The following is a 72089-nucleotide window of genomic DNA, read 5'->3' on the forward strand; positions in this document are numbered from 1 at the left end:
CATGCTAGTCAGAGTAGAAATAGAAGGATATTTCAGATGAATACATGGCTAGAGGAATGTGCAAGGGGGAGGGATTCAAATTCCTGAGACATTGGAACCGGTTCTGGGGGAGGTGGGACCAGTACAAACTGGATGGTTTGCACCTGGGCAGGACTGGAACTGATGTCCTAGGGGGAGTGTTTGCTAGTGCTGTTGGGGAGGATTTAAACTAAAATGGCACGGGGCTGGGAACCTGTGCAGGGAGACAGAGGAAAGGGAAGCAAGGATAGAAGCAAAAGACAGGAAGGAGAAAAGCAAAAGTGGCAGTCAGAGAAATCAAGACTGTAAATCAAACAAGGCAACAGTAAATAATAATTCTAAAAGGTCTAAGAGTGTGAAGAAAACAAGCCTGAAGGCTTTGTGTCTTAATGCGAGGAGCATTTGTAATAAGATGGATGAATTAGCTGTGCAAATAGATGTAAACGGATATGATATAATTGGGATTACGGAGACATGGCTCCAGGGTGACCAAGGCAGGGAATTCATCATCCAGGGGTATTCAGGAAGGACAAGCAAAAAGGAAAAGGAGGTGGGGTAGCATTGCTGGTTAAAGAGGAGATTAACACAATAGTAAGGAAGGATATTAGCTCTGATGATGTGGAATCTGTATGGGTAGAACTGAGAAATACCAAGGGGCAGAAAACATTAGTGGGAGTTGTATACAGACCCACAAACTAATGCTGAGGTAGGGGATGGCATTAAATGGGAAATTAGAGACACATGCAATAAGGGCACAGCAGTTATCATGGGTGACTTTAATCTACATATAGATTGGGCTAACCAAATTAGTAACAATACTGTGGAGGAGGAATTCCTGGAGTGTATACGGGATGGTTTCCTGGACCAATATGTCGAGGAACCAACTAGAGATCAGGCCATCTTAGACTGGGTATTATGTAATGAGAAAGGATTAATTAGCAATCTTGTTGTGCGAGGCCCCTTGGGGCGGAGCGATCATAATATGATCGAATTCTTCATTAAGATGGAGAGTGAAGTATTTGACTCAGAGACTAGGTTGCTGAATTTAAATAAAGGAAACTACGATGGTATGAGGCGCGAGTTGGCTAGGATGGGTTGGGGAATGTTACTTAAAGTGTTGACGGTGGATAGGCAGTGGCAAACATTTAAAGATCGCATGGATGAAATACAGAATTTGTTCATCCCTGTTTGGCATAAAAATAAAACAAAAAAGGTGACTCAACCGTGGCCAACAAGGGAAATTAGGGATAGCATAAGATCCAAGGAGAGAACATATAATTTGGCCAGAAAAAGCAGCAAACCTAAGGATTGGGAGCATTTTAGGATTCAGCAAAGGAGGACAAAGGGATTAATTAAGAGGGGGAAAATAGAGTATGAGAGTAAGCTATCAGGGAACATAAAAACTGACTGTAAAAGCTTCTAAAGATATGTGAAAGAAAAAGATTGGTGAAGTCAAGCGTAGGTCCCTTGCAGTCAGAATCAGGGGAATTTATAATGGGGAACAAAGAAATGGCAGACCAATTAAATACATACTTTGGTTCTGTCTTCACAAAGGAGGACACAAATAACCTCCCAGAGATGTGGGGAACATAGGGTTTAATGAGAGGGAGGAACTGAATGAAATCAGTATTTGTAGGGAAATGGTGTTAGGGAAATTGACGTGATTGAAGGCTGATAAATCCCCAGTACCTGATAATCTACATCCTAGGGTACTTAAGGAAGTGGCCCTAGAAATAGTAGATGCATTGCTGGTCATCTTCCAAAATTCTATAGACACTGTAACAGTTTCCATGGATTGGAGGGTAGCTAATGTAACCCCACTATTTTAAAAAGGTGGTAGAGAGAAAACGGGGAATTATAGACCGGTAAGCCTGACATCGGTAGTGGGGAAAATGCTAGAGTCCATTATAAAAATGTAAACTTGGAAAACAGTGACAGGATCGGACAAAGTCAACATGGACTTACAAAAGGTAAATCATGCTTGACTAATCTAGTGGAATTTTTTGAGGATGTAACTGGTAAAATAGATAAGGGAGAACCAGTGGATGTGGTGTATTTGGACTTTCAGAAGGCTTTCGATAAGGTCCCGCATAAGAGATTAGCGTGCAAAGTTAAAGCACATGGGATTGGGGGTAAGGTACTGACTTGGATAGAGAACTGGTTGGCAGACAAGAAGCAAAGAGTTGGAATAAACGGCTCTTTTTCCGAGTGGCAGGCAGTGACTAGTGGGGTACTGCAGGGATCGGTGCTAGGACCCCAGTTATTCACAATATATATTAATGATCTAGACGAGGGAACTAGATGTAATAAATCCAAGTTTGCAGACGACACAAACCTGGGTGGGCGTGTGTGCTGTGAGGAGGATGCAGAGAAACTCCAGTATGATTTGGACAGGTTGGGTAATTGGGCAGATGCATGGCAGATGCAGTCTTCTTCTTCTTCTTAGGCAGTCCCTCGGAACTGAGTATGACTTGCTTCCACATTAAAAATGAGCTCGCAGGTGGCTGATTAGTCCAATGCGGGACCTACAGTCTCTGTCACATGTGGGGCAGAAGGTGGTTGAAGGGACGGGTGGGTGGGGTGCTTTGGTTGACGTGCGCTCCTTGTGCTTGGCTTCCGCTTGCTCCCAGCGAAGAGACTCGAGGTGTTCGGCGCCTTCCCGGATGCTTCTCCTCCACTTTGTGCGGTCTTGGGCCAGGGATTCCCAGGTGTCAGTGGGGATGTTGCACTTTTTCAAGAAGGCTTTGAGGGTGTCCTTGAAGTGTTTCCTCTGCCCACCTGGGGCTCTCTTGCTGTGCCGGAGCTCCGAGTAGCTCACTTGATTTGGGAGTCTTGTATTGGGCATGCGGACGAGGTGGCCCGTCCATTGGAGCTGATTGAGCATGGTCAGAGCTTCGATGCTGGGGATGTTGGCCTGAGCAAGAACACTGACATTGGTGCGCCAATCCTGCCAATGGATTTGCAGGATCTTGCGGAGGCAGCGTTGGTAGTACCTCTCCAGTGCTTTGAGGTGCCTGCTGTGCATGGTCCATGTCTCTGAGGCATACAGCAGGGCAGGTATCACTGCTGCCCTGTAGACCATGAGCTTAGTGCCGGATTTGAGGTCCTGGTCTTCAAACACTCTCTTGCTCAGGCGACCGAAGGCTGCAGTGGCACACTGAATGCGGTGTTGGACTTCATCGTCGACGTCTGCCCTTGTTGACAGTAGGCTCCCGAGGTATGGTGGTCCACGTTGTCCAAGGCCTTGTCATGGATTTTGATAATCGAGGGGCAGCACTGTGTGGCGGGGGCAGGTTGGTGGAGGACCATTGTATTACGGATGTTTAGTGTAAGGCCCATGCTCTCGTATGCTTCGGCGAAGGTGTTTACGATGGTTTGGAGTTCGACCTCCGAGTGAGCGCAGACGCAAGCATCATCGGCATACTGTAATTCGACGACAGAGGATGGGATGACCTTGGATTGGGACTGGAGGCGACGGAGGTTGAACAGTTTCCCGTTTGTTCTGTAAATTAGCTCCACTCCAGTGGGGAGCTTACTGAGGGTGAGATGGAGCATTGCAGCAAGGAAGATTGAGAAGAGCATTGGTGCGATGACACAGCCTTGCTTGACCCCGGTTTGTATGTGAATTGGGTCTGTGGTGGAACCGTTGGTCAGGATCACGGCTTGCATGTCGTCGTGAAGCAGGCGGAGGATAGGGACAAACCTTTGAGGGCAGCCAAATTTGAGGAGGACACTCCATAATCCCTCATGGTTGACAGTGTTGTAGGCCTTTGTGAGATCAAAGAAGGCCATGTATAGTGGTTGGTGCTGTTACCTGCATTTCTCTTGTAATTGACGTGCGGTGAAGATCATGTCCATTGTGCCCCTTAGTGAGCAGAATCCGCATTGCGACTCTGGGAGGAGCTCTTCGGCCACTGGGAGAAGGCAATTGAGGAGGATTTTTGCGATGACTTTCCCTGTGGCAGAAAGCAGGGAAACTCCTCTGTAATTACCACAATCGGACTTGTCACCTTTCTTGAAGATGGTCACAATTACGGCGTCTCTGAGATCTCCCGGCATGCTCTCCTCCTTCCAGATAAGAGAAATGAGTTCATGAATTCGCGCCAGTAGTGCTTCTCCGCCATGCTTTAGTGCCTCGGCGGGGATTCCATCTGTTCCTGAGGCCTTGTTGTTCTTCAGATGTCGGATGGCCTTTTCAACCTCATGCCGGGCTGGGGTTGTGCTGAGAAGGTGGCGGGTAGCATGCTGTGGGATGGAGTTGAGGACACTCGTGTCGAAGACAGATTCGCAGTTAAGGAGATCTTCAAAGTGCTCCTTCCAGTGGGCACTGACTGCTTCCCTGTCCTTGATGAGTACCTCTCCGTTCTTGGCTCGCAGTGGGGAAGGGCCTTGGATGCTTGGGGCGTAGATGGTCTTGATTGCGCTAAAGAATCCACACACGTCGTGGTTGTCAGCTAGCTGCTGGATCTCCTGCGCTTTCTCCACCCACCATCTGTTCTTTAGGTCGTGAGTATTTTGTTGGACCTCGGCCTTCAGGCTTCTGTAGAGCTGCTTTCTTGCTCTCGAGTTCTGTTGCTGTTTCCAGATCAGAAATGCCTTGCGCTTGCAGCTTATTAGCTCTGGATCTCCTGGTCATTCTCGTCGAACCAGTCTTGGTGTTTCCTGGTTAAGTGACCGAGTGTCTCTTCACAGGTGCTGATTATGGAGGCCTTGAGTGCAGACCAGACGCTGTGGGCACTCTGTGTCTCTGCATCACTGGGAGTCGTCAGGTTGTTTGTGAGGCGCAGGCTGAATAGGGATTTCTTAGTGGGGTCTTTGAGTGCTCCAGCGTTAATTTTCCTGCGGCATTGTTTCTGTTGCTGCCGCTGTTTTGGGGCTACATTGATGGAGATGACAGAGCGGATTAGGCGGTGGTCTGTCCAGCAGTCATCAGCTCCTGTCATGGCGCAGGTGATGCGGACGTCCTTGTGGTCCCTCGCTCGGACGATGACGTAGTCCACCAGATGCCAGTGCTTAGAACGAGGGTGCTGCCATGAAGTCTTGTACTTGTCCCTCTGACGGAACAAGGTGTTGGTTATGACGAGGCCATGTTCTAAGCATTTCGACAGGAGGAGGGAGGGTACCCTTGGGGTTGGCTTTCCCTACCCCCTCTCTGCCGATCACACCTCTCCAGAGGTCTGTGTCCTTTCCAACTCTGACATTGAAGTCGCCAAGGAGGATCAGCTTGTCGCCCGTTGGGACTCGGGACAGGGATTGTTCGAGGCTGGAGTAGAATTCCTCTTTGGTCTCGTCTGTGGCTTCCAGTGTTGGGGCGTACGCACTGATGACCGTAGCGCACTGGTTTCGGGCTAGAGTGAGTCGAAGAGTCATGAGGCGCTCGTTTATACCACTAGGGGAGTCTCTGAGACGCCCGACCAGTTCCATTTTTATGGCGAAGCCTACCCCATGGAGGCGGCATTTTTGTTCGGGTTTGCCTTTCCAGAAGAAGGTGTAACCACTGCCTTGCTCCTTGAGCTGGCCTTCCCCTGCCCGCCGGGTCTCACTTAGGGCGGCGATGTCAATGTCGAAGCGTCTGAGCTCCCGGGCAACGATAGCAGTACGGCGTTCCGGTCTGTCACTGTTGGGGTTGTCCATGAGGGTCCTAACATTCCAGGTCCCGAACTTCATTTTAAAGGGTGGAAGATGCCTGTGCGTGAATTCTTTTAACGTGGGGTGGTCGGTGCACACCAGCTACCACACGGGCTTGACAGAGCAAGGTCTTGGTCCAATGGTAAGGGGATCCAAGATGATTGGAGACCAGGCTCTGCTACAATGGCCTTGCACACACACACACAAAAATACTGCTACTGTCCTCCTCCTTCCGTCCCGCAGGTCCTCTCTGCTTGGGTTTCATAGGATGCATTGTGGTCCTCCCGACCTCGCTGTTGGCCCGTACCGCACCTTCCCTGGGCCCCCACCCCGCTGTTGGTCCATGCTGCGCCACTCCTGGGCCTTGACCTCGCTGCTGGGCTCATCCTCGCTCCTGGGTCCCGGCCTCGGACATGAATGATGTTGTCTCTCACAGGATCAAATTAGCATTGATATTCTCGCTTTGGGAGCTAAGTTTAAGTGAAGAGCCAGTGCTCACTGAGAACAAAGAACAGGCATGGTCGGGGGATAGGCAGTTGGCTCAGGTAACTTTAACCTTGCAGCTTGAACTTGAAGGCTCTAATAGTGGCAGATGCAGTATAATGTGGGTAAATGCGAGGTTATCCACTTTGGTGGCAAAAACAGGAAGGCAGATCATTATCTGAACGGCAGTAGATTGGGAAAAGGGGAATGGAACGAGACCTGGGTGTCCTTGTGCACCAGTCGCTAAAGGTAAGCATGCAGGTGCAGCAGGCGGTTAAGAAGGCAAATGGTATGTTGGCCTTCATAGCGAGAGGATTCAAGATGTCTTGCTGCAGTTGTACAGGGCCTTGGTGAGACCACACCTTGAGTATTGTGTGCAGTTTTGGTCGCCTTATCTGAGGAAGGATGTTCTTGCCATGGAGGGAGTGCAGTGACGATTCACCAGACAGATACCTGGGATGGCAGGAATGACATATGAAGAGAGATTGGGTCAATTGGGCTTGTATTCACTAGAGTTTAGAAGAATGAGAGGGGATCTCATTGAAACTTATAAAATTCTAACAGGACTAGACAGACTAGATGCAGGAAGGATGTTCCCAATGGCGGGGGAGTCCAGAACCAGGGTGAACCTGTGGAATTCTCTACCACAGAAGGCCATTGAGGCCAATTCATTAAATATATTCAAGAAGGAGTTAGATATATTTCTTAAGGCTAAAGGGATCAAGGGATATGGGGAGAAAGCAGGGACAGGGTACTGAATTTGGATGATCAGCCATGATCTCATTAAATGGTGGAAAAGGCTTGAGGGGCCGAATGGCCTACTCCTGCTCCTATCTTCTATATTTCTATGTTTAAGGTTGATTTGGCTCTCCCTCCTTCCAACCAAATGTTCTTTTCTGTTGTTATAATGGTTGTTTCTTCCTCCCCTCTCTCCCACTTCCAAAATGGAGAGCCAACAAGAGAGCAATTAATGGAGGCAATGCAGAATTGCTCCCTTCTGGTGTTTTCCCCTCTTCTCTCTCTAGGCACCTCAGTTACAGCAGCCGCAGAAGCAGAGACTTCTTCCTCTCTCAGTCAGAGAGAATGCTCTCTCTGCAGCAGCAGAAATACCTGTTCGAACCACAGCCAAGTAGCTGCCAGTGTGTGCAATCTGTGAGATGTGAGTGCAAGGCTTGCAACAGTGCCAAGCGTGATGAGAGTGCGGTAAAGCATATGAATGTTAGGTATGAGTATTTGTGGGTGGGTGATGGTGCTGTCAGATTGTCTAGGACTTCCATTTCATTTATAATGGAAGTCATGAATATTGCCGTGGTACTTTTTCGGCTAAGTCACCTATGCTCATGGTCAGTTTCAAATCGAAACTCATCTCTTCTCTGATGGTCTTCTGGCTATTTGTTGTATCTATGCTTTAATACGTTCAATCAAGCATGTAGATACATCGAATTAAATCAGAGTCAGGCAGACAGGCTTATAACTGTGATCTTTACTTTATTGGTAAAATGTCTGACTGCCGCTTTCCCGGGTAATTCCCATAATGCAATGCACATTACATTACCGTATTGACTTGTGTCAAACTCGCAATCAATACACGACATCCCCCTTTTCCTTGGAAACAAACTTGCAATTTACAAACTGTTGCTTACAATAACACTGCATAACTTATTTGGTTTATAAACTTTTTACAAACTTGTGTCTTACCACACAACTAAATAATTCCCAGGTTTAAACATTTAACATCACCCATGCAGTTCTCGCACAGTTTATGTTGTGACATAATCAAACAGTCTTTGGGGTTTTCTTTTAACCCTTTGAGGTCTGGCTGTATTGTGTATGTCTGACATGTTGGTGTCAGTGGGTATTGCCTGTGTCACAGTGGTATGTGTGTCAGGGTCTACTATACTGTCCTCAGTCCCTTGTGTTTCCTCCTGCTCATGGAGTGTCTCCTTTGGTCCATTGGTTCTGTATTTCTTCACAAAAGTAGTTTTTCTCAAGTAGCGTGCTCCTTCTGGAGATTCCACTACTACTTGACTCCCTGTTTTACTCAAAACTTTGTGGGGTGCGGCATTAAAAGGAGTGGTGAACTTGTCCACTTTGTCCTGCCGTACCAGCACCGTGTCGCCAACTTCCACCTCTTGAGTATTGTGTTCTCCGCTGTTCATCTGCGTACAGTTTGGACTTGCCTTTTTGTTCTGCGTCCCGGTCACGCATTTCTATGCCTGCGCGCGACTCTGTGATGTCTGGCAGCTTTCCTCTCATTTTCCATTTAAAGAGCAGCTCTGCTGGGCTCTTTCCTGTCGTGGCATGGTCAATGCTCCTGTACACAGTCACATATTTTCTAAGTTCATGTTTCCAATCTAGTCCTTCTGACTGAGCAATTCTGATGCACTCTGGCGCTCGACTTCTCCGTTAGCCTGAGCCCATTTTGCTGTCGTTTTCAGGTGTTTGATCTCGTTGTTCTCACAGTATCCTTTGAATAATTCAGATCTGAATTGGGGACCATTATCAGATTTGCAGGTGATTGGCAAACTATGATGGCTGAAGATTGACTCTAAACTATCAATAACCTTCTCTGTTGTTGTGGAGGTCATGAGGTCGTATTCATAGTAGCGACTATAATAATCAACTACCACAAGAATGGAGTGGTTGGATGGCAAGGGTCCCAGTAAGTCTATAGCTACATCCTGCCAGGGGCCCTCCGGTAATGGTGTTGGTCTCAACGGTTCAGGTGGGTCGGGTCTGGCTACTATCTGACAGCCGTGGCACGCTTTACAGTGTTTTTCAGCTGCCTTGTCCATGCCAGGCCACCAAACCTTGGTTCTGAGATGTTGCTTTGTTCCAACTATTCCCAAGTGTCCTTCATGTGCTAACACCAGGGCTCGTGCGTGTAACACTGTGGGTAGCACGATGCGTGTTCCCCGAAGAACTAGGTACCCCACTACGCGCAGCTCGTTTGCAATTGCTGCATAAGCTTTACAGTTCTCAAAGTGTCCGTTTGTGATTGCCTTCCGTACCTCAATCAGCTCTGGGTCGGTAGCAGAGGCTTCCTCCACCTCTCTGGTAGTGAGTGCTTTTGGTGTCGCACTCAGCTACAAATCTCACGTATTCATCTGAGCCATGAGAATGTCTCTCCTGTTTTGCTGTCTCCCCCAGCAATCGTGACAGTGGATCTGCAATGTTTTGCTTGCCTGCAATGTGTATCACCTTAAAATCGTACGGCTGTAACCTAAGTACCCATCTCTCTATACGGACACAGGGTTTAGAGTGTGGGCCGTATATCACTTGTAATGGCTTATGGTCAGTTACCAAGGTAAATTTTCGGCCATACACATATGGATGCAGCCTCTCACAAGCCCTTACAAGAGCTAAGACCTCTCTCTCTGTTTGAGTATTTCCTCTCACAGTCTGTTAAAACTACGACTTACATAGCATATTGGCACCTCTTGTCCCTGTTGGTCCTGAACTAGTACTGCGCCTAAACCTACAGGACTGGCATCTGCTATCACCTTGGTTGGTGCGCCCTTATCAAAATATGCTAAAGTGCCGGCTCTGGCCAACTCTTCCTTGAGTGCACTGAATGACTGTCTCTGTTGTGATCCAAATTTAAATGGTGTGTCTTTTCTCGTCAGGCGTCGCAGTGGCTCTGATAGTGTTGCAAACTGCGGGATGAATCTGATACTGTACCCAACGAGCCCCAAGAAACTCCTCACCTCTGTAGTATTCTCTGGTTCCCAAGCTTCTGCCACCGCTCGCACTCTCTGCTGTTGGTGCGATGCCCTTTTCAGACAACAGGATTCCCATGAAAATCAATCGGTTCATGTTGAATTGGCACTTCTCTGAGTTTAATGTCAATCCACTTTCCATTAGTCTGGTCATGACAGCGTGCAGGCATCTGTCGTACGTTTCCTGGTCGTGTGCATGCACGAGAATGTCGTCTGAGATGTTTTCAACACCCTCTATTCCAGCTAAGGCATTAGCTATCTCGTGCTGATATTGCTCACTAGCTGAAGATACACTGAATATCAGCCTCTTGTACCTGTATACTCCGTTATGTACTGCAAACGTTGTGATTTCTCGTGACTCGGGTCAGTTCTAGCTGGTGATAACCCCATTTCAGGTCTAGCTTACTAAACACCGTCAAGCCGTTCATACCTTGGAGTATCTCATCAATGGTGGGGATTGGATATCGTTCCCTCACTATTGCCTGGTTTGCTCGTCTCATGTCTAGGCATAACCTTACATCCTTATCTGCTTTTGGTACAATAACCACAGGATTTACCCATGGGATGGGACCAGTTACAGGTTTGATAATGTCCATGTCCCTCAATTGTTTTATTTTGGCCTCTACTGCCCCCCTTAAGTTGAATGGTATACGCCTGAGTGGCTGGGCCACAGGCTTCACTTGTGGGTCGATATACAAACTGATCTGTTTTGTGTTCAGCCTTCCTACTCCCTGGAACACCTTTGGATACCGCTGTTCTAGTAGCTGTCTTACATCTACCACAGCTGAGACATCTGCGCCTATTTTTATAACTCCCAGTTTCATGGCTGTCTCCCTTCCTAGCAACGGCTCTCCATGGCCTTTAACCACAATGAACTCCACCTGCTCAGTTCTATTACCTATTGTAATCCTACATGTGAATATACCTTTAACTGACAGTGGTTGGCTAGAAGCATAAGAGAATAACTTTCTCTCTGTCTTAGGGACATGTGACTGACACTTAATGTGTTCTGACTTTAATCCTTCCCATGTATTCTCATCTATCACATTATTAGTTGCACCCGAATCAATTAACATGCTCAGGTTTACTCCCCCCACACAAAAGGTAAGTCTCTCTGTCACGTTATTTCCAGTAACAGCAAATGCAGTTATTTTGTTCCTCTACATTGTTCACCCTGTGTTTCTTTGTACCCTTTGTGCAGCATACTTTGGAGAAATGATCCTTTCCTTTGCACTTATGACACATTTGTCCGCGTGCTGGGCATTTCAGATCTCTGCCCATGTGGTCTGTGTGTCGACATCTGTAACATTTCCTTTCGTTCCTATCACCATTTCCCTTTGGTTTCTCTGTCGAGCTTTTCACATAATACCCTCTTTTCCGTGTAACACGACGAACAGTATCTGTCTCCACCTTCTCTGTACATGACATGGCTGACATCTGCTCCTCGACATTTTCACAGTGAGGCCAATTGTAACGTGCGGGCGAGCATTAGACCATGCCCTTCCTCTAGCAATTTCCTCCGCACATAGGCTGACGTGCACCTACTCAGGATAGCGTCTCTTATTTGATTATCCGCATCCCCCCCAAAAGCACAGTCTTTAGCAGCCTGCCGCAAGCGAGTAGCAAATTGTTGCACAGTCTCACCTGTCTTCTGGGACAACTTATGAAAAGTCTGTCTAGCAAATGCTGTGTTGACCTGGGGCACGAAGTAGTGATTCAAAGCACTAACTGCCACCGTGTAGTCTGCTGGCTCTCCTGTGTCCGGTAGAGTCGAAAAAATATCCTGGACATCTGGTCCTGCTAGGTGTAGAAGTAGAGCTCTTCTCCTCTGCTTTGTGGCAGCTGTAGAGGTATCGTCGATAATGAGTCCTTTGCCGTCGGCATAAAGCTCAAAAGACGTTAACCACCTCGTCCATCTTGGACCCAACGTGGCTGGCTCGGCGAAACATGCAAAATTTTGAATGCCGGTCTTCTCCATCCTAACTAACTAAAACTTGGGCATCTACCGATTTTAAATGATTCCTGTTCGTTATCCTCATCGCCAATGTTGTATCTATGATTTAATACATTCAATCAAGCATGTAGATACGTCGAATTAAATCAGAGTCAGGCAGACAGGCTTATAACTGTGATCTTTACTTTATTGGTAAAATGTCTGACTGCCGCTTTCCCGGGTAATTCCCATAATGCAATGCACATTACATTACCGTATTTACTGGTGTTAAACTCGCACATTACATTACCGTATTGACTGGTGTCAAACTCGCAATCAATACACGACACTATTGAAGTACTGAAAGATTTTGTTTTATTGTTATGTTCTATCTCTGCAGCTATGCTTTGTTTTCTAGGTCTCTCTGTGACCTCGCTCAACCTTTTAACTTGCTTCTGTATGTTCATATTTTAATTGCAATAAGCCCCGTCACCTTTCTCCCACAAGATTTGCTGGATATCTATTTGTCCTGCATGCTTCACATTATTTATTTAAGTTCCCAATAACTCATCTATCTGAGAGACCAGTGCAACTGTGGGTACAAATATATTCCTCTCCACCTCTTTTACCATAATATTCCATAATTGTATTTTCTTGAAACTTTTGTCCAATACAGCTGAAACTTTACATTGTCTAGAGAAAAATGCAGTAACTTTGATTCTGAACAAAAACAATGTACAAATAGGAAACAGTGGATTAAAAAAATCTCACCAGCTCACATTAAGACAACATTCAAATTTTCACACAGACCAGAAGCCCACGAGGCCGAACGTGATGACGAAGCTGTTCCCAGTGAACTCTGGGAGCTGTAGTTTTACCTGTGATGAGTGTGAAAGAATAATCGCTGAGGATAATGACAAGTCATTAGAGCTGAAACAACTCATTCATAAACCGAGCACGACTTACTGTCACCATTATATTGTGAATAAGGTGCGCGAGCTCGCTGGGATTTAGAACGGGGAGACAGCGGCCCGGCCGCGCGGCGTTCTCCCAGAATGCTGGCGCGTGCGGCACGCTGCGCTCTCAGGCTCAGTGATGTCGTGGCGCTGTGAGGAAGTCAGTGACAGAGTTCAGCACACAGGAAGGCTCTTGTGTACCGTCTCATACCTAGAGTGACATCGTCACAGGAGGGCTAAACTAAATCAGACTGCCGGCAAAATGAGACGTGCGGGTTTGGGTAAGATGAGGATGTCAGACGTTTAAAAAAAATCACATTGAAATGAAGTACGATGTTTGCAGGCGGTACATATATAATGGAATACAGGTCCCAGGCCACCAGTTAATTGATAGTAGCAAATATTATTGATCTATAATACTCCTACTTAAATCACTGGGAGAAATTAATAGAAGTGAATTTGTAGAAAGAAACCAGCTGCCTTATAATAAAGGGTGAGAGATGGGAGAAGGAGCAGCTAAGTGACTGTGGAACCAGATCCAGAAAACTAGATCACACACTGCATAATTTCTGAAAGAACGGTTGCAATTGGGGTGTAGGGGAGAGGATGCTACATATGAAATGACGTATTGTCAGAACTGGAAAAAGTTAGAGATGTATCAGATTTTAAGCAAGTACAGAGGCAGGGAAAGGGAGGAGGGGAGGAAAGAACAAAAGGGGAAGGTCTGTTGTAATGTATACAACATTGAAGGGACTACTTTGTATTGCGGATGTATATCCTTAGTTGCGTGCGTATATAACAGACGCGTATTGATTTGTACAGTCAGTGCCGAAGTTCCAGTTACCCAGTAAAGATCACTTGAAGTTACTCTCAGTCTCTGCTACTTTATTATTTTATGTAGTTGTGTATAGCGGTACAAACACAACAAATTGGCGCCGAGAATTATGAACCTACGTCTTCCTATTCTGGCATCGCATCCAGAGGACACCGAAACTTGGAAGAAAGGAGCGAGAAGGTAGAGAAAATGGAGCATGCTTGCTAAGCTAAGCAGGGGATACGTAAGTCAAGTGAAAAGTGCACAGGACTTGCATGATGCTAGCTAACTAGTAAAGAAAGAAAAACGGGTTTGGAAAAAAAAATGGCGATGATTGGCACGATTGCAGCATTTGATAGCAGCATTGAAGACTGGGCAACTTACATTGAAAGAGTGGAGTTGTACTGTGAGGCTAACGGAGTGGAGGTAGAAAAGAAAGCCACTGTTTTGCTGAGTGTTATGGGTGCGAAGACATACGGGCTGCTACGTAGTTTATTAACTCCTGAAAAGCCAGCAAACAAAACATTCAAACAAATAGTGGACACACTCCAAGACCATTTAAGCCCCAGACCACTGCTCATAGCCGAAAGATTTAAATTCCATAAACGGAACCAGAGCAAAAATGAAAGCATTTCTGAATATTTGGCAAAGTTGCGCAAATTATCAGAACATTACCAATTTGGAGTGGGCTTATCAGACGCATTGAGAGACAGATTTGTGTGTGGCATGCAAAATGAAAGCACACAAAAGAAGCTCTTGTCTGAAAAAGACCTCACCATGGAGAAGGCTCTAAGTATTGTAATTTCAATGGAAGCAGCAGCACGTGGTGCTTTAGAAATTCAACAAAAATCCCTGGAATATTCCACTAACAATGTCACTGAAACAAGAAAAGAAGTGCTATCGCTGTGGTAAAATGTCACATGACCACAATGACTGTTGGTTTAAAGACAGATTACAGACAATGTGGCAAACGAGGGCACATTGAAAGGGTCTGCAAAGCAAAGAAGCAGAAAACTGATACAAAGGCACGCCAAGTGACTGAAAACAAGAAACCTTTCAAAGATAGATACAAGAAGGTACACTATGTGACTGGAGACAGTTCAGATAAAGAAAAAAGTGACACAGACTCGGAGGAAGAGGATCTGGCTTGTCTAAAACTGCACAGTGTGAAAGAAACAGGATCACAGAATAATATGGGTTACTCCAGAAGTGGCAGGAGTTAGGCTGAAAATGGAGTTGGACACAGGCTCAGCTTTAACAGTGATCTCTGTACATGACTACAAACGACTGTTTTCCACACATACCGCTAAGGCCAACTGTTAAAGTACTGTTAAAGACATACACGGGACAAAGAGTGTGCCCCAAAGGTAAAATAAAAGTGACAGTGACATACAAAGAAAAAAAATACCGCAATTGAACCTCTATGTAGTGGAAAATGGAGGACCACCATTGCTGGGACGCGAATGGCTCAGGAAAATACAGTTGGATTGGCACACCATCCAAGCACTGTTTGTGTCAGCAAAGGAGGACAGCAACGCCACTCCTGAGAGACTGTCACAAATACTCTCTGACTCTCAGGAACTGTTCAAGAAGGGAATAGGAACACTTAAGGGCATGAAAGCAAAAGTTAAGATTGAGGAGAACACAAATCCAAAGTTCCACAAGGCCAGACCAGTGCCTTATGCAATTCGCCCTTCAGTAGAAGCAGAGCTGGAGAACTTGGAGCAATTAGGGGTCCTGTCCAAGGTGGATTGGAGTGAATGGGCCACCCCTATAGTTCCAGTGATGAAGAAAACCTCCAGCACAAAACCAGGAAAGCCAAGAAAAGTGTGCATCCGTGGAGACTTTAAAGTGACTGTTAACCCAGTCCTCCACACAGTACAGTACCCATTGCCTCGCATTGAGGACATCTTTGCTTCCCTGTCAAGAGGGGAACGCTTCACAAAGATTGACTTGGCCCAGGCCTATCTCCAAATGGTTTTATGAAGGGGAAGTCATGTTTGACAAATTTGCTGGAGTTCTTTGAGGAAGTAACATATAGGGTGGATAAAGGGGAACCAGTGGACGTAGTGTATTTAGACTTCCAAAAGGCATTTGACAAGGTGCCACACAAAAGATTATTGCTTAAGATAAAAAATCACGGGATTGGGGGTAATATTCTGGCATGGATAGAGGATTGGCTATCTAACAGAAAGCAGAGAGTTGGGATAAATGGTTCATTCTCGGACTGGCAATCAGTAACTAGTGGTGTTCCACAGGGGTCAGTGCTGGGTCCCCAACTCTTTACAATCTATATTAACGATTTGGAGGAGGAGACCGAGTGTAACATATCAAAGTTTGCAGATGATACTAAGATGGGAGGGAAAGTAGTGAGTGAGGAGGACATAAAAAACCTGCAAGGGGACATAGACAGGCTAAGTAAGTGGGCAGAGATTTGGCAGATGGAATACAATACTGGAAAGTGTGAGGTTATGCACTTTGGCAGGAAAAATCGTAGAGCAAGTTATTATCTTAATGGCAAGAAACTGGAAAGTACTGAAGTACAAAGGGATCTGGGGGTCCTGGTGCACGAAACTCAAAAGGTTAGTATGCAGGTGCAGCGAGTGATTAAGAAGGCCAATGGAATGTTGGCTTTCATTGCTAGGGGGATAGAATATAAAAATAGGGAGGTATTGCTTCAGTTGTACAAGGTATTGGTGAGACCGAACCTGGAATACTGCATACAGTTTTGGTGTCCATACTTAAGAAAAGACATACTTGCTCTCGAGTCAGTACAAAGAAGGTTCACTCGGTTAATCCCGGGGATGAGGGGATGGACATATGAGGAGAGGTTGAGTAGATTGGGACTCTACTCATTGGAGTTCAGAAGAATGAGAGGCGATCTTATTGAAACATATAAGATTGTGAAGGGGTTGGATCGGGCGGATGCGGGGAGGATGTTCCCGATGATGGGTGAAACTAGAACTAGGGGGCATAGTCTTAGAATAAGGGGCTGCTCTTTCAAAACTGAGATGAGGAGGAACTACTTCACTCAGAGGGTGGTAGGTCCATGGAATATGCTGCTCCAAAAAGCTGTAGAAGCTACATCATTACATAAATTTAAAACAGAAATAGACAGTTTCCTAGAAGTAAAGGGAATTAAGGGTTGCGGGGAGCGGGCAGGAATTTGGACATGAGTCTAGGTTCGGATCGGTCATGGCCCTGTGGGTAGCAGAGCGGGCCCAGGGGCCGTGTAGCCTGATCCTGCTCCTATTTCGTGTGTCTAATTCTGTTAGATTCAAGAGATGGTTCTGTGATAGTAGATTGGCGGTTAGGATCAGATCAGCCATGATCTTATTGAATGGCGGAGCAGGCTCGAGGGGCCGATTGGCATACTCCTGCTCCTATTTCTTATGTTCTTATGTTCTTAATTGATGATGCATCAAAGAAGCACCTGACAATAAATACACACAAAGGCCTTTACAAGTACAATCGGCTGGTATTCGGAATAGCATCAGCTCCTGCAATCTGGCAAAGGGCAATGGACCAAGTCCTGCAGGGGATCCCAGGTACTCAGTGTTATCTTGATGACATCATCATTACTGGCAAGAATGACAACGACCACCTTTCCAACCTCGAATAGGTGCTCATCAGGTTACGGGAGTATGGGCTCCGAGCGAACCGAGACAAGTGTGAGTTTTTCAAAAAGGAAATCTCATACTGTGGACATGTGATTGACAAGGACGGTTTACACAAGCCTCCAGACAAGATTGAAGCTGTGATTAAGGCACCAACACCTGAAAATGTGTCTTAGTTGAGATCATATCTTGGACTGGTGAACTACTATCACAAGTTCTTGCCCAACCTATCCACAGTGTTACATCCACTAAATGCACTGCTACAGACAGGGTCACAATGGAAGTGGAGTGACAGCTGTGAACAAGCTTTTCAAGAGAGTAAAAGACTCATTACTTCAGAAGAGGTGCTAGCTCACTTTGACCCATCCTTACCTATTCGACTGGCATATAATGCTTCACCCTATGGCATTGGTGCCGTGTTGTCACATAAGTTCCCAGACGGCTCAGAGAGACCAATAGCCTTTGCTTCAAGATCATTGACGACAGCTGAACGTAATTATGCACAGATTGACCGAGAGGCCCTCAGCCTTGTGTGGGGAGTCAAGAAATTCAACCACTACTTGTATGGTCAACAGTTTACACTGTTAACTGACCACCAGCCTCTTGTTTCAATCTTCAACCCAAGGAAGGGCATTCCAGTGATGACGGCACAATGGCTACAGCGATGGTCACTCTTCCTAGGGGCTTACCTGTATGCTATTGAATACAAGGGGACCAAGCAACATGGCAACGCCGATGGTTTGTCACGTTTACCACTGCCGACCTCGGAGAGAACTACAACAGTTGACTCAGCCGAGGTATTTCACACAACAATAGTTGAGCAGCAACCCGAACAGCAGCAGCAGCCACAGCCTGACGAGCCCAAATCCCCCGGGGAGAAGAAAGTCATCGCAACAAAGGTTCTTGGAACAGTAATGTGGTTCAACGTACGAAATGGCTATGGATTCATCAACAGGAATGATACAAAGGAAGATGTATTTGTACATCAGACTGCCATAAAGAAGAATAACCCACGGAAATATCTACGCAGTGTTGGAGACGGTGAAACTGTGGAGTTTGACGTAGTGGAAGGTGAAAAGGGTGCAGAGGCGGCAAACGTCACTGGTTCAGGTGGAGTTCCAGTTCAAGGAAGCCGATATGCCGTGGACCGAAATCGTTACCGCCGCTACAACCCTCGCCGCCGAGGGCCACCACGTAATTACCAACAGAACATTGAAGGTGGAGAGAAAAGAGTCTGGAGAGACGTTACCCAGAGAGGCAGAGGAGGCCTCCCCAGAGACTTGACTTGTAAAAGGGCTGTTGACAAAATAAAATGTTATGTTGGAATTTGAATTTTGTTACTGTAAAGACAGGCTCTGTATGTTAATTATAGAAATTTTGCATTAATATACTATTAAACTAAAGGGAGAGGAAGTGTAATGTATACAACATTGAAGGGACTACTTTGTATTGCGGATGTACATCCTTAGTTGCGAGCGTATATAACAGACGCGTATTGATTTGTACAGTCAGTGCTGAAGTTCCAGTTACCCAGTAAAGATCACTTGAAGTTACTCTCAGTCTCTGCTACTTTATTATTTTATGTAGTTGTGTATAGCGGTACAAACACAACATCTGTGATAGGGTGGAAGGCAGGAGTGATTATATTATGAAAGGTATGATAGTACAAAGCAAAAGGAGATGGTAATGGGACAAGTAAAAAAACAAAAGATGAGTCTAGAGGAGGTGTAAATGAGAATGGCAGAATCATCAATAGCTGCCATCTGAAAAAATAGGGGCCGAGATTATGGTCTGAAATTGTTGAACTCGATGTTGAGCCCAGAAGGCTGTAAGGTGCCTAATCGAAAGATGAGGTGTTGTTCCTCAAGCTTATGTTGAGCTTCATTGGAACAGTGGAGGTGAGGAGGCCGAAGACCAAGAGGTCGGAGTGGGAGTGGAGCAAAGAATTAAAGTGACAGGCGACCGGAAGTTCGGGGTTACGCTTACGGACTGAACGGAGGTGTTCCGCAAAGTGGTCACCCAATCTGCGTTTGGTATCCCCAATGTAGAGGAGACTGCATCGTGAGCAGCGAATACAGTACACTAAATTGCAAGAAGTACAAGTAAATCGCTATTTCACCTGGAAGGAGCGTTTGGTGCCCTGAACAGTGGGAAAGGAGGAGATAAAAGGGCAGGTGTTGCATCTATAGATTATTTGATTTCAACCATTTGGATTTATGTAGCACTTGTAACGTAGAAAAATGTCCACAGGTACTTCACGGAGACAGGAAAAAATGGATGCTAACTCAAAGGAGGAGATATTAGGAGAGGCGACCAAAAGGTTTATTAAAGATATTGGTTCTAAGGAGGGTCTTAAAGGAAGAGGAGTTGGAGAGACATATTTCCAGAATGTGGGCCGAGGTATCTGAAGGCACGACCACTGTTGGTGAGGAGAATGAGGGGTGGGGAGAATGAGTGATGCGCAAGAGGCCGGTGTTGGAGGAATGAGTGTGGTAGGGGTTGCAGGGCTTGATGAGGTTATGGGAATATGGAGGGGAAAGCTCATGAAAGGATTTAAACACAAGAATGAGAACTACAAATTTGAGGCTTTTGTCTGGGACTGGGAACCAATGTAGGCTAGCGAGGAAGGAGTGGTTGGAGAGTGGACTTGATAACGGATAGACTATAGGAAGGCGAGTTTTGGATGAGCTGAAGATTACAGAACTTGGAAGATGCAAAGTCGGCCAGGAAATCATTGGAATAGTCAAGTCTGGAGGTGACAAAGACGTGGATGAGGGTTTCAGCGACACATAGGTTGAGGTAAGGATGGTGGCAGGCACTGTTACAAAGGTGGTCCCTGTGATGGAGAGGATATGGTGTCAGAAGCTCAGTTCAGAGTTTAACAAGATTCTGAGTTTGTGCTGAGACAGTGACCAGAGATGGGGATGGAATTTGGGGCAGGGGACATCAATAACTTTGGTCTTGCCAATGTTAAGCGGGATGAAATTGCCACTCGTCCAAGATTGTATGTTGGACAAGCAGTCTGGCAGCACCAAGGCAGTGAGGGGCTGAAAGAGATGATGGAAAGAAAGAGCTGGGTGTCAAATTGTCCAGAAAATTAATTTCACTGTTTACGTTGCTAAATACAAAATTGCCGCTATCAGGATGATGGGAACATCAATAGAATATGGCTTAAAATACCTGTGCAAGGTGTATTTTTAATTATTTCATTGTTGTAAATTAATTAAATTAAAATAATTGTGAATTTTTAGAAATGGTTTAAATTACTAAGATTCTTCAAAAAAAAAAGTTACAGCGATTTAATTTCAGTAAGTACTCCAGAATTAGTTATAATCTAGAACACTGTAATGTCTCCCTTGTCCTCTCATCTCTACTATGATATTACCAGGATTTTTGTAATGACTCCTACGTGTAACACAAAATCAGCGTTCTTGTGTTTGGGAACCATTTGTTAGCTTACAAAGATAAATGTCAGTGTTCCATCGCCACACAATCAATTCTTTTATCTCCTACTCCAGGGGAAGGATCTCCTGCTTACACTGGAAGTGGTTACAGTGTGTATGAAGAAGAAAATGATAAATTAACAGAGGGCCTTCGAGAAAAAGTGACTGCATTAAAATCAGTAAGTTCAAATACTTGTAAACAATTATTTAAGTTTCAGATGAACTGATAACAGTGTTGCTATAGTGCATTTTTCCCATTTTATATGATCTATTATTTATTATATATTTCAATGCATTAATTTTCTATGGTACTGAAGGTGAGCTAATACAGAAATCCATTAATTCTGAATACAGTCTGCTGCTCTTAATTTGAAGTTGCTTGATTTAAATTGAATTGAAATAGTGCAAAAAACACCCCGTGCTATTGTATTACACTTGCTTAATTCAAATTTCTGGATTTTTTTTTAAGCAAAGCATGACTTTCAATTAACAGTAGACTGTACCTTGAACTGGCTTTACTGCAAGAAAAAATTTCAGTGGACCCGAATTATTATTTCTAAACTGCTGTAGTATTATTTTGGTTTCTAGGTCATGTTAGATTAATGATATAGCATTATTAATTATTGTTGAATTAATTGTTCTCCTCATCAACTAAACTAAGACAACAGAAGGCGGTATCAGTAGAGGAGAAAGTAACATTTAGCAACAATGATGCTCTTGGAATAGCTCAAAGAATGTTTTTTGACCAGTTTGATGAATTGTGCTTGGTGGTCCTTGCTGGAGAATGGAGCTCTTTTACACAGGCCAGATGCTGTCCCCAACAATGGGGCAAGATATCCTCCGGCATTTGTAACAAAATTATCAACTTGAGTACAAAGAATTTATAATTTTGCTCCTAATAGCGAACAGGGAAATCTTCCCCTGAAGTGTCTTAACTCAACCTCAGTAAAGTATACAAAAGCAAAATACTGCGGATGCTGGAAATCTGAAATAGAAACAGAAAATGCTGGAAATACTCAGCAGGTCAGGCAGCATCTGTGGAGAGAGAAACAGAGTTAACGTTTCAGCTTGATGACCTTCATCCTCTGCTATGATTTTTTCTATTTCCCATACTTGATGTTAACTTTTGGGCAAGTGTAGCCTCCTGATGCAGTTGTGTTGCAGTTTAAGATCTGTTTGTGATTTATATTTGTATCTCCACACACACCACAGACACACACCTTTACCACGTACAGCAATATGAATCAATGTTTGAACTCTGGGATCTAATTCAAATAATAATAAACAATGACATTGTTCAATTGTTTACCCCATCTTATGCTCCGTGCCTTTGAATCTCCCTTTCCCACTCACTGGATCTAGAGATAAGTTAAAATAAGCAGAGGATGGACAAAAACTTGCCCTCATTGGAGAGGAAGGAAAATACAGCTGTAAGCGAGGAAAATCTGGATGGTAAAACAGAACTAACAGACTCCGGTGTTACCCAGATCAATAGTTTTATTACGAGTGCACACGGGAGAACCACCTCAGCCAACCCCAGCTGGAAGCACCGTTCTCAGAAGAAAAGTGACAATACAGCTTAGTTTATTAGACAACACCCACTTATTACTAATGGGGTGTATACATGGGAATATTGATACTTCGTTGGTTTACATGGTTAATCAATCAACTACTAAGCCTGTCCCCCTGAATACATCAGTAAAAAGCTTGTCGACTGTAGGAGGCTTCATATTCATGAGCTATCTCTTACTCTTGTTATCAGTATGGGAAAGTATTTTCCAGCAGAGACATGGCTAGCTGGCTACAAAGCCACATTGAATTATGCAGCTGGCTGACTACTTCTTCAAGGCCTTATTTGCTGCTACTCCTAATCGTGCCTTTGTACTCTTATCTCTTCCAAGTACAGGCTCTTTCTAAACAGTTACATAGAAACATAGAAACATAGAGATAGGAACAGGAGTAGGCCATTCGGCCCTTCGAGCCTGCTCCGCCATTCAATGAGATCATGGTTGATCTTCGTCTGAGATCATAGCTGATCTTACCAGTTCAGTACCCCGTCCCCGCCTTTTCTCCGTAACCCTTAATCCCCTTAGCCTTCAGAAATATATCCAATTCTCTCTTGAAAATATTTATTGAATTAGCCTTCACAGCCCTCTGTGGCAGGGAATTCCACAGGCTCACCACTCTTTGAGTGAAGAAATTCTTCCTCATCTCTGTTTTAAATGATTTGCCCGCTATTTTTAGACTGTGGCCCCTGGTTCTGTGCTCCCCTGCCATTGGAAACATTCTCTCTGAATTCAGCCTGTCCAGGCCTGCCACAATTTTATATGTTTCGATGAGATCCCCTCTCAATCTTCTAAACTCCAGTGAGTACAAGCCCAAACTATTCAATCTCTCCTCGTAGGTCATTCCTGCCATTCCAGGTATCAGCCTGGTGAATCGCCGCTGCACTCTTTCCATGGCAAGAACATCCTTCCGCAGATGGGGCGACCAAAACTGTACACAATACTCCAGATGCGGTCTCACCAGCACCTTGTACAGCTGTAGTAAGGTATCCCTATTCCTATACTCGAACCCCCTTGATATGAAGGCCAACATACCATTTGCCTTCTTAATCGCCTGTTGCACCTGCATGCTCTCCTTCAGTGACTGGTGCACAAGAACACCCAGGTCCCTCTGCACTTCCCCATCTCCCAATCTATTGCCATTTAGATAATAATCCACCCTCCTGTTTTTACCCCCAAAGTGGATAACCTCGCATTTATCCACATTATAGTGCATCTGCCACGTATCCGCCCATTCCCCCAACCTGTCCAAATCGCACTGTAGCCTCCTGACATCCTCATCAGAGCCCACCCCTCCTCCTAGTTTAGTGTCGTCAGCGAATTTGGAAATATTGCATCCAATTCCCTGATCCAGATCATTTATATATATATTGTGAACAGCTGGGGTCCCAGGACAGATCCTTGCGGCACCCCGCTGGTCACTGCCTGCCACTCCGAAAACGAGCCGTTTATTCCAACTCTCTGTTTTCTATCCGCCAGCCAGTTCTCTATCCACGTTAATACTTTGCCCCCAATCCCATGAGCCTTAATTTTGCATGATAATCTTTTGTGTGGAACCTTATCGAAGGCTTTCTGGAAGTCAAGGTACACCACATCCACTGGCTCTCCCCCATCTATTTTACCAGTTACTTCCTCAAAAAATTCCAGCAGATTAGTCAAACACGATTTACCCTTTGTAAATCCATGTTGACTCTGTCCGATCCTTTCCCCATTTGTCAAGTGCTCCGCTATTTTATCCTTAATAATGGACTCTAGCATTTTGCCCACAACCGATGTAAGGTTTACTGGTCTATAATTCCCTGCTTTCTCTCTACCCCCCTTTTTAAATATTGGGGTAACATTAGCTACCCTCCAATCCACAGGTACTGTTCCCGAGTCAATGGAGTTCCGGAAGATGATCCTTAGAGCATCTGCTATCTCCAGGGCCACCTCCTTAAGTACCCTAGGATGTAGTTTATCAGGCCCCGGGGATTTGTCGGCCTTCAGTCCCCTCAACTTACCCAACACCATATCCCTAGAGATACTAATTTCTGTCAGCTCCTCCCTCTCATTAGTCCCTATGTTTGTCGATATTCCTGGGAGGTTATTTGTGTCCTCCTTTGTGAATACAGAACCAAAGTATGAGTTTAATTGGTCTGCCATTTCCTTATTCTCCATTATATATTCTCCCGAATCGGACTGCAAGGGACCGACTTGGGATTTTACCAGTCTTTTCCTCCTGATATACCGATAAAAGCTTTTGCAGTCTGTCTTTATGTTTGCTGCAAGTTTACTTTCGTATTCTATTTTCCCCTTCCTGATTAATCCCTTTGTCCTCTTTTGCTGTATCCTGTACTGCCCCCAATCTTCCGGTCTGGTGCTTTTTTTTGCCAGTTGATATGCCCTTTTTTTTGATTTTATGCTGTCCCTAATTTCCCTCGTTATCCACGGTTGAGTCACCTTTTTAGGTTTATTTTTATGCCAAACCGGTATAAACATGTTCTGGAATTCTTCCATTCTATCTTTGAATGCTTGCCATTGTCTATCCACTGTCAATCCCCCCAGAAACACCACCCAATCAATCTTACCCAATTCCCGTCTCATACCCTCGTAATTCCCTTTATTTAAGTTCTGGACCTTAGTCTCTGATTCAATTTCCTCACTCTCCATCTCGACTGAGAGCTCGATCATATTATGATCGCTCTGACCCAAGGGGCCTCGTACAAGAAGATTGCTGATAAGTCCCTTCTCATTGCACAATACCCAGTCTAAAATGGCCTGATCTCGAGTCGGCTCCTCGACATATTGGTCCAGATAACCGTCCTGAAAACATTCCAGGAATTCCTCCTCCTCAGAATTTTTACTAATTTGGGTAGTCCAATCAATATGTAAATTAAAGTCACCCATGATGACAGCTGTGCTCTTATCGCACGCTTCTCTAATTTCCCTTTTTATGCCTTCCCTCACCTCCATATTACTATTTGGAGGCCTATATATCACACCCACTAACGTTTTCCTCCCCTTGCTATTTCTCATTTCTACCCATACAGATTCCGTTTCATCCGAGTTAATATCCTTCCTTTCCATTGCATTAATCCCCTCCTTTACCAGCAATGCTACCCCACCTCCCCTACCTTTTTGCCGATCCTTCCTAAATATTGTATATCCCTGGATGTTAAGTTCCCAGCCTTGCCCACCCTGCAGCCACGTTTCTGTAATCCCAATCAAATCATACTTGTTTACCTCTATTTCCACAACTAATTCATCCACCTTGTTCCTAATGCTTCTAGCATTAAGATACAAAGCCTTCAGGCTTGCTTTTTTCACACTCTCATTATGAATTAGTTTGGCCCTTTGTGTTTCTCTCCTTTGCTTATTGCTTCTCACCTTTCTACCATCTATTTCTAACTTCATATGACTTCCCTCTTTTCCACTACCTAGGTTCCCATCCCCCTGCCAAATTAGTTTAAATCCTCCCGAACCGCCCTAGAAAATATTACCCCGAGGACATCGGCTCCCTCACAGTTCAGGTGTAGACCGTCCCCTTGGTACAGGTCACTGTTACCAGGTTGTAATTACAAGCAACATTTCAGAATGCCTTTGGTCAGCTAATTTCTATTTATGTTAGTCTAAAAGGGTTAATATAGCCAAGTATTCCCATGGTGCTTTGCGTTTGTTTTCCAGCTAACAAGACTAAATGGTACCTTTCAGATAGTTTTATACCGGTCGAATACTGAGGACCCCTTTATATCCCTTAAACCAAATTCTATCCTAACAATCCCCCCTTTTGGCCCTTGGCTAAGCCCAAGGTAGCCAACCCTTATCCGTCACCTATATGCAGGATGCTGTACCTCATCTTAACCAGGTTCCCTTCGTGGTGGCCACCAGTCCGGGTGGAAGAGAGGCAGAACATCTGATAGTCCTATCAAACTATGATTGTCTCCCCTTTTTATATGCACCTTACCCCGGTATATACTACTCCCGGTACCACTCAGACATGTCCTTTGTTGAGGTCAAAGAGGCACTGGGGACATTCTCACCCAGTCTCTGCTTTACTGCCTTAGCCAACCTTTTCATCCTCTGCCTACGACATTTATTACAGGCCATAAAAATCAAGAAGCACATTACAACAAACGGCACTACTACTAATACATGTGAAATTAATCTAATCCAAGGATGGATCTGTATATTCAGTCCCCAACTCCAAAGGTCATCCCACCAAGTGGTGACTTTAATTTGATCAATGTCATGCTTAATATTTTTATTGTTCTGTTGTAGGCTATAATAAACCTTCTGAGAGAGGCGTATCTCCATTCGCAATACTTTCAAGTGTTCAGGCAACAGGGGTATCGGATACCCAAATGTGTTCTGATAGTCTTTTAAGTCTTTCTTGATATCTTCAGAAACTTGTAAGGTGGTGAGGTTATGCTGGTGTATCTCCACCAATTCCTCGTGTCCAATCCATACCGGGTTTTCAGAAGTGAAGCAGAACTCTGAACTTAGAATATCACAAGTTAGATTGGCATATTTAAACATTTTCAAATTAGTTGTAACACAATATTCACCCTTTCCGGCGTATTCCACTTGAGTGGGTTTTAAATCCGCCTCTAGGGCCTCTATGGTACAATTAATATCCTGATTGGTACCAGTATTGTTAAACCCACACTGTGCCTCTGGGCTGTGCCCAATACTATGTGGACATAGAGTGATAGCGTGCCTAGTAACACATCCCTCCAATTTTGTTCCAGCCAAATTCCCTTTAATCTTTACAGCATATGGTAACATATTGTGATGGGATATGTGCATTCCGTCCTTCACTACCCCAATATTCCATATTCGGTACACCTCTCGTCCTTGGGCTTCGGGTGCCATCACTGGTATTACCAATACTAACCCTAGGAGCCCTTCCCTGTCAGGTTTACACTCGACTTGTATGGGGTACACCCGAACCATTGCTCTCAACTGGCAATCCATCAAGCTCCTGCCTGCTAATGCCCGTTTAGAGGTACCGTTCCCCTGCCTATATCTGGGCCAGGATTTCTCTGGTTTGTTCCACAATCCAGTTACCATATGTGCTACATATGTCATTAGCAGCCGCCTGCTGAGATGCATTGTACTCTTATTAATTTATTAATGGTTTGGGCATGTGTTTCTAGCACTGTAGCTATCTTTTGCAAATATATGGTCAGCGTTTGATCCTCAGATAATTCCTTACCTGTATTTTCATTTGTCTTTTGTAATACATCTTTAATGCGAGACCCTAGGTCTCTAACCTTTTGATCCAGTGCCGCCAAATCCAATAGTGTTAACAACTGAGGTACCCATATTAAAGGCAGTTGCTGCGTCATTTATCACAGACCTTTTACGTTTCCATATCTGTCTATCTCTTTTACGGTGCCCACCTCCATTCCATGTCGCGCCTTGTTTTAACACTTGAGTTAGAAGGTGTTGGTACAATTGTTGAGTTTTCTTAGAACACCACGTAGGTAAGGCCGTATCGGTTAAATCTAGCACTACCGGTACAAGCTCATGCTGCACATTATCATACAATTAGTTTACAAGATAACTTCCATTTATCAAATCATAATTTTCCTTCTATCTCTGTGGGGAAATATTAACTTAACATTAAGAAACTTAAATTTAATAATGTCCACTATCTTTAAATTTCATACTAAAGTTGTTGCTTGGTGAACTTAAACAGCTGTCAGTAGAAAGGGTTAACTCCTTTGCAGGCTTTTGAAGGTGGAGCAAAACGTTATCAGCCTTACGCAATTGCGTCACTTCACGTAAATAAAAAAAAAACATTCCCGATCGAAAAAGACAGTTGTGTTTTCACACTTTAACTAAACACGAACACTTGGGCTTCATTGGTCAGATTCCCTTTCTCAGCTGCCCGCTTGGCTGCCTTGTCTGCCCATGCATTGCCCTGTTGGTGTCGGTCAGTAATCTTCTTGTGTGCTTTAATTTATTATTGCGCACTCTTGGGGTAGGAGAGAGGCTCCTACTAATTCCTTGATTATATCCTCGTGTCTTATGGGTCCTCCTCCTGATGTCATATATCCTCGCCTACTCCAGGCTACCATGTAATCAGGCACCACCCCAAAGGCATACCGACTATCTGTATATGTTTACACTTTTTCCTTCGGCTAACCTCAGGGCTTCGGTGAGAGCCACCAAGCCTGCTACCTGAGCAGATAGGCTTCCTTCTAGCCGACCTTCCCTTTTAACCTATCCGTTGCCATTGTAATAATCCTTACTGTGGTAGTTATAGATGTGGAATGGCCTATTCTGGTCTGGTAATCCCAGGGCAGGAGCACTTACGAGGGCTTGTTTAACTTTACAAAAGCTGTTTCATGGTTGGGGCCCCAGTCCACCAGCTCCTGGGATGGTTTCCCCCCTTTGATCAAATCCTGTATAGGCTGGGCCATTTCTGCATATTCTGGGATAAAGCGGTCCCTTCCTGCTGCCATCTCTAGCTGCTTGTAAGTACGGAACTGTGATAAATCAAAGCACACAGCCAGTGGTTGCATGCTGCTCCTCTTGGCCCTAGTGCCCCTCCCATCTGTCTTCGGGCATTTGTCTCTTCCCTTGTGTTATTATGTATCCTAGGTAGATTTCTTCATCCTTCCCTACCTGTACCTTTCTAGGGTTTAACTTTAGTCCCGCATTCTGTAAGGCTCCCAGCACCGTAGTCAGTGAAATATTGTAGAGGGACCTGCCACGATCAGATGTTCTTGCGGAGCGGAGTTATCTTATTCAATTCAGACTACACCAATCCATACCCCGTGGCCACAATGAAAGTCCGGCTTCAATAGGCTAACCCACCTCACAACTCCAATTCAATCCAAACCAATCCCCCTTTCAACCAACCAGTATCACTTGGAAAAGAAAGAAGGAAGCCATTTCAACAAAGAAACAATCACTCATGCTCTGCAAACATTCACATTCAAATTCATTTTCTTCCAGGCACACTGGCAACTGTAACGTCAAGGCCGAAGCCCATCCTCTGCATCAACAATGAACAGACAAAACAAAACAAAATAGCACATTCTTGCAGAAAACAGTAAATTACGTCATATTTCTTATTGTCCTTTCTTCAGATGTCTTTCCAAAATACTATAAAAACATTGAATATAACTGGAGAAAAATTAGTTTTTCAACATTTAAACAAATCAAATCAAACTGCTTTGGAAGATTTCACCATAGCAACCGCAACTCCAAGGTTAAATCTTAGACTGGAACTTAAATCTTTTGTTAAACAAATTGTTTTTGTTTTTTTTTACACACCAGCTTAACTTAAATTCGTTCAAAAGTTTTTCCAATTCTGGGGGCACAATCTTATTCACACATTCTTAAAACTTCCAAAATCCAAGACAAGACAAAAGGGTTAAATGCTTTTTTTAACACAGAGAAGTGGGTGGAGCTAAAACACACAACAGACATTTTTTTTTAAGGACAGACTTTCAGACAAAGGAATATTGTAACTTCTTAAACATTCACAGCCAGGAAAATGTTCACACTCCAACACACACCTTCACACAAACTGAGCATATTCTCCAGGTTCCTTTCACTCAGCAAATCCTGTATCTCATTTGCCCCAGCACAGACGTCAATAACCTCCATGTCGGCAAAACCCTAAATTTATTTATTTTTTCTTTTTTTTAAATCGGTGACTCAGCAGCTTTGCCTGGCTTTCCAAATCTTTTTTTTTTCCTTGCTGAGTTTTCAAATTGGTTAGCCTGCAAATGAGATCCTTTCCCTTCTTTATCTCTGCATCCTTTTTAGGCATTCTATATAACTTCTGACTTACTTCTCAATAGTTCTTATGTTACCCTATCATTCACCCACACACACTTATTTTGCGCACACTCACTTGTCATGGGATCATGATCCTGTGGTGTTTATAGTTCCCTACACCTACTTGATCCTGGCCGTCACGTGGGACTATGTCCTCTTAATTCAGGCTCAGGAAAGGTGTTTGAGATAGTGCCGATCACCCCGTGACTCTCAAAGATCCAATCTTATGTTTTAAAGGAGCGACGACACAAAACTTATACTCTAAACAGACAAACACTTATGCTCTAAGCAGACAAACGCTCATGCTCTAACTATCCTTTAATCCCTCCAGATCGTCACCCGGTATTTAGTGTTGTGAGGACTCCCTATCCCCAGAGAGACACCCTTCAAGCTCTCTCCCTCGGCTCGCTCCTGGCCGTCGGCGACACTTAACCCTTCGCGGGGATGTCCTATCCCCAGAGAGACACCCTTCAAGCTCTCTCCCTCGGCTCGCTCCTGGCCGTCGGCGATTTTTACCTAGCGCTTCCCCACCCAGCGCTTTTCCCCTTAGCGCTTTTCCCCTTGGCGCTTTTCCCACCCGAGAGTTTCTAAACTCCTTGGGTCTGCTTGTACCCTAAAATGCGTCCTATTGGTCCACACCTGAAGCCTGTTGCTCCTTCACTCGCTGTTCTTTATACCACCGCTACCCCGATCCGCCGCGCAGACTTCCACGTTAAGGGTGAATATTGCTACTCACCCCTCCGTGTATGTCGTTGCGGAGGATCGATCAGCAGTCCGGTGGTATCCCACTTCTGACACCAAGCTGTAAGCGAGGAAAATCTGGATGGTAAAACAGAACTAACAGACTCGGGTGTTACCCAGATCAATAGTTTTATTACGAGTGCACACGGGAGAACCACCTCAGCCAACCCCAGCTGGAGGCACCGTTCAGAGGAAAAGTGACAATACAGCTTAGTTTATACAGTTTATTAGACAACACCCACTTATTACTAATGGGGTGTATACATGGGAATATTGATACTTCATTGGTTTACATGGTTAATCAATCAACTACTAAGCCTGTCCCCCTGAATACATCAGTAAAAAGCTTGTCGACTGTAGGAGGTTTCATATTCATGAGCTATCTCTTACTCTTGTTATCGGTATGGGAAAGTATTTTCCAGCAGAGACATGGCTAGCTGGATACAAAGCCACATTGAATTATGCAGCTGGCTGACTACTTCTTCAAGGCCTTATTTGCTGCTACTCCTTAATCGTGCCTTTGTACTCTTATCTCTTCCAAGTACAGGCTCTTTCTAAACAGTTACCAGGTTGTAATTACAAGCAACATTTCAGAATGCCTTTGGTCAGCTAATTTCTATTTATGTTGGTCTAAAAGGGTTAATATAGCCAAGTATTCCCATGGTGCTTTGCGTTTGTTTTCCAGCTAACAAGACTAAATGGTACCTTTCAGATAGTTTTATACTGGTCGAATATTGAGGACCCCTTAAACCAAATTTTATCCTAACACTTTGAACAGTCTTTTGAAGTGAAAATGGTTCCATGTATATGATGTGATGCTAAACCCTGATGCAAATTCTGAGTTCTGACGAAAGGTCATCGACCTGAAACGTTAACTCTGTTTCTCTCTCCACAGATGCTGCCTGGCCTGCTGAGTATTTTCTGTTTTTATTTCAGATTTCCAGCATCCGCAGTATTTTGCTTTTGCAAATTATCTTAAGTTTTTTTGCTCCCATGACCACCAGGACCAACTTTGTGAGTTGTCATGGATGTCTTTACCTGCACTGTGTTGTTTTGCCATCAAATATATACAAGAAAAAAATTCCATGAAATACGGCGTTGAATGGAAATTGCATCATAAACATAGCATAAACTAAAAAGTATTTTAAAGTGTAAAATATGGAATAAGACAACTGTGTGCTGTTAAACATTTAAACATTGGTGTTTGTTCTCTTCCCCTCTTCCCTCCTCCCCCACCCCTCCCCCCCCCCCCCCCCCCCAACAGCTTTCCATTGATATTGGAACTGAAGTTAAATACCATAATAAAACGCTGGATGAAATGGTACGTATCGCACACCCTCAAGCTGTCGTTAATGAATGTATCTTGAATATTGCCCTTGTTGTGGGTGGGAGCGGGGTTTCAAGCTACATCCAAGTCACAGTATCGACTGACATGTAGGAAAGCTTCAATTTAATCCAGTGGAACGATAGTCCATCTTAGTAACCATTTAATGCCTATGGCAGCACAAAGGCTTCATTACCTCAGTAAGGGATTGTGCTGGAAGTTAGTTTTTCCAAGTAATTTGTTTCTTTATCAAGGAATGTCACATCATGTCTATCCTGTCATTGGCAACAATAAAAAATGTAACAACACATTGTGCAGGTGAAAATTCACCAGTCTCTGTTCATTTATGCAAAAAAATAGATTAAGCTGTACAAGTTGTTAAGTGCAAATGCAAGTGTGCAACTCTGGTAGGTGATTCAATAAGCAGGAGGTAAGGCCCTATGCTGCGACGGTAGTGAGGTTATGTAAAACAAACATGTGCCTGACTGGTGACGAAATACAAAGGCAGCAAGAATTGCGCTTGTGTAACTGAAATCGGTGAATTGGGATAGGAATTAATCAAAAATATTTGTGGCAAAATGTATAACTGGTAAAAATGGTTTGAGACAGACAGTTGTAGGCTCTTGAAACAGATGAATTGGTGAACACTATTTGTTAATCAAAGCAAACTACTGTTGAAGGATGTTAGTTTCCTCCAGGTCTTTGCTTTTTAAGTTGGAACTTTTTTTTACATGATAAAATAAATTATTATGCTAAATATCCATCCACCTTGTAGTGTTAAAAATTATACATAATGTTGTGTATACATTAGAATAATGTTTCATTGGGTATTTAACTATGTATTTATACCCTGTTTTTATAGGATACTGGATTTGAATCTACAGGTGGACTGCTGGGAGCAACCATGGGTAGACTCAAACACTTATCTCGTGGGAGCCAAGCAAAAGTGATATGCTACATGATGCTATTTGCATTTTTTGTATTCTTTGTACTTTATTGGGTTATTAAACTGAGGTGAAATAAATTTGTGCCACTCCAGTATTTGCTTCTAACTCATTACATACATCTAAAAAGCTATATTTTCTGCAATAATTCAGGGATAATTAATCTTAAAGACTTTAAGAGAATGATGTTGCATTCATGTTGCAAACTGTAGTCTCATGTTTTCTGCCATTCTCTGTGGTTGCTAATCAGATCAACCTTTCATGCTTATATTATATATATATATATATATACATAATCAGTAATGGTATAAATATTCTGACAATTTAAAATTAATTTTGCTTATTTTCCTGTAGCAAGTGGCCTGTTGTATAATGGTATTGGTTGTGACAATAGTTTTTAAAGATGGTGAGGAATTAAATGAAAAATGGCACATCCTACTTTTACACTGTTAGAAAATGAACTGCATTGTTAATTGGTTAATTTCCACAGGTTGGATTTAACATTTTATGGTGGTGCAGCAGGTTGGTACATTAACACGCTCTGCAACAGTAGTGAGGGACGGGACTATCTATGATGCTACATGTCACTTTTCCCAAAGCCTGGCCAAGTTGCTCTGGAATTGGAAGAGGGGGGAGTGGAAGGGCAACAAAGTAAAGCTATATCATCCTGGGACACTCTTGCATCTCACTTATTTCTTATCCCTTAAATAGAATTGTATGGGAAGTATATATATATCAAAATATATCATTACCCCTTTAATATCCTTGAATCTTAACACAAGTTTAGGCACATTTCTCTTGCCTCTCAACAGCTGGTGTGATTTTCTAACCTTGTTTTGATGCAACATTGAAATCTGTCTTTTCAGTAGCTTTTGTCTCCACCACCTGGTCTTTACACTGAGAAGTGAGACAGGTGACCCACAGTCAGACCTCCCCATCATGCTGCTTTCATACACTTTCTAGAAACAGTGCAGCACTAATGGAGTTGCCTGGCTTCCTCTAGCTAGGTTCAGGAGCTTGAATGGTGCAAGTTGTTGATACTCCAGCATGCTGTGCCAGCTTTTGTAAAAATAAGAGCAAATTGCTTAAAGGAGTATTGTCGTACATAATTATTGTTTACATTTTAGTCATGTGCCGCTTTAATATTTGTGACACCAGTGCTTGAGATGTTGAATGGAGTATTGGAAGTTTCAAAATGATTGTGGAAATGAATGGTTGTGGTGGGACAGCAGAAGTTAGGTGCATTTCTATAGGGAGAAGTGGTTCTTTGCACATCTTAGTCAAAGAATGATACATTGGAACCTAAAGAGAACAAGTGAACAGAAACAAAGACCACTTTTGTTGGTTTCTACGAGGATGTGCTTTTAAGGGTTTTTTCATGATTTACGTCAGCTGCATTTCTACCAGCTTTATTTTTACTAATTTTGTATTTTAAATGCTTTAGCAGACCTTGAATTTTAACATTTTACGAGCCATAGTTTCTACAATTTCTCACTATGGGTGGGATGAAAGGCAGCTTTGAAAGTTTAAAGAGTATCGGCTCTTAGAGGTCCAAAATGGCATCCGCGCTGTGCGCACATGCTTGTGGGGAGAATTGCGCCGGATGCTATATTGGTGAGGGCATTGGTGTGGGCACAGTGAATGCCCACCGGAAGTATGCAGAGCAGGCAGATCATGATGTCAGATTTGATGACAGCGCTGCCATTTTGGAGCTCAACGCTCCAGCTAACGCCCTCTCTTAAGCTTGCACAGCTGAGCAGCGGGAAGGAACCCCCCACCAGCGCTATGTTAAAGGGATCATCAACTACTTACAGGTTAGTTGGTTGATTTCTTCTGGCTGTTGTTGCATGTTTGGTGCTTTCTATAGTTTAAAGTTGCCAAAATCTGCAGCTTATGGTGTGGAAGGTGCTGAAGGAATTTTTCCTGAGTTCAAGGCTTCTGCACAAGCCGCTTGCTGCCAGCCATGGGTGCACTAGCAGGAATTCCCCTTGGCATACAGCATAACTTGGAGAATGAGCAGAGGGCACGCAGAGCAGGACAAGCTGCTGGAAGAGGGAGGAGGAGAAGGGCTCTCAGCAGCAGGCCATATCCGTCCAGGGTGTTCAGGGAGCAATTCTACCTGAACCTCAGTGAGTAACAATGTCTGAGATGTCTGTGCTTCAGTAAGCCCAGAGCAAGGCAAGGACCGCATTGCCAGTGGCTGTGAAGGAGACTGGTGATGAATTTTTAACTTTTATGCATCAGGCTCCTTTCAGGCTGGAGCTGGAGTTATTTGCAACATCCCGCAGTTTGCCGTCCACTGTTGCATAAAGGTCATTGAGGTCCTCTATTCAAAGAGAGCTGACTACATTTCATTCTCTCTTGCCAGAGAGCAGCAGGTGGAGCAATCACGCGACTTCACAAGGATTGTAGGCTTCCCCATGGTGCAGGGTGCCATTGACTGCACGCTTTGCGGGTGCCCCATGTCAACTCTGCCATGTAACGGAATCAAAAGGGATTCCACTCAACGTCCAGCTGCTGTGCAACCATAGGCAGTAAATCATGCAGGTCAATGCCTGATATCCTGGCAGCAGTCATGATGCCTTCATTCTGCAGCAGTCTGCTATGCTATTTGCATTTGAGGCACCATGACAAACCAAAGTGGTTTCTGGGCAACAAGGGCTATCCGCTGATGACATGGCTGATTACTCTGGTGTGCAACCCATGCAAACATATGCAGCATGCAGACAATGAAAGCCATGCTGCTGCACAAAACCTGATAGAGCATTGGCGTACTGAAACAGCGCTTCCGCTGCCTTGACCGCGCTGGAGGAGCCCTGCAGTACTCGGCAGAGGGGGTGTCAAGATTTGTGGTGGCCTGCTGCATGCTGCCCATCCTCGCCATCATGAGGGCACAACCCTTGCCATCAGCTATATGGCAAGCAGCTGAGGAGGAAGGGGAAGGGAGGAGGCAACCTAGACATCCCAATTTTTTAACCGGACTGTGAAGAACTCACCCAAGTGCAATATCGGTAACCACAACTCCAATTCCCCATTCATTCAATACCTTCCCTTCCCTCTTTCACTGACCATCACAGTGTCTGCTTGGCCACAATGCAAAAATAAAAGCCTCCACAAAATAAACATTCCAAAACAAATTTATAAATCAAATCATGCAATATTGCATACAAAGGTCAACTAATCACCCTTGTGCATTCCTTTAGTGCCTGTCTTCTGTATGCCTTTGCTTGTTCTAGTGCTCCTATGCAGTGCCACCCCAGTGGCTACAGCATGGCTGGTGCAAGGCTGCTGACTTTTTCAGTGCAGATGGCCTTGGAGGACGACCTCGAGCAGTTCTGGGCTTAGAAGGCCTGGCTGCGGACTGTACCATCTCTGCATAGGCGGGAGCAGTCTGGGCTGGCTGGTTGATGGGCAACAGCAAGGGCACTGGTGGAGTGGCAGTGGTGGGAGGATGAATGCTGTCATCCTGAGATAGGATGCTCCACAGAGCCACTGCCATTCCCCCAGGGCCGCACCTCAACAATCCTAGTAATCTTGGAGGACAGATTACTGGACTGCTGTGACACACTGCAAGCCTCTTTGAACACTGGAATCCAGAGCCATGATGGCAGTAGTCTGAGCTTGCATGGCAGCAAGCTGACCTTTCACGAGAGCACTCTGAGCTTCCTCAGCGGCACTCGGATGTTGGGAGGCTGCTGGTTATGTTTCAGTGGAAGCTGAGACATCAGCCATCAGATGCTGCATCATGGTTGGGTCCACAAGTGTGCTAATGGAGTTGGCCACCACTTCCATGCTGGAAAGGATGGGTTCCAAGCTCTGCGCAAAGCCCTGTGCCAAGTTGGTGCCAGACTCCTCCGTGCTCCTTGACATGGCACACAACCTTTCTGGCAGGCCTGCCAATGCACCAAGCATGTCATTCTGCATACCCATCAGCCTTCTTCTGTAGCCTGCCCCATGGAAGTCCTCACGAGTCCTCTGCAGCAGAACTCTTGTGCGACCTCGCTCTCCAGCAAGCTGCCATCTGTGCTACCCTTGCCCTCTGCCCTGGCTGCAGGCCACTCGTGCCCAGTGTCTCACCACGTGCAGATCCCGCCTCTAAGCTATCCTCTAAATTACACTGAGTGTCAGTATCTGAGCTGGTGGCTGCGAATGTGAAATTGGGTGATGGTGTTGTGTCTTCATCTTCACCATATTCCTGCTCTTCCACCACTGCCTGGCCAGGTGGCAGTTCTTTGGTATCTGAAAGGTGAAAGGCACAAGGGTAAAGTTGTGATAAGGGGAGGGGGGAAAGCAGGAGGTGCATGCTTAACACCATCTGCAGCTTGTAAATCAGAAGAGATTGTGGGATTAGGGGGAAGTGGGTTGTGAGAAGAAGGATTAGGTATGAGGATATCATCATCTATCATTTCAGCCCTGCCGCTGGCCATGGCCTCAGCAATGGCCGTCCCAATAATGGCCAGCATCCTCTCCTCCATGGGGGTTAGGACATGCAGGTGCACCTGTCCCTGCCGGTTAGGTCCTGCTGCTTCCAGTTGTGTGCCACCTTGTCCTGCAAGAGAGATGGACGTATGTCAGTGATTGTGGTACAATCTGTTTGGGTGATGTGGCCATGGTTGAATAGCAAGCAGTATGTGCAAGCTGTGAGATGTGGGTTTGAGGCTTGCAGCAGTGGTAAATGTGAGGGTGAGGTGAATCTATGAAAAGTATGAGTCCTGATTGATAGAGATTGTTGGTAGATGAGTGATGGGGATGTGGTACATTGAGGAATGGCTGAAGCTAGTGGTGCAGCTGGTAGGATATGGAGCTTTTCTCCTGGCATTGACCGTCAGGGCTATCTGCTCCCACTGCCATCTGAGCGTGTGTCTGGAGGGCCACCTGACCCCCTGTGGATTCAGCACATCTCTCTTCCTTTCCACCTCCACCAAGGCCTTCAGTGCAGCATTGGAAAACTTGGAGCCTGCTCTCACCCATTTTGTGCCATTATTGAGTGTTTCCCAGGTCAGAATCAGTTGTACAATGACTTCCAGCAGCTGCCCCAGCCACAATGCACCTCCCCTTTAAGTGGTGCTAGCACAAAGATGGTGTGCTGCCTGCATCATATTGAAATGACGCAGGTTAATCGCGCATTGCAATTCCCGTGCCCGTTTTTGGGGGCTGTGGAATTTAGCCCCCTATATTTTTAAGTGGGAGACCTTCAAAAGAAGGGATACAATTAACTTCCAGTCTTGCTGGTGTGCTTTTTAAAATTAAAACTTGAAATACTCACTTCTGCGAGTAAGAGATAGGTCAGAGATAATTCAGATTATCAGTAACTCCATCAATCATAAATGGTTGAATCAGCATCTGAGATAACTAATTCTTTTGTAGAATATATCCCTACAGTAGTTGGAAACCTTCACTATTTTCTTGGATACTGTGTAATTATTTTCCTTTTAAAGAAATAAATTCTTAGGAAGGTGTTTAAAATCCTTGGTATTCCAAGAGTGCTGGAGTAGGTTAAAGGGCTAATTTCAATCCTGGAGCCTGGGTTTGTCTCGCCTCGCTGGTACTTGTAAGGATATTGCATAAAGTCAAAGTGGGAAGTTTCAACTAGTGGGCACCATTCTTAGCACAGAACTGCCAATAATTCTACATTAATTGGCAGCCTCACTCAGAGGTTACTGACTGATGTGGGGGGGCCTTTTGTTTAAATTAGGATTTTACAATTTTCTCTCATGAAATGCTAATTTTACATGTTTAAAATTCTGGTCTGTGATAGCAATTTAGAAACAGACTTTTATTTAAATCATCCACTGGATGCAATTGTTATTTGTATCAAAAAAGTACTAACTGAAGTACTTTTGCTCAATGAATTAAAATTTATGGATTTTGTTTTACTTGGCAAATAGTTTATTTCCTCCTAATGCTTTTAGTAATGATTTCAGTGGAACATATATAATAATGGAAAATGTAAACTTTGGCATAAAAAATGTTCACACATGTCTTGTATATTGAATAGGGTTGCAAAATTCTGGGAATTTTTAAAAGAGGAAACTTTCCATGGGAATTTTCGGGAATTTATGGGAATTTTGAGTTTTTTTGCACACTGATGGTTTTTGTCTCTGACCCTTATATTATCTTTGTCGTCAAAATAGACATACTGTTCCATACAAATAAAAACAGGCTTTCAAAACTTTATTTAGGTTATAATTTTGAACTTTATTGAACCCCCACAAAAAAGACCCATCTAAAATAAAATATAAAGAGCGTCAGCTTATTTAGCCTGTAATTTGTCCTTATTTTGTCCCTTTGAGTCTTCTACTCATGAGTCTTCTGAGTCTTCTACTCCTCATTGCTCCTCCTGATTCTCTGACTCTGGCTCTGACGTGTCCATTTCCTCCTCTGTGTCAGTGTCTAGCTGTGTGGTGGACACTTCTGTATCTGGCTCAATAAGTTGTCGGTTCGCCCGGATAGCCACCAGTTTCTCCACTCTCTTGTTAGTCAGCCTGTTGCGCACCTTTGTATGCATATTCCCAAAAAGTGACCAGTTTCGTTCAGAGGCCGCTGATGAAGGTGGGATTTGGAGTATCACCGATACAATAGGTGACAGGGCCTCAGATGCACAAAGTCCCTTCCACCAGGTATGTGCACTGATATGCTTGCATGATTCCCATATCCCATCCCCATTCCAAAGACCTTGCTTGGTAGAGAACTTTGCCAGACTTCCCAGAACTTTGCCCACATCCAGATTGAGATGGTGTGAGAGGGTAGAAATCACACTGTAAGCGCTGTTGATCTGTTCTCCAGAAAGTATTGGTCTCCCAACATGCTTTGGGTCCAGCATGTATGCTGCAGCATGAATCGGCTTGACACAAAATTCTTGACGCGTCTGTATGAATTGAACAATTGCCTTCTCCTCTGCTTTGAGCAGCAGGGATGTGGGTAGGGCAATGCTGATTTGTTCTTTTAAATCAGTAAAAAGCCTGAGAACATCTGACAAGACAGCGTCATCTCCTTCAATCTGAGCAATTGCAGATGCTACTGGTGAGAGTAGTTTAAGGCTGCTAACCACTCTCTCCCAAAACACATCACCCAGCAGTATTTTCTTGATGGTGGTTTCCATATCCCCAGACTGGGACATTGCCATTTCTTGCAGCGACTCCTTACCCTCCAGAAGGCTATTGTACATTATGACAACACCACCCCATCTAGTGTTGTTGGGCAGCTTCAGTGTGGTGTTCTTGTTCTTTGTCATTTGCTTGGAGTTGTAGGTTGCTGCAACTACCTGTTTTCCCCTGACATACTTAACAACTTGCTTGGCTCTCTTGTACAGTGCTTCCATGGTTCTCAAACCCATGATGTCCTTGAGGAGCAGGTTAAGCCCATGAGCTGCGCACCCAATAGACGTAATATGAGGGTAGGCCTCCTCCACTTGAGCCCAAGCAGCCTTCATATTCGCAGCATTGTCAGTAACTACTGCAAAGACCTTTTGTGATCCAAGATCGTTGGATAAATGCTGCTGCATCTTTGTGGCATTCTTTACATATGGCTTTCTACAGTGTTTGCACATGTACACAGTCTTTCCATCTTTAATGCCTGGGGTAAAATGCTTCCACACATCCGACGGTAAACGTGGCATTGTTCTATGCAGAGAAATAAAGGGCATTCATCTCTGTGTCGAACTGCGGTCGATCAGCACAATTGCAACAGGGTGAGTACATTTTTGCTGATGCTCCATGTGATGGAAGCATGACCTGTACACACACGACGCTACATCACCAATAGTGTATTATTTTGTATATTTTAAATTGAAGGACAACAGAGTTCAACAAGTAACTGGTTTATTTGGTATTGTGGTAAACCACTTTTATCGTTCACTATCGTTACACTATAGTTATCACTGTTATATCATTACTCTATGGTTATCACTGTTCACACTGTTGTATCACTATATGAGGTCGCCTCTTGTCACGCTGCTATACCTGGGCTGACCACTGCTGACTCCGCCCATGACTCCACCTACCTGCCCAGGTATAAAGGTAGTCGACTGGCTGGCATTCCTCCTTGTTGTATCCGATCACCCACGAGGGTGGGCTCTGTTATTTAGCCAATAAAAACCTATAGTTACTTTCTTAACTCGTCGCTTTTCATTGGATGAATTGATAGGTATATCAATTTTATTGGCTAAATTTTAAAATGTCGACACCTGAGCAGTCAAACGACCAGCCAAGCGACCAGCCAGACGCCCAGCTACAACAGCCACAGCAGCCGGCCTGGCTGCGAGCCCTCAGACCACCGTACCTGGATCTAAACCCACAGGCAGCAAACTCAGCCCTCGACTTCGAACACTGGCTGAGCTGCTTCGAAGCCTACCTGGGAGAATCCGGCGTGCCTCAGAAATCCATGCTAAGAGTTCTGAACGCCCAAGTGAGCCCTAAAGTATTCGCACTCATCCAGGACCTTAAAACATACGAGGACGCCATCAACCGGCTGAAAAGACAGTACCAAACCCCGGTAAATTCCATGTATGCCAGACACCTCCTAAGATCCCGCCCGCAACAGCCAGGAGAGCCCGTGGAGGAATTTTTACGGGTGCTACAAGCACTCGGCAGAGACTGTAACTTTAAAGCGGTAACGGCGGCAGAAAATACTGAAGACAATGTCCGCGATGCCTTCGTGAAAGGCCTGCGGTCCGACTACTCACGGCAAAGACTACTGGAAGCAAGGGACCTCGACCTGGACAAAGCTGCAGCCCTCGCTCTCGCTCTAGAGGTGGCCCATCGGGACCTCGAGGCATACTCAAGGTACTGTAACTCGCGACCCTGGGACTTGGGACCGACCCCGACCGCGATACCCCCCGCAGCAACCCCCCTGGGACCTACCTCAGCGTCGGCGTCCCGGACCCGATCGAGACCGCCACCCCCGGTACCGGCTCCGACATCAGACCCCCGCGATTGGGCCGCCGGCTGCTTCTTCTGCGGCCAGGCGAAACACCCGAGGTCGCGCTGCCCAGCCAGGAACTCTACCTGCTCAAACTGCATGAAGAAAGGCCACTTCGCTAAGGCCTGCAGAGGTGGATCATCAGAGGCCAGCAGTGCCTCATGCGAGCTGTGGGGGCGGCCATCTTCCTTCAAGGCAACAGAGGCCAGCATCCCCACATGTGAGTCATGGGGGCGGCCATCTTTGATACAGGCAACCGACACCAGCAGTGCCTCATGTGAGTTATGGGGGCAGCCATCTTCTCCGCCATTTTGTCCAACCTCGTGGGAGATGCCATTTTACCCACCACGCCCGACCGCCACCGTGCCTCTAGACCCGACTACCGCCTCAACCGCAGACCACAACAACTTGCTCAGCTATACACTAGCCTCCGTCACACTGGACCAGGCCCGCCCGCATCACCTGTCCAAGTCGATGATGGACATCAAAGTAAACGGCCACGCCACGACCTGCCTGTTCGACAGCGGAAGCACGGAGAGCTTCATCCACCCAGACACGGTGAACCACTACTCCCTCCCTGTCCTGCCAACGCGCAACCGGATCTCGATGGCATCGAGGTCACACGCCACAGACATCAGCGGCTACTGTGTTGTGACCCTGTCGGTTAAGGGTACAGAGTATAAAAATTTTAAACTCCTCGTCCTGCCCCAGCTATGCGCTGCCGTCCTACTAGGCCTAGACTTCCAATCCCACCTCCAAAGCGTCACGCTAGCATACGGCGGACCCCTCCCCCCACTCACAGTCGACAACCAGCAGATTTTAAACCGCCCACCGCGTAACACCTGCGGCCTATCCACCCTCAAGGTCCCGCCACCTTCCCTGTTCGCTAACCTCACCCCCGACTGCAAACCCGTCGCTACCAAGAGCAGGTGGTACAGCGCCGGGGATAGAGCTTTCATTAGCTCTGAGGTGCAGCGTCTCCTGAAGGAGGGCATCATCGAGGGGAGCACCAGCCCCTGGCGTGCCCAGGTCGTGGTCGTTAAGACCGGCAATAAAAACCGCCTGGTCATCGACTACAGCCAGACCATAAACAGGTACACCCAGCTGGACGCATACCCCCTTCCCCGCATATCTGATATGGTCAATCAGATTGCGCAGTACCGGGTATTCTCCACCATCGACCTTAAGTCGGCCTATCACCAACTCCCTATCCGCCCTGAGGACCGCCAGTATACAGCCTTCGAGGCGAACGGCCGCCTCTACCACTTCCTTAGGGTTCCCTTCGGCGTCACCAACGGGGCTTCGGTCTTCCAAAGGGAGATGGACCGGATGGTTGACCAGAACGGGCTGCACGCCACGTTCCCCTATCTAGATAACGTCACCATCTGCGGCCGCGACCAGCAGGACCACGATGTTAATCTGGAGAGATTCCTCCGTACGGCCCAACGGCTGAACCTCACCTACAATAAGGATAAATGTGTGTTTAACACCTCGCGCCTTGCCATCCTCGGCTGTGTAGTAGAGAACGGAGTCATCGGCCCCGACCCCGAAAGAATGCGACCCCTCATGGAGCTACCCGTCCCCCACTGTCCAAAGGCACTGAAGAGAACCCTGGGGCTCTTCGCCTACTATGCCCAATGGGTGCCCAATTATGCGGACAAAGCCAGACCCCTCATGAAGTCCACATCCTTCCCCCTTACGGAGGAAGCGTGCGCAGCCTTCTCCCTCATTAAGGGAGACATTGCCAAGGCCTTGATAGGTATATCAGGTATAAAGTCTGATTTACTTACTGCATCATCACAACATCAGCAGAAAACAAAATGACTTCCCTCAGGACCCCTAACCTGGATCTTAAAAAAACTATAGCAGTCTTACAGATGCCTGCAGGCCAATCACAATTCGATATGCAAATATTACAAATAGAGGGAGCTAATCGCTCATCCACTCATCCAATCAATCAGGACACATTTGTTCACAGTCACACACAAAACTTGTAATTATTAAAACAAGCCAAGTAAGAAGATAAACATATATTGATTAAGAAATTCCTTAATAATTAAGATTCCATCTCTGTTAGTAATTTTAAGAGAGGACCTGTGGAAAAAAAAGAAAGAAATACAAAAAAAACAATATTATGCTAGCATGTGCTTTTTTGGGCAAAATTCCCAAAATTCCCAAGCTAAACTTCCCGTGGAAAATTTCCGGAAATTTACCGGAAACTTTCCACCCCTTTGCAACCCTAATATTGAAGAATACTGTAATTGGAGTTTGATCCAGATGTAAACCTGTAACTGCTTAGGGGCAAATCAGCATAGGAAGGATAGATTTTTTAGCCCCTTCTCAATTAAGTGCAGCACATTTTCCAAACCTGCTTTTCATTTTACAGTTCCATCTATAATGTATTCAAACCATTTGTGTCTGCCAAACAGCTTTTTGAAGTCATATAGCACCTTTTTAAGGTTACAAAACATCCCAAGATGATTTGCAGGGGGGAATGGACACCAAGCAGGAGTTGACAGAAAAGTTATGGGAGGAAACTAAAGGTGTCAGCAAAGAGAAGGTATTGGTGCCTTTTGCAGGTGAGGAGAGATGTATATCAAGATACAGGGAGCACTGTGGCAGAGCCCTGGACCACCGTACTGCACCAGGAGGAGACTAAGAAGAGCAAGTCAGTGTTATCTGTTTATAGCATTGTTCCAAATGAACTAAAGGTGGAATTGCACTGTGCCTCAGTGAAGGACTGTTGTACTTTGATGCAAAAGCAGTTCCAATGACAGGAAGGCAGCAGATTAAGATCTGCTGTAGGTGACTAATCTAAAATCAACTGGAAAGGGCAGAAGAGGATGCTTCTATTAACGTTATTTTTTAACTTTTATTTTTTAAAGTGATGAGACTCGATGTATATAAATTACTTCAATATTCCAGAGTTATCCCCTGCTATATTGCCAGAAACATTGTTGGCTGTTGATAATGTAAATATGGTAGCAAATCAAGGTTGTGTTTTCCAGAGACAAGCTAACATCCTCACTCCTGGTGCCAATAATATCATTACAGCACCAGCTGGAGCACTTCTGTACAACATGATTCATTGTGCTGAATATTGATCAGTTGTGCTGGCATTATAGTCAACATAAGTGCACAGGACAATTGATACCCAAAATTTGTTGCCAGATGATATTCACCAAGAATAAATATGGAAGGAAATTAATTGTAGGTAATTTTGGAGTGCTAGGGGGTGGTGACAGTAAGACTGATTTAAGACAGAAGTGTACTAAATTATCAAGAAGTTGTTGGACATTTTACTTGCATTATGGTTTGAGCATTTAATGCAAAAGAACTGTAACCATATCTCTAGAAGAATGCATAAATAAAATTGTAAATTTCCCTTTTGCATTTTTGTTCCCTGTTTTACAACCTGGATAGAATTGTTCAAAAATTCAGTCTCTAAAATGTTAATATTTTTTCTTGCTGTAGCTGTATACAAACATTAAAGGGAAAAGGACATGTAGGATGGAGTACTTTCAATGTAACAAAAGCACATCTGCAAGATAGGAGATGATTACATCGATAGGGAAGTATTTTATATTGAAAATAATTTTTCAAACTTCTGTCTAAAAGTCCGTGCCTTAAAACAGCTACAGTAATTAACTTTCACTTGTACAAAATGTACAGGACAGTGGCAGAGATACTGGAATAAATTCTAGATGCCCCCTACAATGAGACACTTGTAAGTTTTATTTAATAGACATAAACAAATTATGCACTATCGATCTGGGAAACACAAGGGCCTAGAAATGTAATCGCGCTGCGCCCAAATTTCAGACGTGAAATAGATGGCTCGGGGTGCAAAATGGCATGTCTGCCCATCCCATGCCAGAGGTGCGCTGGCTGCCATATTGTATTTGGTGCCCCATAGGTGTGCCAGAAGCATGCAGAAATATCATAATATTAAAATAAGGGACCCACGCTGGTTGTAGGATCTTTTGGTGAATTGGGTCTGTCCCAGTGCCTGACTTGCAAGGAGAATTAACTGAAACGGGAGGGGAAGGTTCTAAGTAGTGGGGGCTGCAGATGTGAGCAGAGAGTAATTGAGCTGAGAGTTGGGACTCTTGCCTTGACAACCCTGGTGAGATCATTAAACTTCTTTTGACATAAGAGCCAAGCCCCGGGAGCCGAGCTCCTGGCATTTATCTCCTGAGCCACCGCCTTCCAGTATCTGTGCTTTCTGCCCTACAGGGGGAACAGGATCTCTCTCCTCCTGGAGACCACCTGCACAAGGGCTTCCAATATTTGGGGACCTATCTGTAACTCTTCCAGTCATGTTGCCTCCTGCTGCCTGCAGCTAAAGTACACCTCCCCTTTAAGAGGTGCAGGCTGCCTTAAACGGCATCAGTGACACCTGATTTTTGGACCTCCCTCCCCCCAAAAGAGGCACACAGCCAATATGCAGCACAGGTAGTGCTGGTTGCACACCTAGCTCATAATGAGCTTTCAGTGTAAATTACCTTTAGTCCCCGCGACCACATGAACATGTGCGTGCAGCATGTGCCCTGCCCCCTGCCGATTGTATTTCTGGGCCCAGAAGTTTTGCTAGCCTTAGCCAATTCTATCTTGCATGCTCCTGGGGGTGTACTCAAGGAGCTGCTCATAGTTTCCATTTTTAATCCCTAAAGGTCCCAGGTGGCATGTCTGTCCATTACATGATAATACCAAAAAAGTTAAAAACAATTCCAGTAAACAAATACTTAATCAATAGGTCAGTTAATAAGCTGAATTCCTAACTAATGAGAAAACATATTTTCTGCTTATGATTGAGTTCCTAACTAGCAAGCTAACATATATCTTTCTGCAGTTGAGCTAACAAGAGCAGTACAAATTCCTTTTTCCTGTTATCACAAAGCACTTTCTTCCTGTAGTAAATTGTTGTTTAACCATGTGAATCTACTGACCATAAATCTGATTTTAATTCTGTACTTTTGTACATTTGATCTAATCTAAACTAGACAATTAGTTTACACAGGCACAGCTCCAATTAAGAATCCTCGTACCGACAGCACTAGGCACCTCATCAATTAACTAGCATCTGTCTGAGGCTCAAACACACTGTTTGCAACCTTGGTGTCATACTTGACCGTGAAATGAGCTTCCGACCACATATCCACACCATAACTAAGACCGCCTATTTTCACCTCTGTAACATCACCCATCTCCACCCCTGCCTCAGTTCATCTGCTGCTGAAACCCTCATCCATGCCTTTGTTACCTCTAGACTTGACTATTCCAACGCACTCCTGGCTGGCCTCCCACATTCTATCCTACATAAACTCAGATATCCGTGTCCTAACTCGCACCAAGTCCTGTTCACCCATCTCCCCTGTGCTCACTGACCTACATTGGCTCCCAGTTAAGCAACGTCTTGATTTTAAAATTCTCATCCTTGTTTTCAAATCCCTCCATGGCCTCACCCCTCCCTATCTCTGTAATCTCCTCCAGCCTCAGAACCCCCCTCCCCCCGCCCTGCCGAGACATCTGCGCTCCTCTAATTTGGCCCTCTTGAGCATCCCTAATTTTAATCACTCAACCATTGGCGGCCGTGCCTTCAGCTGCCTAGGCCCTAAGTTCTGGAACTCCCTCCCTAAACCTCTCCGCCTCTCTACATCTCTTTCCTCCTTTAAGAGGCTCCTTAAAACCTACCTCTTTGACCAAGCTTTTAGTCATCTGTCCTAATATCTCCTCATGTGGTTCGGTGTCAAATTTTGTTTCATAACACTTCTGTGAAGCGCCTTGGGACATTTTAGTATGCTAAAGGAGCTGTATAAATACAAGTTGTAGTTGTTGTTGTTGTTAACTGGTTAGCTCATCAAACAGCCCAATTAAAGTGGTCATTGCTGTAGGAGTCAATTTCACTTCAATAGCTCAGTGGACTCCATCTTGGGCAGGCTTGTATAACATACAACACTATGCTTGTCCGGTTACTAAAATCCCACAGGGGAAAAATTCGGTATCACCTATTTTGGAGCGCTAATATCGGCCGGGCACAAAGTTTAGCGCCTGGCGCTAATTATCACCTCTGACTGCAAAATTCGCCTCTATCGCCCCTGGAGGTGATCTGAGTGCTAAATCAAGTGCTACACACCTCTCTTAAGGCACTAACGTCGAGAGCGAGGTGCTACGTCAGAACACTACCGAAGCTCAGGTGATGTCAGTTAGCAATGGAACCCAGACAGACTGGTGCCGGCCAGTTCGTAAAGGGGAGGGTCCATCTTGCTAGCCAGGCACACCCATCTCATTGTAGCGTTGACTCTGGTGCTGGAAAGACCTACCACCATTGTGCTGAGAGGAGTGATGGATAGGCCCAGGGAGAGAGCTCAGCACTTTAGCGACCAGGCATTAGTAGCTCTGGTTGGCACTGTCGAGCGGCAACGGGCAGTGCTGCACCCAGAGAGTGGCAGGAGGCCATTGCCCCGTGAGTACCGAAGAGTGTGGAGGGAGGTGGCTTAGCACGTCTCCTCAAGGAGCCTGGTGCCGAGGAGTCACACTCAATGTAGGAAGAAGTTCAGCAATGTCACTTGGGTCGTCAGGGTGAGTGGATGCTTTTCAATAAGGGTATTATGTAATGAGAAAGGATTAATTAGCAATCTTGTTGTGCAAGGCCCCTTGGGTCGAAGCGATCATAATATGATAGAATTCTTCATTAAGATGGAGAGTGAAATAGTTGACTCAGAGATTAGGGTCCTGAATTTAAATAAAGGAGACTACGATGGTATGAGTTGCGAGTTGGGTAGGATTGATCGGGGAATGTCACTCAAAGGGTTGACGGTGGATGGGCAATGGCAAACATTCAAATATCGCATGGATGAACTACAGAATTTGTTCATCCCAGTTTGGCGTAAAAATAAAACAAAAAAGGTGACTCAACCGTGGCTAACAAGGGAAATTAGGGATAGCATAAGATCCAAGGAGAGGACATATAAATTGGCCAGAAAAAGCAGTAAACCTGAGGATTGGGAGCAGTTTAGGATTCAACAAAGGAGGACAAAGGGATTAATTAAGAGGGGGAAAATAGAGTATGAGAGTAAGCTTGCAGAGAACATGAAAACTGACTGTAAAAGCTTTTATAGATATGTGAAGAGAAAAAGATTGGTGAAGTCAAGCGTAGGTTCCTTGCAGTCAGAATCAGGGGAATTTATAATGGGGAACAAAGAAATGGTGAACCAATTAAATACATACTTTGGTTCTGTCTTCACAAAGGAGGACACAAATAACCTCCCAGAGATGTCGGGGAACATAGGGTCCAATGAAAGGGAGGAACTGAAAGAAATCAGTATTTGTAGGGAAATGGTGTTAGGGAAATTGATGGGATTGAAGGCCGATAAATCCCCAGGGCCTGATAATCTACATCCTAGGGTACTTAAGGAACTGGCCCTAGAAATAGTAGATGCATTGCTGGTCATCTTCCAAAATTCGATAGATTCTGGAACAGTTCCCATGGATTGGAGGGTAGCTAATGTAACCCCACTGTTCAAAAAGGGTGGTAGAGAGAAAACGGGGAATTACAGACCGGTAAACCTGACATCGGTAGTGGGGAAAATGTTAGAGTCTATTATAAAGGATGTAATAGCAGAGCACTTGGAAAAAAGTGACCGGATCGGACAAAGTCAAAATGATTTACAAAAGGTAAATCGTGCTTGACTAATCTACTGGAATTTTTTGATGATGTAACTGGTAAAATATATAAGGGAGAACCAGTGGGTGTGGTGTATTTGGACTTTGAAAAGGCTTTCGATAAGGTCCTGCATAAGAGATTAGCGTGTAAAATTAAGGCACATGGGATTGGGGGCAAGGTATTGACTTGGATAGAGAACTGGTTGGCAGACAGAAAGCAAAGAGTTGGAATAAACTGGTCTTTTTCCAAGTGGCAGGCAGTGACTAGTGGGGTACTGCAGGGATCGGTCCTTGGACCCCAGCTATTCACAATATATATTAATGATCTGGACGACGGAACTAGATGTAATATCTCCAAATGTGCAGATGACACAAAGCTGGGTGGGCGTGTGTGCTGTGAGGAGGATGCCGAGAAACTACAGCATGATTTGGACAGGTTGGGTGATTGGGCAGAAGCATGGCAGATGCAATATAACGTGGATAAATGCGAGGTTATCCACTTTGGTGTCAAAAACAGGAAGGCAGATTATTATCTGAATGGCAATAGATTGGGAGAAGGGGAAGTGCAATGAGACCTGGGCGTCCTTGTGCACCAGTCGCTGAAAGTAAGCATGCAGGTGCAGCAGGCAGTTAAGAAGGCAAATGGTATGTTGGCCTTCGTAGCGAGAGGTTTGAGTACAGGAACAAGGATGTCTTGCTGCAGTTCTACAGAGGCTTGGTGAGTATTGTGTGCAGTTTTGGTCACCTTATCTGAGGAAGGATGTTCTTGCCATGGAAGGAGCGCAGCGAAGATTCACCAGGCTGATACCTGGGATGGCAGGAATGACGTATGAGGAGAGATTGGGTCAATTGGGCTTGTACTCGCTGGAGTTTAGAAGAATGAGAGGGGATCTCATCGAAACTTATAAAATTCTAACAGGACTAGACAGACTAGCTGCTGAAAGGATGTTCCCGATGGTCGGGGAGTCCAGAACCAGGGGTCACAGTCTAAAGATAAGGGGTAAGCCATTTAGGACAGAGATGAGAAGGAATTTCTTCACCCAGAGAGTGGTGAACCTGTGGAATTCTCTACCAAAGAAGGCAGTAGAGGTCAATTCATTAAATATATTCAAGAAGGAGTTAGATATATTTCTTAAGGCTGAAGGGATCAAGGGATATGGGGAGAAAGCAGGGACAGGGTACTGAATTTGGATGATCAGCCATGATCTCATTAAATGGCGGAGCAGGCTCGAGGGACCGAATGACCTACTCCTGCTACTATCTTCTATGTTTCTATGTTTCTTTACCTCTCTCCATCTCAACTTCACTCTGTGGCCAGAGGGTTTAAAATCCCACATGCACAGCACTCATCCAAGACCTATGGCCATCTCATAAAAGACATATGCACATTCAACACCTTGCATACATTAAGGGCTATTCAACTATGGGAGGCAACTCAGGCAAGCACATGGCTGCGTAAGTTAAGGGCTATTCAACTATGAGAGGCATATCAGGCAAGCTCATGGCTGCATAAATTAAGGGCTATTCAACTATGGGAGGCACATCAGGCAAGCACATGGCTGCACACTCACTCAGGCGCCGTCCTTTTTCTTGCAGGCCTAGCTCTCTCATAACAGGCGGGAGCAGCAATGCACGGGAGGAGGATTGGCGGACCTGCACCCCTGACCGATTTGGAGGTGAGAGTGCACAGGATGGTTGCCAGCCAGCTCATAGGTGCCGTGGCCGCTGGAGAGTTCGACCCTCTTGGGGACAGCAATGGTATGTTCACCAGCTTTCTCTCCTCTTTCATACCACTTGCCCCTCACAACACCAGCCTTTTACACTTTCAATCCAACTTACTGTCTCCAGTCCTTGCTCCCTTCCTGCCCCCCTGTCCTCACGCTAAAGCCATTCTTGTACCTCCCTGCTTTCAGCTAGTGAACCATCAGCTGACCAGCCTATCCCTCAACATGCCAGTGGCAGCGACACCCCAGACGAGGAGGAATAGGAAGCCGGAGGCTCACTGTCTGCGTCTCCCGAGGGAGCCCATTCTGACACTTGGGGCCATGCCTTCCCTGGAGGGGAGCAGGGGGATAGGGTCTGATGAAGGCAAAGCTCCTGGACCCAGCAGGCTGCAGCAACGCCATGGGGGTAGGGAAGCTCGGGTGACAGCTCCCCGGAGGGTGAGTAGGCAAGCGAATCCTGCGGCACAGGACTCGGATGAGGACTGTGTCATCTCCCGTGAATAGCCAGGCCTTGAGCATGCACAATGAGCTCATGGGTGCAATGGCAAGGGTGCCTAAAAGCATGGATGGGCTGGCTAGGAGTGTGGAGGTGTCCGCTGCAGCACAGGCCGACGCAATGCAATGGCTTAGTGCCGCAATTCAGTCATTGGCTGGTGCCATCCAATCTCAGACTGCTCTCATGCAGTCTCAGATTGATGTCATGCAAGCACTGACTGCTGCCATCCTTGCTGGGTCGGCCACATTGCCCTGGGGCTCTCACGGTGCCGCAGCAGCCCAGCAATCTGTGCTTGAGCAGATTGCTCTGGATGCTGAGGTACTGCCCCGGGGGAGTGCCAGTGTGTGAGTTGAGCAGGAAAGGGCTGTCCTCTCTCAGGATGACAGCATTCCTGCTCCCATCACTGGCACTTCCCCATTGCACTTGCCACGACCTGCAACACAGCCAGCCCAGGCTGCTGTCGCCCTTGCAGCGTTGATACAGTCTGCAGCCGGGCCCTCCAGGCCCAGAGCTGGTCAAGGGCGTCCTTCAAGGGCATCTGCAGTCTCTGGATCCAGCATTCAGCAGCCTTTCACCAGCCTTGCTGCAGCCACTGGGGCCCCATTACGGAGGAGCAGTAGGGTGGGAAGGGGGGAAGTGCGCAGGGAATGGAGATCACCCTCGAAGGGCCAACAGTAGGATGTGTAAATAAATGATGGGAATGTTTGTGGTAAAGGTCGAGGTTCGTGTGATTACATTTGTTTACTGTTTTGCCGTTTATCTCCATGTTGTGAGAACGAGTTCTGTTAGTTCATGATTGTTGTGTTGGTTTCTAATTGTTTGCCCTGAATAAATGACACACACAGAGTTTGTAAAATAAATAGGATTTTTTATTCAATATTTACATTTTTGGTCTTTTGAATCATAGAGTGGATAGGAAGGATCTATTTCCCTTAGCAGAGAGGTCAATAACCAAGGGGCATAGATTAAAAGTAATTGGTCGGAGGTTTAGAGAGAGTTGAGGAGGAGTTTTTTCACCCAGAGGGTGGTGGGTGTCTGGAACTCACTGCCTGAAGGGTTGGTAGAGGCAGAAACCCTCATCACATTTAAAAAGTACTTGGACATGCACCTGAAGTGCCGTAAGCTACAGGGCTACGGAACAAGAGCTGGAAAGTGAGATTAGGCTGGAGAGCTCTTTTTCGGCTGGCACAGACACGATGGGCCAAATGGATTCCTTCTGTGTCGTAAATTTCTATGATTCTATGATTCCAGCTTTGGCCGGCAATAGTGGGTGCGGGACGCTTTCCATGATGTTGTTCTCTATGCCAGAAGCCATCTTCTCAGTAAGGGCCTAGAAGCTGCTTCTTATCAGCCGTTCACGGACGGCACTTGCACTGGCAACATTGTGCGTCTCCCTCCCACGTTGGTGCTGCTGATCATCCTCCTCATCCTCCTCCTCCTCTTACTTCTCTACCTTCTCAGATGGTGCACCAATCCCTGCTGGATTTGGCTGAGTCCTCAGGATTGCCAGGTTGTGAAGCATGCAGCACACAACTATGAACAGGGAGACTTGCTCAGGAGAGTACTGCAGGGCTCCTCCTGAGTGGTCCAGACAGTGGAACCATTGCTTGAGCACACCGATTGTCTGCTCAATTATGTTCCTGGTGGCGCTATGGCTCTCATTATACTGCAGCTCGGCAGAGGTGTTGGGGTTACGGAGCGGTGTCATCAGCCAGGTGCAGAGTAGATAACCCTTGTCCCCGAGGAGCCATCCACTTGGCTGATGCAGTGCCTGGAAAACGTCTGGCACACCAGTCTGTCGCAGGATGAAAGCATCGTGGCTGCTGCCAGGATAGCGGGCATTGAAGGCGAGTATGAGCTGCCTGTGATCACAGACCAACTGCACAGTTAAGGAGTGGTAGCCCTTGCACGGTTTCGGAACACCTCTGCATTTTCATGCGGTGCCCACAATGCCACATGCGTGCAGTCAATGGCGCCCTGCATCATAGGGAAGCCCACTATCCTAGCAAAGCCACATGCACGTTCGCGCTGCTTGTCCTAGGTCACAGGGAAAGAGATGTATTGACGTCTCCTTTTACAGGGCATTTTTCACCTCCCGGATACAACAATGGACAGCGAACTGGCAGATATTGGCGATGTCCCCAGTAAAAGCTTGAAAGGAGCTGCTGGCATAAAAATTCAGAGCCAGTGTCACCTTCACTACCACTGGCAGAGATGTCCTGGTCCTGAGTTGAGGATGCAGATTTGGTTGCAGCAGGTGGCATAGCTCAGTGACCACCTCCTTGCTGAAACGCAGCCTGCAGAAACACTGCTCCTCAGACAAATGAAGGTATGAGAACTGCTCCCTGAATACCCTGGGAGGGTAAGGTCTCCTGTGCAGAGGCCTGTTGGCCCTCGACCCTCTGGCCATGTTTGCCACTCTCTCTCTGCGCCTCTGCTGCCTCCGATTCTGCAGGTTCAGGACGACGCCCCGAGTCAGTGCAGCCCCCATAGTCTCTTCTAAATCGCTGGAATGAAGGTGAAATAAGAATGAACCTGCAAAGTGCTGCTCTGGTCCTAAAACTCCTTCGCACAGCATTGAACCTCTCCAGGCATCTCTCTCCCTCTCAGCATGCATGGAAGAAAAATTTCGCCGACAAGAAAAGGCAGGAAGTGGCCGTCTTTAAATAGCACTCCTCTAGCTCCTTCCCGACTGTAAAATGTTCCCTGTCGTTCCTAGCGGCAGGAGGAAAGGCAGGGAGCGCGACTCAATATCCGGTCCGGGGCGCTACACGCTCGACTGATGTCACGATCTGTGGGTGCAGGTGATTGTGGCGGAAGTGTTTAGCGCCGCCGCAAAACGTCTGGTCAATTTTGCAAGCGGTGCTAAACTTGCCACGCTTGGGCGCTAAGTTCCTAGCGCCCCATTACTGCCCCCCCGGAGGTGCTAACGGGAGGCGATAACCAACCAAATTTTTCCCCCATCTGTTTACAGTGCTAAAGACTTTCCTTATTAGACCCACACACACCTTACTGGGGTTCAAACACACATAACTGGAAATTACAAGGAACAAGCAGTTAAGTGCCCCAGCTGAAATATGCTCTTTCTCATTCATTGAGCCTAATTCATTGGTAAAAATGTGGGTGGGCTTTGTATCATTTCTGTTACATCTGTCTTAAAAAGACCATAGACAAATACTGTTTAGTAGAGTCAAAAAGATTACTCCATGAGCTACCTTAGTAATAAAGTCTAGAGTGATTGTTTCCCATTGGACTGTTTGGTGCCCAAAGCTGAAGTGTGATAAGCTATAATTATATCTTTTTGATCTGCTAGTTTATATTGGCCCAGAAATTCGGGTCAGAGGCTTCCCACGGGTGCAAGCCCCCAACCTGCACTTACCTTGCGCGCCGGCCGTTGAGCTGTGGGCCCCCGTGGAATTCTGATCCGGGGCCTGGTCCAGCTGCCGGCGCGCAGTGCTTGCGTATCCCAGGGGCGCAGTTAGTTCGATGCATCCCCTGGGATCACGTGGGCCAAGGGGAGCCAATCGGAGCAGGGAATGCTCCATTCATAAGATTGACAGGAAGAGCTGTCAAGACTTATAAATACTACAGCCCCAAAACAGCACTAAATCTTCAAATACATTTTTAAAAAACATCACATTTTTTAAATAAACTATAAATTACATGAAATAACTATTTTAAACAATAATTTAAATTTTTGAGAAAAGTAATTTTATTTTCTAACGGGGCTAAAAATAAACTTACCTTGCTTTAAAGTATTTAAAAATAATAAACCTGTGGAAAAAATGTTTTAATTTTAGTTAATTCACCTCTTACCTTGTAAAAAGCAGGCCTTGCGACTGCTTTTTACATATCTAACTTCTGCAGACTCACCCTCCCGGGAAAACCTGCAAAAAAAACCTAAGTTCGATGTGCACGCGCAACCTCTCCCGCGCACACATTTGACCTCTGAACCCCTTCATTCTGGGGATCGGAAGTGCCGGTTTCCCGCGCATGCGCAGTGCATGCAGGAAACCGGCATTTCCATTGGGCTTATGGGTGAGTACCCCGTGCGTACTCACCCGTGGAGACCCAAATTTCTAATATATATACCAAAACCCACCTATTAATTCATTGTACGATGATGGAGTAAACCTCATCTAATTAAATGATCTAAGAATCCACAGTTCTTTGCTTCTATTGTTGTGCTCGTTCTACAGAGATCTAGCCAGTAGCGGTTGTGTATGATCTCTAAACAGTGTAGCAGTGAACTCTGTTTCTCGCTTCACAGATGCTGCCTGACCTTCTGAGTATCTCTAGCATTTTCTGTTTTTATTTCAGATTTCCAGCATCCGCAATATTTTATTTTTGTATTAGGAAATTCTATAGGTCCTCTGCCAACATGCTAATACTGTACAACAAAACCAGTATAGATTAGCTCCTCATTAATTTTGTTGGTGCAGAATGGTTGCCACATAACATTCATCACACTTTAAAAGCTATTCTTTGCATGAAGTTTTTTTAAAACTGTTTTCATATAATAAAGCCTCATATAAATGCAAATACTATTACGATGAGTATTATATTGGTTGAGATCTCTGCAATACAGCTGGAAACATGATGGACCTACAATGACATCCTGAAACTCAGGCTCAGTGCGGAAGAATTTGACAAATTCATGTTCCTGGCAAGGCAGTGCAAATAAGACAATATTCTTGGAAACAACTGGAAACTTGTGAGGGCCGTGAATTGTGCCCTCTAATCTCTGTGCCCAGTTGTCCAATCTACCCTCCCGTTGAGCGAGGCTCCAGTGTGGCAGCACTAATTCATAAAAATACACTGATGTCAATTCAATTTAATTCTGGAATTAAATGTTAGTCTTAGTAATGGCGACCACGATACCATTGTCGATTGTTGCAAAAACCCATCTGGTTCACTAATGTCCTTTAGGGAAGGAAATCTGCCATCCTTACCTGGTCTGGCCTACATGTGACTCCAGACCCACAGCAATGTGGTTGACTCTTAATGCCCTCTGAAATGGCCTAGCCAGCCACTCAGTTGTAAACAACCGCTACGAAAAACAATAAGAATAAAACCGAACGGACCACCCGGCATCGACCTCGGCACCGGAAACGACAATGACAACGGCAAACCCAGCCCTGTCGACCCTGCAAAGTCCTCCTTACCAACATCTGGGGGCTTGTGCCAAAATTGGGAGAGCTGTCCCACAGACTAGTCAAGCAACAGCCTGACATAGTCATAATTACCGAATCATACCTTACAACCAATGTCCCAGACACCACCATCACCATCCCTGGGTATGTCTTGTCCCACCGGCAGGACAGACCCACCAGAGGTGGTGGCACCGTGGTATACAGTCGGGAGGGAGTAGCCCTGGGAGTCCTCAACATTGACTCAGGACCCCATGAGGTCTCATGGCATCAAGTCAAACATGGGCAAGGAAACCTCCTGCTAATTACCACCTACCGCCCTCCCTCAGCTGATGAATCAGTACTCCTTCATGTTGAACACCAATTGGAAGAAGCACTGAGAGTAGCAAGGGCACAAAATGTCCTCTGGTGTCCATCACCAAGAGTGGCTCGGTAGCACCACAACTGACCGAGCTGGCCGAGTCCTAAAGGACATAGCTGCCAGACTGGGTCTGCGACAGGTGGTGAGGGAACCAACTAGAGGGAAAAACCTACTTGATCTCGTCCTCACCAATCTACCTGTTGCAGATGCATCTGTCCATGACAGCATTGGTGGAAGTGACCACCGCACAGTCCTTGTGGAGACGAAGTCCCGTCTTCATGTTGAGGATACCCTCCACCGTGTTGTGTGGCACTACCACCGTGCTAAATGGGACAGATTTCGAACAGATCTGGCAACTCAAAACTGGGCATCCATGAGGCGCTGTGGGCCATCAGCAGCAGCAGAATTGTATTCAACCACAATCTGTAACCTCATGGCCTGGCATATCCCTCACTCTACCATTACCATCAAGCCGGGAGATCAACCCTGGTTTAACGAAGAGTGCAGGAGAGCATGCTGGGAACAGCACCAGGCATACCGAAAAATGAGGTGTCAACCTGGTGAGGCTACAACACAGGACTACTTGCATATCAAACAACGGAAGCAACATGCGATAGACAGAGCTAAGCGATCTCACAACCATCGGATCAAATCAAAGCTCTGCAGTCCTGCCACATCCAGTCGTGAGTGGTGGTGGACAATTAAACAGTTAACAGGAGGAGGAGGCTCCAAAAATATCCCCATCCTCAATGATGGTGGAGCCCAGCACGTGAGTGCAAAAGATAAGGTTGAAGCATTTGCAACTATCTTCAGCCAGAAGTGTCGAGTGGATGATCCATCTCGGCCTCCTCCTGAGGTCCCCAGCATCACAGGTGCCAGTCTTCAACCCATTCAATTCACTCCACGTGATGTCAAGAAACGGCTGAAGACACTGGATACTGCAAAGGCTATGGGCCCTGACAACATTCCGGCAATAGTACTGAAGACTTGTGTTCCAGAACTAGCTGCGCCCCTAGCCAAGCTGTTCCAGTACAGCTACAACACTGGCATCTACCCGGCAATGTGGAAAATTGCCCAAGTATGTCCTGTCTACAAAAAGCAGGACAAATTCGACCCGGCCAATTACCGTCCCATCAGTCTACTCTCAATCATCAGCAAAGTGATGGAGGGTGTCGTCGACAGTGCTATCAAGCGGCACTTACTCAGCAATAACCTGCTAACTGATGCCCAGTTTGGGTTCCGCCAGGGCCACTCAGCTCCTGACCTCATTACAGCCTTGGTCCAAACATGGACAAAAGAGCTGAACTCAAGAGGTGAGGTGAGAGTGACTGCCCTTGACATCAAGGCAGCATTTGATTGAGTGTGGCATCAAGGAGCCCTAGCAAAACTGAAGTCAATGGGAATAAAGGGGAAACTCTCCATTGGTTGGAATCATACCTAGCACAAAGGAAGTTGGCTGTGGTTGTTGGAGGTCATTCATCTCAATCACATGACATCACTGCAGGAGTTCCTCAGGGCAGTGTCCTAGGCCCAACCATCTTCAGCTGTTTCATCAATGACCTTCCCTCCATCATAAGGTCAGAAGTGGGGATGTTCGCTGATGATTGCACACTGGTCAGCACCATTCGAGACTCGTCAGATACTGACGCAGTCCGTGTCCATATGCAGCAAGACCTGGACAACATTCAGACTTGGGCTGACAAGTGGCAAGTAACATTCGCACCACATAAGTGCCAGGCAATGACCATCTCCAACAAGCGAGACTCTAACCATCTCCCCTTGACATTCAATGGCATTACCATTGCTGAATCCCCCACTATCAACATCCTGGGGGTTACCATTGATCAGAAACTGAACTGGACCAGCCATATAAATACTGTGGCTACAAGAGCAGGCCAGAGGCTGGGAATTCTGTGGCGAGTGTCTCACCTCCTGACTCCCCAAAGCCTTTCCACCATCTACAAGGCACAAGTCAGGAGTGTGATGGAATACTCTCCACTTGCCTGGATGAGTGCAGCTCCAACAACACTCAAGAAGCTCAACACCATTCAGGATAAAGCAGCCCGTTTGATTGACACTGCATCCACCACCTTCAACATTCACTCCCTCCACCACCGGCGCACTGTGTACCATCTACAAGATGCACTGCAGCAACTCGCCAAAGCTCCTTCAACAGCACCTTCCAAACCCGCGACCTCTACCACTTAGAAGGACAAGGGCAGCAGACGCATGGGAACATCACCACCTACAAGTTCCCCTCCAAGCCACACACCATCCTGACTTGGACCTGTATTGCCGTTCCTTCACTGTCGCTGGGCCAAAATCCTGGAACTCCCTTCCTAACAACGTTGTGGGTGTACCTACACCATATGGGCTGCAGCGGTTCAAGAAGGCGGCTCACCACCATCTTCTCAAGGGCAGTTAGGGATGGGCACTAAATGCAGGCCTAGCCAGCGACGCCCATATCCCATCAATGAATTTTTTAAAAATCACAAAAATAAGCACAGATGAAGGAAGCCATTCAGCCTATTGAGCCCATTCTGTCATATAAACCTACACCATCCATTAGGTTCTTCAATGGTTCCAGAGTTCTTCCTTTCATTATCCATCCCAGAAGAACATTCCAGATATTGATCACTCTTTCTATGAAGAAGTGCTTCCTCACATTTGTCCTGAATTTACTGGTTTGCACATGTCACTTTGTCCTGTAATCATGTTTTAACTTAAAATAAAACCTTTTCTGTTCCACTTTGTAATTTATATATCTTGATAAATTCCTCTCATTTGCCTGGTTTCAAGGCATACAATTGTGAGATTTTCTAACAGGGATCAGCAGTGCTTCCGAGGCTTGGATGTTTTTCTTGTGCCTTGGTTACCAGGACTGAATGAAGTATTCAGGGTACTGCCCGACCATAGTATGGTTCAGCATGATGGTCCCAGACTCATATGCTGCTGATTTGGTAATATAGCTCAACATTCTGTTTATTTTTTTTGATTTATGTTCTGTAATGACGGGACATGATGGCCTAGATTTTCTGACTGCAATGCTGCCGATAATGCATTTAAAATGAATATACTACTAACAGTAAACCAATCAGAAAATCTAGGGCCATAAGTGTTGAGTCTACTATCACTTCAGATTTCCTTCAGCATCTACCCCGGCCAACAGAATTAAGTACCTCCCCCTCATTGTTTTTCTTCCAATGTGTAACACCTTTCACTTATCCATATTGAATTTCATTGCCAAAGTTCTGCCCTCTTGCAAATTTTTTCTTGGACCTAATAGATTTTTAGCTACTTCATCAGATTAAATTGACCCCCCACTTTTAGTTTAGTGCCATTTGCAAATTTGACCAACTTAAATAGCCTAGAAATTCAGTGCCATATGCTTGTTTTTCAGGTGCTAAACTTGCGGCTAAACCTCCAATATGATGGGCAGGAAGTGCATACTCATTATGGGCTGGAGGTGCACCGCCCACCATATTGGTATAGGCAAAAAAAGGCATATGCAAATAAGGAGCCTAATGCCTGTTTGAGGCCCCCTGTGCAAGATTGGGTTGCCCTGAGCACAGCCAGCACCTGGCCGCCTGCATTCTGGAAAAACAGGACTACATGCACCAAAAAGGTAAGTTTTTAAAAGTTACCTGAATCTGGAGTTCTCCTGGGTGGGCCACTACTGGCAATCACTTCCCTCACCCCCAGTCACCGCATCCAACCTCCCACCGATCGTGACCTCGACCCCCCTTCTAATCACTGCTGTTGCCACCTTCCTCTCCCGGTCACGTTCCTCCTAAGACTTGCAGATGCAGAAGTCCGATATTTGAGGCCTTTTCACCAGTAAGCTGCCTGGAGATGTCAAATAGGTGTCCACAGCTCGCCGGTGTAATTTAGATGAGTCCTGAGGCCCAATATCAGGTGAGCTTGAAGCCTACTTCCTCAGGTGCAGGTATTGAACCCTGCATTCCATTGCGTTTTTGAATCAAGGTTATGTATGTATTTTAAAAACAGCCGGGGTCCCATCACTGATTCTTGGGGTACTCCACTCAGTTATCTCCCCAGCTTGACATTGCCTCCTAACTAGTAATTGCTACTTCCACTTTCAGCTAATTCCATTTTCACCTTCAAGTTTTACCTCGGATATCATTGCTTTAAGCTTGGATAGCAGTTATTCATTTTTTTTATTCATTCCTGTGATGTGGGCGTCGCTGGCAAGGCCAGCATTTATTGCCCATTCCTAGTTGCCCTTGAGAAGGTGGTGGAGAGCCGCCTTCTTGAACCGCTGCAGTCCCTGTGGTGAAGGTACTCCCACAGTGCTGTTACGCAGGGAGTTCCAGGATTTTGATTCAGCAACGATGAAGGAACGGCGATATATTTCCAAGTCAGGATGGTGTGTGACTTGGAGGGGAACTTGGAGGTGGTGGTGGTCCCATGCGTCTGCTGCCCTTGTTCTCCTAGGTGGTAGAGGTCGCTGGTTTGGAAGGTGCTGTCAAAGAAGGCTTGGCGTGTTGCTACAGTGCATCTTGTAGATGGTACACATTGCAGCCATGGTGCACTGGTGGTGGTGAATGTTTAAGGTGGCAGTTGGGGTGCCAATCAAGTGGGCTGCTTTCTCCTGGATAGTGTCAAGCTTCTTGAGTGCTGTTGGAGCTGCACTCATCCAGGCAAGTGGAGAGTATTCCATCACACTCCTGACTTGTGCCTTAAAGATGGTGAAAAGGTTTTGGGGAGTCAGGAGGTGAGATACTCGCCACAGAATACCCAGCCTCTGACCTGCTCTTGTAGCCACAGTATTTATGTGGCTGGTTCAGTTAAGTTTCTGGTCAATGGTGACCCCCAGGATGTTGATGGTGGGGGATTCGGTGATGGTAATGCTGTTGAATGTCAAGGGGCAGTGTTTAGACTCTCTCTTGTTGGAAATAGTCATTGCCTGGCATGTGTGTGGCGTGAACATTACTTGCCACTTATCAGCCCAAGCCTGAATGTTGTCCAGGTCTTGCTGCATGCAGGCACAAACTGCTTCATTATCTGAGTAGCTGTGAATGGAACTGAACACTGTGCAATCATTAGTGAACATCCCCATTTCTGACCTTATGATTGAGGGAAGGTCATTGATGAAGCAGCTGAAGATGGTTGGGCCTAGGACACTGCCCTGAGGAACCCCTGCAGTGATGTCCTGGGGCTGTGATGATTGGCCTCCAACAACCACAACCATCTTCCTTTGTGCTAGGTATGACTCCAACCAGTGGAGAGTTTTCCCCAATTCCCATTGACTTCAATTTTACTAGGGCCCCTTGATGCCACACATTCGGTCAAATACTGCCTTGATGTCAAGGGGGCAGTCACTCTCACCTCACCTCTGGAATTCAGCTCTTTTGTCCATGTTTAGACTAAGGCTGTAATGAAGTCTGGAGCCAAGTGGTCCTGGCAGAATCCAAACTGGGCATCAGTGAGCAGGTTATTGGTGAATAAGTGACACTTGATAGCACTATCGATGAGACACCTTCCATCACTTTGCTGATGATTGAGAGTAGACTGATGGGGTGGTAATTGCGTGGATTGGATTTGTTCTGCTTTTTGAGGACAGGTCATACCTGGGCAGTTTTCCACATTATCAGGTAGATTCCAGTGTTGGAGCTGTACTGGAACAGCTTTGCTAGAGGCGCGGCTAGTTCTGGAGCACAAGTCTTCAGCACGACAGCCGGGAAGTTGACGGGGTTCAAAGCCTTTGCTGTATCCAGTGCACTCAGCCGTTTCTTTATCATGTAGAGTGAATTGAAATGGCTGAAGACTGGCTTCTGTGATGGTGGGGGCCTCAGGAGGAGGCCGAGATGGATCAGCCACTCGGCACTTCTGGCTGAAGATGGTTGCAAACACTTTAGCCTTGTCTTTCGCACCCATGTGCTCGGCTTCTCCATCATGCAAGTCTTTATCAAAAAGTTTCTGGATGTGCAGATACAGTAAATTATAAGGCTTTCCAATGTGCACTTAGAATTTTTTTCTTTTAAAAATTCAAGAGTCTCCCACTTCTGAAGCCATGTTAGCTCTTGTTTGCAGTATATTTTAATATAGGTAATTCTCACATTTATTCCTAATGATTTGATACTATTATTTTGAAAATTATGGATCCAAGATTAATGAGTCTATCGTTATCTATGTTTGTTTTGTTGCCTTTGAAACTGGATACCATATTGGCTTGTTTCAAATGCAACGGCATCTCCCCTGTGTTATATGACTCTCTCATGATGACTGTCGACACTTTATAGATTTCATCCCTAATCTCACTTAGCATCCTCGGGTATATACTGTCTGTCCCTGGGGATTTGTTCTTTTGAGCCTGTTTGTAACCTCTAAACAAGTATCTGCCAAAGTCAGTAAGTTTAGCTCTAGAACCTACTGTGGCAGGCTGTGTGCTACTAATGTCTTCTCTGGAGAATACTTCCGAGAAGTTACCACTTAGTAACTAATTTTAGTTCCTCCTGAATTTCAACAGCACTTGCAATTTTTAATGTATCTCATTTAACATAGAAACATAGAAGATAGGAGCAGGAGTAGGCCATTCGGTCCCTCGAGCCTGCTCCGCCATTCAATGCGATCATGGCTGATCATTCAAATTCAGTACCCTGTCCCTGCTTTCTCCCCATACCCCTTGATCCCTTTAGCCTTAAGAAATATATCCAACTCCTTCTTGAATATATTTAATGAATTGGCCTCTACTGCCTTCTGTGGTAGAGAATTCCACAGGTTCACCACTCTCTGGGTGAAGAAATTCCTCCTCATCTCTGTCCTAAATGGCTTACCCCTTATCTTTAGACTGTGACCCCTGGTTCTGGACTCCCCGACCATCGGGAACATCCTTCCTGCATCTAGTCTGTCCAGTTCTGTCAGAATTTTATAAGCTTCAGTGAGATCCCCTCTCACTCTTCTAAACTCCAGCGAGTATAAGCCCAATTGACCCAATCTCTCCTCATACGTCATTCCTGCCATCCCAGGTATCAGCCTGGTGAATCTTCGCTGAACTCCTTCCATGGCAAGAACATCCTTCCTCAGATAAGCCGACCAAAACTGCACACAATACTCAAGATGTGGTCTCACCAAGGCCCTGCACAACTGCAGCAAGACATCCTTGTTCCTGTACTCAAACCCTCTTGCTACAAAGGCCAACATACCATTTGCCTTCTTAACCACCTGCTGCACCTGCATGCTTACCTTCAGCGACTGGTGCACAAGGACACCCAGGTCTCGTTGCACTTCCCCTTCTCCCAATCTATTGCCATTCAGATAATAATCTGCCTTCCTGTTTTTGCCACCAAGTGGATAACCTCACATTTATCCACGTTATATTGCATCTGCCATGCTTCTGCCCAATCACCCAACCTGCCCAAATCATCCTGGAGTTTCTCGGCATCCTCCTCACAGCACACACGCCCACCCAGCTTTGTGTCATCTGCAAATTTGGAGATATTACATCTAGTTCCCTTGTCTAGATCATTAATATATATTGTGAATAGCTGGGGTCCAAGGAACGATCCCTGCGGTACCCCACTAGTCACTGCCTGCCACTCGGAAAAAGAGCCGTTTATTCCAACTCTTTGCTTTCTGGTTGCCAACCAGTTCTCTAGCCAATCAATACCTTGCCCCCAATCCCATGTGCCTTAACTTTACACGCTAATCTCTTATGCGGGACCTTATCGAAAGCCTTCTCAAAGTCCAAATACACCACACCCACTGGTTCTCCCTTATCTATTTTACAAGTTACATCCTCAAAAAATTCCAGTAGATTAGTCAAGCACGATTTACCTTTTGTAAATCCATGTTGACTTTGTCCGATCCTGTCACTGTTTTCCAAGTGCTCTGCTATTACATCTTTTATAATGGACTCTAGCATTTTCCCCATTACCGATGTCAGGCTTACCGGTGTCTGTAATTCCCTGTTTTCTCTCTACCACCTTTTTGAATAGTGGGGTAACATTAGCTTCCCTCCAATCCATGGGTACTGTTCCAGATTCCATCGAATGTTGGAAGATGATCAGTAATGCATCTACTATTTCTAGGGCCACTTCCTTAAGTACCCTAGGATGTAGATTATCAGGCCCTGGGGATTTATCGGCCTTCAATCCCATCAATTTCCCTAACACCATTTCCCTACAAATACTGATTTCTTTCAGTTCCTCCCTTTTATCAGACCCTATGTTCCCCGACATCTCTGGGAGGTTATTTGTGTCCTCCTTTGTGAAGACAGAACCAAAATATGTATTTAATTGGTCTGCCATTTTTTTGTTGCCCATTATAAATTCCCCTGATTCTGACTGCAAGGGACCTACGCTTGACTTCACCAATCTTTTTCTCTTCACATATCTATAAAAGCTTTTACAGTCAGTTTTTATGTTCCCTGAAAGCTTACTCTCATATTCTATTTTCCCCTTCGTAATTAATCCCTTTGTCCTCCTTTGTTGAATCCTAAACTGCTCCCAATTCTCAGGTTTACTGCTTTTTCTGGCCAATATATATGTCCTCTCCTTGGATCTTATGCTATCCCTAATTTCCCTTGTTAGCCACGGTTGAGTCATCCTTTTTGTTTTATTTTTATGCCAAACTGGGATGAACAAATTCTGTAGTTCATCCATGCGGTCTCTGAATGTTTGCCATTGCCTATCCATCATCAACCCTTTGAGTGACATTCCCCAATCAATCCTACCCAACACGCGCCTCAGACCATCGTAGTTTCCTTTATTTAAATTCAGGACCCTAGTCTCTGAGTCAACTACTTCATTCTCCATCTTAATGAAGAATTCTATCATATTATGATCGCTCCGACCCAAGGGGTCTCATACAACAAGATTGCTAATTAATCCTTTCTCATTACATAATACCCAGTCTAAGATGGACTGATCTCTGGTTGGTTCCTTGACATATTGATCCAGGAAACCATCCCGTAAACACTCCAGGAATTCCTCCTCCACAGTATTGTTACTAATTTGGTTCACCCAATCTATATGTAGATTAAAATCACCCATGATGACTGCTGTGCCCTTATTGCACGCTTCTCTAATTTCCCTTTTAATGCCAACCCGAACCTCCGCATTACTGTTTGGAGGTCTATATACCACTCCCACTAATGTTTTCTGCCCCTTGGTATTTCTCAGTTCTACCCATACAGATTCCACATCATCAGAGCAAATATCCTTCCTTACAATTGTGTTAATTCCTTCTTTAACCAGCAATGCTAACTATTCTGCCCTTGCAACGTGTTCCTATGCAGAGCTAGACAGGTAGCTAACAACTTGATATCTTCCCATAAAAATCATAAGGCTTGACTTTTCTTGTAAACTTTACTGAAAGATTCTTATTGTGAAACTGAAATACAATACAGAAATGGAAGCACACATTAGTATACAAGCACATAACTGATATGCATACACAAATTTAGGTAAGCCTGAGCAACACAGTACGTTTGGCATGTAACTTACCAAAACACGTGGAAACACAGCTTACTGTGAATATACATTTAGCAAACTGAAAGGCATTCTCTTACATTCACTTTAAATTAGTCCTGTACATAGTGCATCAAAATACAGCTACAAGTTAACCAGCTAGACAGAGAGCGAGCACTTCACGGCTAGCTATGTAAGTTTGCTTACAGAGAAAAGTTACAAACTAAACATTTTCTGCAAAATATAGTGTACACTAATCATCTATAACATTCTCAAGTACTTACAAACAAATAGTGTCCAAGGCCGGAGCGTGACAAGAAAATAACTTCCCAGGCCATGTGTCGAGCTGCAGGTCTATGATATACAGTTTACTTTACTGCATTTTACTGCACTTTACTGCACTTTACTGCACTTGCTAGGTACCAAATAACCACTAGGTGGCGGCACACAATGGAAATCGACCCAAATTACTCAAACCCCTGAATTAACTGGAAAACTAACATAAATTCCTAAAGGAAGGCAGCACACTCCCCGCTTGGTACCACTACAGATACAAAATAAAACCTAAAGAAAATGTCCTTTGGCTGCAAACATACTCAGAATCCTTTCTCTAGGTTTCTTCAGAAAGGAGGACTACGATCTCTGAGACTGGCCTCAGAAACACTTTGACAGTACCCTCCTTGACAATCTTCACCTCCACCTTGCGGACCCTCTTGTCCCTGCTCGGCAGAGTTTTGACAACCAGTCCCACTGGCCATTTATTTCTGTGTGCTTGGCTGTCTTTCAGCAAGACAACATCTCCCACTTTGACATTTGGCTTGTCTTCTGTCCATTTCCTACGGCTCTGTAGGGTGGACAAATACTCTCCTCTCCATCTCTTCCAAACAGTGTCTGCAAGACACTGGACTTGCTTCCACTGGTTCCCGTGCAGCTCAGCCATGTTGAAGTTTCCAGAGGGGGCTGAAATAGCACTCATCTTTTGAGTCAGGAGCATCGCTGGGGTGAGGACTGCAGGCATATCTGGGTTGGTGGACACCGGCACCAGGAGTCTTGCATTCATGATCACCATGACTTCAGCCATGAGAGTGCTCAAGACGTCGTGTGTGAGATGAGTGGGTCCCGTCCGAAGCAGCATAGCATCCAGAATACGCCTGGCAACACCGATGAGCCTCTTCCATGAACCACCCATGTGGGATGAATGCGGGGGGTTAAACACCCATGTGCATTCTTTCTTTTGGAGGTAGCTTCTTACCGCTGCATCATCCGTGTGGATGTCCAACTCCTTACAGGCACCCACGAAGTTAGTCCCTCTGTCGGAGCGGAGAAGTTTGGCTGGACCACGGATTGAGAAAAACCTCCTCAGGGCACTGATGGTTAGGAAAGCTTTGTCATCCATGGGTAGTGTTGGTTTGTCATCATCCTTGGACCTTTCAAACACTGAGCATCCTAGGCTGCCTATGCTCACAGTGAGGCCTGCCTCTTCCTCACAGGCAGAGGAGGTTGACCTATGATGCTGCGTCATGCCATCATAGTCTTCCTTTACCTGGATCCTGTTTGGGCATGGGCTGAGAAAGGATGTACGACCATTGTGCAACATGTTTGCTTTATATACGTTGACATCCGCTGGGTTGTGGACTGTTCCCAGGCAAACTCCACCCACGAGGACCCATCCCAGGTCAAGCCGCTGCACATAAGGAGCATTGTGGGGCCCGTTGATTTGCTCACGCACCTTGTGCACCCTTAAGATGTCTCTTCCCAAGAGCAGGAGGATTGGAGCGTCCAGGTCCACAGCTGGAATCTTGTTGGCAACTGGCTGTAGGTGGGGCTGATGGCGTGCGACCTCTGGGGAAGGAATTTCCGTCCTATCATCTGGCATCATGTCACACTCAATTAAGGTGGGGAGGGGAAGCTGTAGTTTCCCATCCACGGACTCGATCATGAAGTTGCCAACTCTCCTACCCGTAGTCTCTGTTGTCCCTGAACAGGTTTTAAGCGTGTACGGAGCTGCGCTGGCCTTGACTTCAAAGAGATTGAAGAATTCTGTCTTCACTAGAGACTTGTTACTTTGCTCATCAAGCACTGCGTACATCTTGATTGCCTTCTCTTTTCTCCCTGCAGGATATGCTTTAACCAAGCAGATTTTGGAGCATGAGCGTGGGCTGCTTGCATTTCCACAAACCTCTGTACACTTGGAGGTGACTGAAGAAGATGCGCTTTCGCTTTGCTCCCCGCTATCCTCTTTGTCAACCGCAGCACTCTCGGTGGTCGAAGGAGGAGGACCTGGATGCAGGGCTGCGATGTGTTTTTCACTGCTGCACTCGAAGCACTTGATTGTCGCCTTGCAGTCTTTTGCCATGTGCATAGTCGACCCACAACACCTGAAGCAGATGCGATTCTCTTTCAGGTATGATTTGCGCTCATCAATAGGCTTGCCTCTAAAGCTTCGACACTTTTTGAGTGGGTGGGGCTTCTTGTGTATTGGACACTGACGATCTGGGTCATCCACTTTATTCCCAGCAGAACTGGATTGGTTGACTGAGGGTTCGGCTGGAACATCTGTTTTGTGCATGCTCACAGAGGCTTTGTTGCTGTACTTTGTGGGTTTCTCTGTTCTTGAAGGAGCGTAACTGCTGGAGGTGGAGAAAGTGAAACTTGGATCATTCCTCACCTTTGCCTGTTGTTGGACGAACCTGGAGAAGAGAGAGAAGGGAGGAAATGCTACTCCGTAGTCCTCCTTGTACTTGGATCCCTTAGCTATCCATTTCTCTTGAAGGTTGTGGGGGAGCTTTTCCACTATTGGGTTTACCCCATGAGCTGTATCCAAATACGAGAGGCCTGTCAGGTAACCTTGTCCCTTAGCACACTCCAGTTCGAGGAGAATGTCACCCAGTTCTCGAAGCTCGACATTATCTTTGTTGGTTAGCTTCGGAAAGTCCTCAATCTTCTTAAGCAGTGCGTGTTCAATGACTTCTGGTGTCCCATAACAGTCTTCGAGACATTGCCAAACCAGGTTGAGGCCTGCTGTGGGATTGCGGACGTGCGCTGAGCGAATTCTCCTCGCCTGTTCTGACGACTCAGCTCCGAGCCACTTTGTCATCAAATCTAGTTCTTCTCTGGCTGACAGATTCAAGTCCTTGGTGGTACTCAGGAAGGATGCTTTCCATGACCAATAATTTTCAGGACGGTCATCAAATTCTAGAAGACCTGAACTTAACAATTCTCGGCGGATGAGGTACCTAGCGAGGTCTTGTGCACCTTGTGGCTCGGGTGAGGACTGCTTGGCTGGATTGGCTGAGTGCTGTGGAGGTCTCTGCAGGTAAGTCTTACTTGTTTCTTCTCTTTTAAGCTCAGTGTCGCCGAAAACAGGCGGTTTGTTACTGTGGTGAGTAGTTAGTTCTGCGTCGAGATACCTGGATGTTTCCTTGAAGAACAATTTGGAGTGTTGTTGGACATACTCGCTTGTACGTTGCACTGGACTGAGGGGCAGTTTTGAAACATATGGTTCATGGCTGTGCTCCCCGCCTTCGTTCTCCTCACCTTCTTCATAAGCTGCAGCTTCAGCTTCAGCGGCAGCGGCAGCTCTCTGGCTTTGGAGAATCTGGAGACTGGCGTCGAGGTCAGCTCTCTGCTTCATCACACTAGCGTCGAGGTCGGCTCTCTGCTTCATCACACTAGCTTCTTTTTCAGCGAAGCACAATTGAGCCTGGGCAGCTTTTGCCTTGGCATGTGCTTTGACGGCTGCAGAAGCTGTCGATGACGACGGTCTGTTGGACCGCCGAGATGATCTAGAGGATGCTTTAGAGGACTGTGACTTGGCATCATTTGCTCGAAGAGGCTCATGCTTCTCGGTTGGCTGGTCGACGTCCTCTATGGTATATTGTCTTCCTGAGCGTAGACTCATGGTAGCTGAGTGGTATCTTCTTGTGCTTGAGCCCGCTGTGCTGTTGTCTTTTCACTATTCTGCCCTTGCAGCGCGTTCCTATGCAGAGCTAGGCAGGTAGCTAACAACTTGATATCTTCCCATAAAAATCACAAGGCTTGACTTTTCTTGTAAACTTTACTGAAAGATTCTTATTGTGAAAAGACAAATAGTGTCCAAGGCTAGAGCGTAACAAGAAAATAACTGTGAGCCCATGTGTCGAGCTGCAGGCCTTTGATATACAGTTTACTTTACTGCACTTTACTGTGCTTTACTGCGCTTTACTGCATTTTACTGCACTTGCTAGGTACCAAATATCCACTAGGTGGCGGCGCACAATGGAAATCGACCCAAATTACTCAAACCCCTGAATTAACTGGAAAACTAACATAAATTCCTAAAGGAAGGCAGCACACTACCCCACCTCCCTTTCCTTTTTCCCTATCTTTCCTGAATATTGAATACCCCTGGATGTTGATTTCCCAGCCTTGGCCACCCTGGAGCCGTGTTTCCGTAATCCCAATCAAATCATATTCGTTTACCTCTATTTGCGCAGCTAATTCATCCACCTTATTACGAATGCTCCTCGCATTAAGACACAAAGCCTTCAGGCTTGTTTTTTTAATGCTCTTAGACCTATTAGAATTATTATTTACTGTGGCCACGTTTGATTTAAACCGTTGATTTCTCTGACTGCCACTTTTGTTTTTCTCCTTCCTATCTTTTGCTTTTATGCTTATTTCCCTTTCCTCTGTCTCCCTGCTCAGGTTCCCAACCCCCTGCCATTTTAGTTTAAACCCTCCCCCAGAGCAGTAGCAAACACTCCCCCTTAATAACTCATTTAGGAGGAATTTCTGATTTTTATGTGTGGCTGCTATAGCTATACTGCTTTATAGTTTCCTTATTGCCCCTATGACTGCCTTTTTTTGGAGCCTCCTGTATTTTTCCAAGTGGGTCTTCTCATCTTTGTTCCTAAAGACTTCATAGAATTATAGAATGATACAGCACAGAAGGAGGCCCTTCGGCCCACTGCACCTGTGCCGGCACTTTGAAAGAGCTGTCCAATTAGTCCCACTCCCCTGCTCTTTCCCCATCGCCCTGCAAATTTTTCCCCTTCAAATATTTATCCAATTCCCTTTTGAAAGTTACTGTTGAATCTACTTCCACCACCCTTTCTGGCTGTGCATTCCAGATCATAACAACTCGCTGCATTAAAAAAAAAATTCTCTTCAACTTGCCTCTGGTTATTTTGTCAATTACCTTACCCAATTGAATTTTTTAAGCTTTACTCTTATTTCCTTGACGTTTACTCATTTAAAATAGTATATCTGATTATTGATTTGCGATACTGCTGTACCACAGGTCATGTCACATGTAATTAAGTTCTGATCACTATTTCCTAGGGTGTTCCCATTTCCATTCCCGGTATGCTATCTGGGTCACTTGTCATTACCAAGTCAAGA

At 45.5% G+C, this 72089-nt stretch overlaps 1 protein-coding gene across 2 annotated transcripts; it reads left to right on the forward strand.

Annotated features, from left to right (window-relative positions):
- Positions 1-12805: 12805 nt before the first annotated feature.
- Positions 12806-33055, forward strand: LOC147117353 (BET1 homolog). 2 transcript variants are annotated; one of them, XM_085988282.1, is made up of 4 exons: positions 12806-13018; positions 20687-20790; positions 31958-32014; positions 32880-33055. In XM_085988282.1, the coding sequence occupies exons 1-4, from the start codon at positions 13000-13002 to the stop codon at positions 33033-33035; spliced, it is 336 nt and encodes a 111-aa protein (XP_085844408.1). In that variant the 5' UTR covers positions 12806-12999; the 3' UTR covers positions 33036-33055. The 2 variants fall into 2 exon arrangements, 1 of the variants encoding a protein (XP_085844408.1); XR_015078431.1 differs by lacking the exons at positions 12806-13018; positions 31958-32014; positions 32880-33055 and adding an exon at positions 16993-19967 and having other exon boundaries at positions 20687-20774.
- Positions 33056-72089: the final 39034 nt, after the last annotated feature.

Source organism: Somniosus microcephalus, chromosome 5 (genome assembly GCF_052327205.1).
Source record: "Somniosus microcephalus isolate GS21.2 chromosome 5, FLI_Smic_1.0, whole genome shotgun sequence".
NCBI lineage: Eukaryota > Metazoa > Chordata > Chondrichthyes > Squaliformes > Somniosidae > Somniosus > Somniosus microcephalus.

What these genes read in the sequence shown, in the direction of transcription:
- LOC147117353 (XM_085988282.1), top strand. An exon ending in AAGTGACTGCATTAAAATCA is followed by an intron (nt 20,791 to 31,957) that starts GTAAGTTCAAAT and finishes CCCCCCCAACAG; the next exon opens with CTTTCCATTGATATTGGAAC. An exon ending in ATAAAACGCTGGATGAAATG is followed by an intron (nt 32,015 to 32,879) that starts GTACGTATCGCA and finishes CTGTTTTTATAG; the next exon opens with GATACTGGATTTGAATCTAC.